General features: G+C 39.2%; 6 protein-coding genes across 8 annotated transcripts in view; 3 read left to right on the forward strand and 3 right to left on the reverse strand.

Moving 5' to 3' along the window:
* LOC134642727 (uncharacterized) overlaps positions 1–8159 on the reverse strand; it is a 9309-nt gene extending 1150 nt beyond the window's left edge. The window contains exons 1-10 of the mRNA XM_063494678.1: positions 7944–8159; positions 7298–7606; positions 6564–6848; positions 6342–6455; positions 6076–6104; positions 5841–5882; positions 4062–4133; positions 3771–3843; positions 1867–1929; positions 761–1039 (exon numbers count right to left, since the gene is read on the reverse strand). Of these exons, the coding sequence (XP_063350748.1) occupies positions 761–1039; positions 1867–1929; positions 3771–3843; positions 4062–4133; positions 5841–5882; positions 6076–6104; positions 6342–6455; positions 6564–6848; positions 7298–7606; positions 7944–7989 (1312 nt within the window). The 5' untranslated portion in view covers positions 7990–8159. The remainder of the gene's footprint in view (positions 1–760; positions 1040–1866; positions 1930–3770; positions 3844–4061; positions 4134–5840; positions 5883–6075; positions 6105–6341; positions 6456–6563; positions 6849–7297; positions 7607–7943) is intronic.
* A 15515-nt stretch (positions 8160–23674) lies between these two features.
* flvcr1 (FLVCR choline and heme transporter 1) lies at positions 23675–39770 on the reverse strand. Its single transcript, XM_063495294.1, has 10 exons — positions 38644–39770; positions 38039–38183; positions 37136–37276; positions 34004–34071; positions 31847–31950; positions 30788–30898; positions 30283–30388; positions 29819–29930; positions 29640–29707; positions 23675–28419 (listed from the first exon to the last, which is right to left on the reverse strand). Exons 1-10 carry the CDS (start codon positions 39358–39360, stop codon positions 28321–28323), a joined length of 1671 nt encoding a protein of 556 aa, XP_063351364.1. The 5' UTR covers positions 39361–39770; the 3' UTR covers positions 23675–28320.
* Positions 39771–41512: 1742 nt separating this feature from the next.
* On the forward strand, positions 41513–43248 carry LOC134643065 (spermatogenesis-associated protein 45-like). Its single transcript, XM_063495269.1, has 2 exons — positions 41513–42100; positions 43139–43248. Exons 1-2 carry the CDS (start codon positions 41860–41862, stop codon positions 43156–43158), a joined length of 261 nt encoding a protein of 86 aa, XP_063351339.1. The 5' UTR covers positions 41513–41859; the 3' UTR covers positions 43159–43248.
* Positions 43219–51005, reverse strand: tatdn3 (TatD DNase domain containing 3). Of its 2 annotated transcripts, none has more exons than XM_063495268.1 (10): positions 50862–51005; positions 50666–50698; positions 50369–50442; positions 49861–49945; positions 48940–49002; positions 44814–44923; positions 44280–44335; positions 44099–44178; positions 43855–43935; positions 43219–43767 (listed from the first exon to the last, which is right to left on the reverse strand). In XM_063495268.1, exons 1-10 carry the CDS (start codon positions 50916–50918, stop codon positions 43633–43635), a joined length of 774 nt encoding a protein of 257 aa, XP_063351338.1. In that variant the 5' UTR covers positions 50919–51005; the 3' UTR covers positions 43219–43632. The 2 variants fall into 2 exon arrangements, with proteins under 2 accessions (XP_063351338.1, XP_063351337.1); XM_063495267.1 differs by having other exon boundaries at positions 44099–44211.
* Positions 51006–51097: 92 nt separating this feature from the next.
* Positions 51098–56710, forward strand: nsl1 (NSL1 component of MIS12 kinetochore complex). 2 transcript variants are annotated; one of them, XM_063495626.1, is made up of 6 exons: positions 51098–51312; positions 52895–52967; positions 53072–53205; positions 53424–53478; positions 55225–55292; positions 55388–56710. In XM_063495626.1, exons 1-6 carry the CDS (start codon positions 51121–51123, stop codon positions 55643–55645), a joined length of 780 nt encoding a protein of 259 aa, XP_063351696.1. In that variant the 5' UTR covers positions 51098–51120; the 3' UTR covers positions 55646–56710. The 2 variants fall into 2 exon arrangements, with proteins under 2 accessions (XP_063351696.1, XP_063351697.1); XM_063495627.1 differs by having other exon boundaries at positions 53075–53205.
* Positions 56711–57181: 471 nt separating this feature from the next.
* batf3 (basic leucine zipper transcription factor, ATF-like 3) lies at positions 57182–59289 on the forward strand. Its single transcript, XM_063496499.1, has 4 exons — positions 57182–57305; positions 57648–57752; positions 58733–58777; positions 58973–59289. Exons 1-4 carry the CDS (start codon positions 57231–57233, stop codon positions 59114–59116), a joined length of 369 nt encoding a protein of 122 aa, XP_063352569.1. The 5' UTR covers positions 57182–57230; the 3' UTR covers positions 59117–59289.
* The last annotated feature ends 11163 nt before the right edge of the window (positions 59290–70452 follow it).

Below are 70452 nucleotides of genomic sequence, written 5' to 3' on the forward strand. Positions count from 1 at the left end.
CTAACTGGAATGTGATTATTAGAGCTATTCTATCAATCTGTTTTCTTATCCAAGTCATCATTGTGGAGGGGTTTGAGCCTATCCTAGCTGCCATAGGGTGAGAGACGGGGTTCATCCTGGACAGGTTAAAAGCTATTTGAATTCTTGAAGTCTTAAATGCTTTCTTTATCACCTCCTTTAGCAAGGGATTCAGGGGACGTTACAAATCGTTTGAAAATTAGGACACCCAGGAAGGTAAAAAGAAGAGCGTTGTAGAGTTCAGAAGCAGCTGCTTTGAAACCTTGGTTTCAGTTGTGGACCAAAACACTACTACTGTTTTAACCTGGTCTGGCTTCTATTGTCTTTTTTTCTTTTTCTTTGAATCACAATTTTAGGTGGTGGCCAACCTGATGGAATCAGTAGGCTTGGGTGGGAAAAGACTGACAGTTACACTCCCAGGTCGGAGCATGGAGCCCACTACCACAAGACCTATGACAACCCTGAGTGTGGTGTCCTTGAGCCCTGAACTGGCCAGAATCACATTTCCAACCCACAAGTTACCATGGTGGTTTTCCACCATGGTAACTTGTGGGTTGTCTTTTCAAATCATAGGCAATTTGCCTTTTTAAAAATGTATTTATAGCAGCGACTTGCACATCTTAGGTAGAATTAACCAGCTTATTTATTCTCCCTAGAGGTGTGTAATGAGCTATGGAATCTGTGGACTCTGTTCATCAGTGTTTAATGGGTAAAAATCATCTAATCGTTATATATAACCTACCTATGAAGACAGGTGTGTAGTGAGCTTCCATCTTCACATTGTTTTCCTCAACAATCTGGCAGGTGTATCGTTTGTTGTGGTCACTGTGAAGCTTCACAGTTAAAAGTGAAATGCATGTGCGTCCAGTGTATCTGACTTTATCAAGCACCACAGTTCCTGTGTCATCCACCCAGCGGATGCTTATCTCGTCACAAGGGAGGCTACTGAGTCTGAACAAAGAGCACTTTAATGTGATGTTTCCATTCATCTGTAGGTCAGGGTTTGATGGAGATGCTGAAACTGAAAATGAGTGACGACAGTTACCTCAGCATTAAGAAAAAAGTGGAATGTGAATTAAAATGCAAGTTCTGTAATTTCTTCTTATTGTCACAGGTTTACTGAGTGATTGTCCTGTAGAAAAAGTACTTTTACACATTTAATATATGTAACTTTCATCCAGATGTTACTGTAAAATTTTGCTCCTCTTATCGCAAAGGCATATCGAGTTAAAGCTCAGACTTGACCAAAATGGATTCATTCAGTTACACCAAATATGCCTAATGATGGATTAAAATCAAGGCTGGATCCCTCACAGAGCCTGTGGGGATGATGGATGTTTAATCCTTAGTGTGGAGTGTCATCCACAAATTTGGTTTTGAGGGAAAGGGCCTCAGAGATTTTTAAAAAAAAAAAAAGGATATTAATGACCATGATACTCTGCAAAGACCCAAATCATTTATGTCCAAGTACTCAAAAGTAGTACTAGTAGTACTAGTCAAAATATTTAGATAGACAGTGGTCCCCTCAGGCCGACAGTTGTAAACACCAGCATCCTCAGTAGTGATGTTGTTGATGCACAGAGAGCAGTCACTGTGAAGACTTAGTCTGGCAGCTTGGGTTGAGTTCTTAACATCTCCATGATAAACCACCTGTATTGTCTGAGATGGCTCTCTGTTGTAAAACCAGGTAACCATGGAGCACGTATCAGGCGCATTGTCACAGGGCAAAATGACATAATTTCCTGGTCTATGATAGAGATAGTATGGTTCACCACTGATTCCTGCTGCAAAGGAAAGGAAAGTTTCTGTGATGAATAACACGCATCATCCATCCTCTTCCCCGCTCACCCATCCTTTTCAGGGTGGCAGGAGCCCATCCCAGCTGTCTTAGGGTGAGAGGCAGGGTACACCCTGGAGAGGTCACCATCAGGGTTAACACAGAGAGACAGACAACCATTCACACCTATGGGCAATTTAAAGTGACCAGTTAACCTAACTGCATGTCTATGGACTGTGGGAGGAAGCCAGAGTATTCAAACTCCACACAGAAAGACCCCAGCCTGATGCTGGAATTGAACTCAGGACCTTCTTGCTGTGAGGCAACAATGCAAATGTGTCAATAGAAAACTGTAGTCAGTATAATCTTTTAATTTTATAAGTTTGCATATGATAGAATACTGCATGATGACCTCTTTATAACTCAGACTGTTTTTGATTCACTATGACCCGTTATCATGCAGGGAAGGAGCAGTACCTGCTAGATAAGAGCTTAATAAGCAGTTTCACTTTGTACCAGGTAGAGGAGCCTCTCCTGGCACGCACACACACACACACATATCCGCACATGCTCACGCATCAACATTCCACTGAACAAACGTATTCACTGTTGTATTGCTTTGTATATAAATAAAGACCAGAGCGGTTACAGAGCGCGGATCGCAGGGCCCCCACTCTGGTGTGGGCGTTCTGTGATCGCCCTTGCAAGTGAAAACCACAGCGTCTGTGTGTGTTTCTACCTTTAGACTCTTAGCTGAAGAAGTGTCTTTAGAATAAATCTCTTGACAAAATGCAACTAAACAAATAATGAATGTAGACCTTAACATTTGCAACATGCATACATCTAGTGCATGAGTTCTTATATGAATAACTTTCAATGATATCTAACTTTACTGTACATCTCATGTCATGGTATTGCAGGATACCCAAATGCAGACCCACGGTGACAAACTGAAGAAACATAAAACAACTATAATTTTTGACCTAGCATCATGAAAAAAAAGCAGATTTACCTTCAAACTGAAGCACAAAAACCAGAAATAATTTCCAAAGAGCCATTCTGCACCATTCTCTGTCAGCAGGCACACATTGTGAGGTATTTCTCTATCTTTATGTTGCTGCTGTTTTGTCTTTGAGCCCATCACACACCACCCATTCTGTCATGAGTTTGGATTTCTTCACATCCCTGTCTGCAAATAGACTGCACGCAAGTGCTTTAAATGAAAGACACTTGTAACAGGCTTTACAAAAAACTTCCATTTGATTTATTTGCTCTGACAGTCTTCCAAAATTAAAATATACATCAGTATCATTTACCCAGCCGAGTACTGTGTTGTGGTTCAGTTGTGAGGAACTGTTGCTAGTGCGAAGTTTTTCTTTGCACAGTTTGTTATTTCTGTTTCCTTTGTTTACTGCCATTTTGGGACTGCCATCTCCCCTTTTTCTTTTTCCTATATATTTTTATCAGCACCTTAAGCTTAACCTAAAAATAAAATCAGTTGTTTTGAATCTGGACTGACCGACTACACACTGTGGATGCTGAGGAGGACTACCCGAGTAAAGACGGAGAGGGAATTAATTTAAACAAGAACTAAGAACTAGAACTTAAGTGACAGAGGCATTCTACACTGAACATCAGAATCTCAATATTCTGCAAAAATCAAGAACAAGTCAACCAAGCTCAAATACCCAGGACCATGAGGAGAACAATTTAATTTATGGATGACTTAAACTAAAAAATTAAATAACATGTCAAAAACACTCACACACACACAATTATACAAAAAACTTTTTACTTCTTTAGTTGGATGTATTTTACGGTAATGCTGCCATATTTCATGTTTGTATGTATTTGAAGCTGATAAAGATGTAGGGTTATGTTTATCTCTGACAACAGCAAGCTTAAATAGAAGCAGTGGCATTATGAGAAGTTTTATTTCCTCTGATTTATTTTTGGTAAGTTTAGCTGATGTTACTGTAGAAGCCGCTGGGGTCACTTTCTACCTTTGTCTTCACTGCAGAATAAGTCACCGCTTCCTCCTTTTTAACCTGTATAACAGAAAATTAAAGGCTTTAAATAATTCAGACCATAACAAACAGTGGAGAGTAGATTTTTCTTTTTTTGTTTCTCAAAAAATTCACTGGTTCAAATCAAATGGGTTAATGAATAAAATATGAATCTACAACTGTTATATAGCCCAAAGGTAATTTTAAAATGGAATATAAGTTAAAAAAACAAAACAAAACAAAAAAAAAACAATAGTTACAGTTTTCCTCAGTGAGGCATTTTGATCAGTGTGGTCAATAGTAGCATAGGTGATGCTGCTCTCTGGCTCATCCTGAAAGCAAGCACAGTGGTTCACAAAGCAAAAACATGAATGAAAACTACTTTAGGTTCTATTTCAGACACATGATGATCAAACATAGTCTCAAAAACTAAATGTTAACTTTCAAATAAAGACTTGATTTTGGCTTTACTCTTATTTTAGTAAAATTCTGTATGAAAGGGTCAAACTAACCAAAAACCCTTTTAAAACGTCCACTAAAACCAGTGAAGTCAGAGAACAGGAATTACAAGCAGGCTGAGGTTATTATGCCATTGTGCCAAAAAAAAGTAATTGTTGTTCCTCAGTTGCTCATTGCGTCTCAAACCAGCTTTAAACTGCTGTAAAGTGCACCTGTCCACTTAGTCACAGGTATGTATTTTTCCCCCTCTCTATCCATACAGACTTTAAATAACAGATGGATGTAGTGTCCTGGTTTTAATAATTTAATATAATGAAGTTCCCCCTGAAACTTTTCAAATTTGATTGTGCATCAATGTAAACTGATCAGTGGTAGAGATGTTCAAAGCAGCCGGTATTTGTATCTGTAGTTGTATTTGTTGAGGGTGGAAAAGTATTTGTATTTGTATTTGAGTAAAATTCCAAATAGGCGTAACACTTCTAATTAACGTTATAGTGTAATATTCTTTAATTATATCCATTATAATAATTATGGATATGCAATATTAGTTGATGTTTTTCCATAACTACAGCAATGAACATGTAACAAGGAACGTCACTGAAAATAAAATAACATAACAGCCATTGCCTCATCCATGGTTAAACCAACAACTAATAAAATACCATTGTGAACATTATGAACCCCACCACCACCCGTCCTTGTTGGAGGACACTGAACAGACAGCGAAACTGATCTGCAGGGGCAGAACATGGCTGTGAAGATGAATTGGTGCTTGGGGGGGTTGGCAGACAGTACCAAGAGAGGAAGCTTTAAATGCATGTGATTATGCATAGCAGATGTTGACAGATGTTTGATATATCTGCCTCTGTTGATTTGACTTTTGCACACATTATATATCGCTTTGGTTTCACCTACAGTACTGACTGTAAAATGTTTCCACAAATGCATAAAATTCGACACAACTACACAAGCATTGTTTTAACCGAACGTTAACGTTACTCTGTCAACAGCCCATTTGTAAATTACCGAGCTAACAGAGCTACGTAACCAGAACGAACATGAGAGACTCGACTGCAGTCGTCAGTAATGCAGCGTGATGGAATAATCTCCTGATCTTCGCGAAAGTTATAAACTGCCTCCGGAACCCAGTTAAGGTACAAAAAAATCTATTCAACAAAAATAGTGATGCAGTTCAGCCTTTTTTTGCTCAGCCGAGCCGTCTCTGTTGCTGTGTGGAGCAGCCCGTGTCATTCACCTCTTTCACACATCACTCACTCATCCAGTCATGCACAGCGGTCTCATAAGGAAACTCAGCTTTTTGATATAAAGTTTTTCTTGTTCCCGAATACAAATATTTTTTTAAAGTATTTGTTCGAAATAAGTATTCGTAAAAAAAAAAACCACGTTATTTGTGCCTCTCCGGATACCGTATTCGGGTTCAACATACACAGTAATCTGATGAATCCAGGTTTAACTGGAATACTTTAGACAGCAAATTAAGCCAATGAATTATATAAATAATAATTTAATTTATTACTATGTTCATTACTATATTTATTATAGATACATGAACTATTTACCGAGATCAACTGGCCCAAGACTCCTTGAAGTATTTCCTCATTCTAAACAAGAAAAGGGAAGAACACATTGTCATCATATACTGTGGCACAGTCAGCATGTTGCAATTTTCCGAGTGATCAGTGGCAATAATGTGCAAGAAACAAGTTCATCTGTAAAGGTTCTATTAATATTAAACAAAGGTATTTCTGTTATATGTGAAAACATATCATATATAGTGTGTATCAATATACTTACATGTTTGGGTCGGGTGGGTGTTTGAATGTCTGGAAGAAAAAGCTTCTTCAATCAATTTTCCAGTGCAAAGTATATTAGACTGAAGAAACCGCAGTGAAAATGTAGCATTTTCACAAGTTAACATTAAGCTGCAATTATTGCAGATTGCTCAAAATGGGATAGCGCTCTTGTAATAATATAATAATAGTAATAATAATATTAGATGAAGTACATGATAAGTAGATGACCCAAGAATGACCAAATTTATATGTACTATAATTACTAACCCTCTGTCACTTTAGCATGCCTCCTGTATTTGATGAAAACAGCAGCGATGATGGCAACCACCAGCATCAGCATCACAGCACCAATGATGATGAAAGCCTTGTTCGGGGTGGAATCTGTCAGAATCAAAAGTCATTAAAAAGTATGTAATTCACTTAAAAAAAGTGACTCACTATTATATCACATCTTATCTTAATTTACTTTTCCTATTGATGTTATCCTACCTATGAGGACAGGTGTGTAGTGAGCTTCTATCTTTACAGTATTGTTATCTTCAAACTGGCAGGTGTATCTTTTCTTGTTGCCACTCTGAAGCTTCACAGTCAGAAGAGAAACACACGTGCGTCCAGTGTTCTTGACACCTCTGTCCAAAAGCACACTTCCTGTCTCATCCACCCAACGCATACTGTTTTGTTCACAAGGAGAGATAGTATAGTATCTAAACAGAGAGCACTCTAACGTGACGTTTCCATCCTCCATTGGATCAGCGTCTGATGGAAATGCTGAAACTGAGGAGAGAACATGAGTGACAACAGTTATGCAAGTTTAAAACATCTGGATCATCTTCCTAAATGTGAGAAACCTTATGAGACATTCCAAATAAGTTCTATTTTTCTCCTGGTATTTTAATAGCTTAAATAAGTGATTATCTAATAGTAGTTTTACTAATTTAGAAAATAAAATTTGAAATGAATACATAAGCAATGGCCAGATTTACTGCTCTCATCCAATGAAAATAAAACTCTTTTCATTTAAAGACCTGTCTCCATGTTTCAACACGAGAATTTTAATTCCCCAAGAAGGTGATACATTCAATTACATGACACGTGTAGAGGGAAATCAATGCTGTATCCCTCATAATAGTAATTGTGGGGATGATGGGCATGTTTAATGCTTAATGTACGGTGTAATTCACAGATATGGATATATGGAAGTCCATGGAAGTCTAAATACTCACTGGTCAAAATATTTAGGTACACAGTTGTGTCCTGATCAGCGGTCCCCTCAGGCCGACAGAAGTATTGACCAGCATCCTCTGCAGTGATGTTGTTAATACTCAGCGAGCAGTTACTGTGCAGACTCAGTCTGGCAGCTTGAGCTGAGTTCTTCTCAACAATTCCATTATGAACCATATTTATTGTCTGAGACTCGTGTTTGCTGTAAGCCCAGATAACCATGGAGCATGTATCAGGCACATTATCACAGGGCATAATGACATCATTTCCAGGTGTTAGATACAAGACGTGTTTGGTTTCACTGAGCCCCACTGCAAGGAAAAGAGCACATTCTGAAAAATGTCTATTTAACATACATGGTCATCTAAAAAAAAAAAAAAAGAATGTGCAAGTGAGTGCAAGAGGTTTGTTTTCTTCCCCCCCATGCCCCCACCCCATGTCCAAAGATTTCTTTGTATGATACAGAAATGGCTTTGGATTTGTTAGAAGATCACAAATCAAGTTTAAATTTGTTTCCAAACTGAACTCACGCTCATGCCACAATTCTGTCTTCCCAAATGTTGACTAATTTTAACAAGTAACAAAAACCTTGTGTGAAGCTATCAAAGTGGTTATCAAAGTAAGCAATAAAAATAAAGGAAGCTTTACCTTCACACTGAAGCACAAGAATTAGAAGAAATGTAAGCAGGACCATTCTGTGCCGTTCTGTCAGCACGCAAACGTTATGAGGCTTTTCTCTGCTGCTGGTCTGTCTGATGCTTCTGTTTCCTCTTTGACATCATCACAAACCACCAACATTATTTTAAAAGAACTTGGATTATGTCACATCCCTGCCTGCAAACACAGCATAAATTATTTTTTACCTTAATTTGATGGATGAAAACCGTACTGGTTTGGCCTTAGAGTGGAATAATGTCGAAATAAAAAGTGTTGCAATTTATTAATGTCAAAAAGAGGAAGTGTGATGACTAGGAACTAAAATGCAGATTCAGCAGAATATAGAAATGACATGATTCAGCTGCTGGTAGCAACAAAAAGCTGTTTGGGGTTTTTTTTTGTTGGTTTTTTTTTTGGGGGGGGGGGGGGGGGGGGGGGGGTGTCCCGGTTTTACTATACTTGTGGGGACCAGCAGTGACTTGTGAGGACAAAAGTGCCTGTCCTCACGAGTGTGAAGGCGTTTTTGAGACTTCAAATGTGGTTTTAGTGTCAGGGTTTCAATTAGGTAATGGTTAGGTTTAAGCTAAGGGCTAGGGTTAGGCATTCATTTTAGATGGTTAGCGTTAGGGTAAGTGGCTAGGGAAAGCATTATGTCAATTAGATGTCCTCACTAAGATATCAATATGGGAATGTGTGTGTGTCTTAAAAGTAAAGTCGAAAGTATTTAACAGTAGTCTTAAATATTATAAAAACATAATGAGTACTGCTATGCCCAAGATCACAGATACAGCGACGGTTTGGCTAAAACAAAACAATTTGTGATGCAGGTGTGTCAAAAGTCATATTTTTATCACATCAATTTAAAATGAGGCTTAAATAACTGTTACCTTGACACCTTCTGAGAGGGACAGTTTAGATTCACAGAATGAGACAGGAACTTTGGCTTTCAGCTTCACTTATCTTCAGGAGTCAAAAGTTCTGACCTTCTTTGTTCCAAGAAGCACTTCAGAACTCATAGAATGAGGGAGGAAGTGTAGCTTTGAAAAAAACTAAACAGGATTTCACGAGGTTCATTTTTGTAATACAAGTTTTATAGTTTTGTCAGTATTTGAATGATTTAAAGACATTTCATGAAATTAAAAAATTACTGTACAAAACCAATACAACAAAATTTACTGTGAAAAGATGATTGCATATTAAAATGTGTTTTTAATATTAGTCTAGACACAGATTTTAAAATTTGTTCTTCCTTTTAACAGTACATAGAGGACATATGGAATGAAAAAAACAGGTCTACTATAATGCTAAATCTTATTTTATTTTATAGTGTTGGGTATTTTTTGGGCTTTGTTTTGTGTTAAATCAGGTCACAATCCTGTGAACTCTGAACATTTGAAGTTCTTTTTTTTTGAGCGATTAAGCTCAAATCTACTTAATATAGCTATTATTTGAATTGTCTCACTTGACAAGAACACTGATTACAATCTTACACTAAGTCCTTCAAAGTGAAGAGCCCCCATGTCATGATTACAGGAGACTGATCGCTGCACTACAAACATTTTTTTTCACACATCTCATTTATTTGTACTATTGTAGCCAATAAAGCATTTGGAGACTAGAGTAAAACTCCACACTGAATTTGCATATCTTAGGTTAATTAATTTTTTAAAATAATCCTGGCCATGATGACATGTGGGTAGCAAGATTCTATCTTCCCATTGTTTTTCCTCACCAAATTTACAGGTCTATCTATTATTGTGTCCATTCCGATGCTTCACAGTCAGAAAAGAAAGAAGGCTACAGAACTACAGGGGTGATGAAATTTCCCCTGTGGGGGGGGGGGCATTATTTTAGTGGTGAACTTATTTAGGTTGCGACGGTCCAAAACAGGGTCCAGAGTCCAAAGCAGGACTTCAGAAGCAGTGCAGGACCTAGTCACTGCTTACTTTTAAACAAAGAGTTAACAGTGTATGGTTGGTGAGTGACTGGCTGATTGAACACAGGTGGAGAGGTAAACTTTCAAACGAAATGCAAAAGAACAACAGATTACAAAATAGGAAAGTGAAAACTTCCTTGTTTTGAAGCATATTATTTGCAGTAAGTGCAACACAAATTCGACTGAAAATGACGAAACCTGATTTCAGGATATTGCTCATATAAGCAATGTTTTGTTATGCAAGCAGTGTTGTTATATGTAGTTTCGTCAATATTCAAAAGGATGTAATGAGATTATGAAATATTAAAAAAAAGAAACTTACGGGGGAAGTGAAAGAGATTATTTTTTAAAATAGAAAAATCTAATTAAAAACAAAGATTCATTTTTGTTCTGGTTAACAGAAGGTGGTGCTCTGACGTTCAGTCCAGTTCACGATCAGCTGTCCTGTTTCTCACATTTTCATAGTTCACTGTGTCATCATCACGGTCACCAACATAATGTACCTGCGAAAAACAACACAGGTAGATCGTCAGGGGAAACTCTAGTCATTGAAATCAAAATTGAATCATATTTAAAATAAAATACTAGGTCATCTAAACGGTATCCTTAGCTAGTTTAAATTAGCTAGCAATGATCACACTGATGGAGACTGAGGGAAGCACATTTACATAATTTCACTGTACTACTAGTACTAGTACTACTGCCATCTTTAAGCAATTTTCACACAAATGTCAGATAATTTTGAGAAATTCAGGTTAAGATATCCTCCATAACAGGTGTAGGACACAGGAGGAAATAGTTTTCTTAGGTTTTTGGAAAATCTTTTTTAGCCCAGCTAAAGAGTGCAGGAAACAGAGCACTTGACCCTTGAGGTGCATGCACCAGATGCTTAGCTGCAGTATCTACATGTCTGCTCACAGTATGAGATTGTTTTTGAATGGAGACAGTAATGGATTACACACAACTGTTAGGTTGTTTTTTTTTAACTTTACTTACTAATGACTATTTCACTATCACTTAAAGATTTAACATAACTGTGAGCATTTCTGAAGTCTTAAAAACATGTTCTGCTGCCACTAAGGAGAAATAATTATGGCAACCGAAAATGAGGTCATAGTGTTTCCTGCAATTTACAGCAGAAAGAAAAAAATCTCCCAAAGAGCTGAGAAATAAGTGTGTCACAGGAACACAATGATCAGTTGAGATCAGTTGGGTCACAGACTGGTCTCAGCAGATGGCTGCCCTTCCCTGAGACTGGTTCTGTCTGAGGCTTCTTCCTCTTGAAATGGAGTTTTTCCTTCCCACTGTAGCCAAGAGCGTTTTTCAAAGAGGTTGTTTGATCGAGTTTTCTCTCTACTGTTGTAGGGTCTTTACCTTTGAATACAAACCATCTTGAGGTGATTGCTGATGTGATTTTATGAGATATAAATTAAATTAGATTGAATATGATTTTTTTAAATTTGTTTCCTTGTTTGTTTGTTTATCTGTTTGTTTCTGGTGCATAATGAATAAAAAAGTACACAACACTCTAGTCTTATTTGGGGCAACAAGATAAAAAATTACCCAGTAATCCTATAAACATTTGCAATGAAGCATCATGGCAGATTAAATTGTACACATACAGATTATGTTTTTCAATGCCATTTAAAGTCTTTATGTTTGAAAGCCTGTGTGTTTAAAATTCAGTTTTTTTAAACTTACGTTGGCATCTTCAGGTGGCTTTTTCCTTCCTAAAACGAGAGCACTGAATAAATTCAAATGTCTTTTTGTTGGTAATCTGTCTCATTTCTGATCTGAATTGTCTCACCTTTGTGTCTGATCACAAGAACTGTGATTACAATCATTATTGTGAGTCCTACAAAGCGAAGAGCCCACATGATGTAGTTCAGAAAAGACCGATCTGGGGTATCTAGAGAACACACAGTTCAAAATATTTATTTATAAATTTGATATCTTTTAGTCAAAGTATTTAAATAATTTTAACTGCTCTGAAAATCCAAACTATTATTTATACTAGGAGCTCAAATGTCATGGGTCAAACTGATCTAATTGTTATACAAATCCTACCTATGAGGACAGGTGTGTAGTGAGCTTCTATCTTTACAGTATTGTTATCTTCAAACTGGCAGGTGTATCTTTTCTTGTTGCCACTCTGAAGCTTCACAGTCAGAAGAGAAACACACGTGCGTCCAGTGTTCTTGACACCTCTGTCCCACAAAGCACACTTCCTGTCTCATCCACCCAACGCATACTGTTTTGTTCACAAGGAGAGATAGTATAGTATCTAAACAGAGAGCACTCTAACGTGACGTTTCCATCCTCCATTGGATCAGCGTCTGATGGAAATGCTGAAACTGAGGAGAGAACATGAGTGACAACAGTTATGCAAGTTTAAAACATCTGGATCATCTTCCTAAATGTGAGAAACCTTATGAGACATTCCAAATAAGTTCTATTTTTCTCCTGGTATTTTAATAGCTTAAATAAGTGATTATCTAATAGTAGTTTTACTAATTTAGAAAATAAAATTTGAAATGAATACATAAGCAATGGCCAGATTTACTGCTCTCATCCAATGAAAATAAAACTCTTCATTTAAAGACCTGTCTCCATGTTTCAACACGAGCACTTTAATTCCCCAAGAAGGTGATACATTCAATTACATGACACGTGTAGAGGGAAATCAATGCTGTATCCCTCATAATAGTAATTGTGGGGATGATGGGCATGTTTAATGCTTAATGTACGGTGTCATTCACAGATATGGATATATGGAAGTCCATGGAAGTCTAAATACTCACTGGTCAAAATATTTAGGTACACAGTTGTGTCCTGATCAGCGGTCCCCTCAGGCTGACAGAAGTATTGACCAGCATCCTCTGCAGTGATGTTGTTAATACTCAGCGAGCAGTTACTGTGCAGACTCAGTCTGGCAGCTTGAGCTGAGTTCTTCTCAACAATTCCATTATGAACCATATTTATTGTCTGAGACTCGTGTTTGCTGTAAGCCCAGATAACCATGGAGCATGTATCAGGCACATTATCACAGGGCATAATGACATCATTTCCAGGTGTTAGATACAAGACGTGTTTGGTTTCACTGAGCCCCACTGCAAGGAAAAGAGCACATTCTGAAAAATGTCTATTTAACATACATGGTCATCTAAAAAAAAGAAGAAGAAAAAAAAAAAAAAAAGAATGTGCAAGTGAGTGCAAGAGGTTTGTTTTCTTCCCCCCCACGCCCCCACCTTTTTTTTTTTTTTTTTTTAGAATCAGTTACATTCAATGTCCAAAGATTTCTTTGTATGATACAGAAATGGCTTTGGATTTGTTAGAAGATCACAAATCAAGTTTAAATTTGTTTCCAAACTGAACTCACGCTCATGCCACAATTCTGTCTTCCCAAATGTTGACTAATTTTAACAAGTAACAAAAACCTTGTGTGAAGCTTTCAAAGTGGTTATCAAAGTAAGCAATAAAAATAAAGGAAGCTTTACCTTCACACTGAAGCACAAGAATTAGAAGAAATGTAAGCAGGACCATTCTGTGCCGTTCTGTCAGCGCGCAAACGTTATGAGGCTTTTCTCTGCTGCTGGTCTGTCTGATGCTTCCGTTTCCTCTTTGACATCATCACAAACCACCAACATTATTTTAAAAGAACTTGGATTATGTCACATCCCTGCCTGCAAACACAGCTAAAAAAAATTCACCTTAATTAGATGGATGAAAACCGTACTGGTTTTGCTTTAGAGTGGAATAATGTTGAAATAAAAAGTGTTGCAATTTATTAATGTCAAAAAGAGGAAGTGTGATGATTTGGAACTAAAATACAGATTTAGCAGAAGACAGAAATGACATGATTCAGCTGCTGGTAGCAATGTTTTAAATTGTGGCTGTTTTAAATCAACCTGTAACATAAAACATGTGGCAAACAGGACTATATGGAGGAGAACACTAAACACTAAGTCCTTTTATATTCATGAGTGGTTCCAATGATTTCCGACAATCAACTCTGTGATTAAACTGTCTGACACTGTGTGTGTGTGTGTGTGTGCGCGCGCGCACGCGCGCATAGTTGAGAGGAGGGGCCCGATCTGGGGTATCTAGATAACACACAGTTCAAAATATTTATTTATAAATTTGATATCTATTAGTTAAAGTGTTTAAATAATTTTAACTGCTGTGAAAATCCAAACTATTATTTATACTAGGAGCTCAAATGTCATGAGTCAAACTGATCTAATTGTTATACAAATCCTACCTATGAGGACAGGTGTGTAGTGAGCTTCTATCGTCACAGTACTGTTATCTTCAAACTGGCAGGTGTGTGTTTTCTTGTTGCTGCTCTAAAGCTTCACAGTCAGAAGAGAAACACACGTGCGTCCAGTGTTCTTGACATCTCTGTCCCACAAAGCACACTTCCTGTCTCATCCACCCAACGCATACTGTTTTATTCGCAAGGAGGGAGAGTACAGCAATACAAGTAACGCTTTACTGTAATCTGATTACTTTTAAGTAACGAGTAATGTAAGGGATTACTATAGCAAAGGAAGTAATTAGATTACTGTTACTTTCCCGTAAGTAAGCTGTGTTACTGCATTACTAAACCGTCGTGATTTATTTTGTGAGGGTGTCTCATGACAATGACGTAAGCACAAGCGACGCCCGTGGCAGCAACAGACGTGTGTAGCTCAACAATAGATAATATAGAGTGTGGAAGAGAGTACGACCATGCAGCGATTAAAGCGTGGACGTACTTACATTACTTTAAGTTTTAGTCCGTAAAAAGTGACAAACACATTAGCGTCTGCTGTACACTGCATAAAAAAATAGAGTAGGGTTGAAAGGTCTACTGCTTTATTACATATTCAGGTTGTTTATCATGTTTTTAAAAAGTAACTAAGTAACTAGTTACCCTTGAAAATAAGTAATAAGTAATGGGATTACTTTTTTTGGAGAGGTAATCAGTAATTAGTTACTAATTACTTTTTTCAAGTAACTTGACCAACACTGATTAGGACCCGAGATGCAGGCACGGCTTCTGATGCAAGCTTTATTTTTATGGTGACGGTAGAAACAGCAGTGGTGATGGCATGTGCAGAACGTAGCCTGGCTAAATTAACCAGCCCAGAACACAGATTATCTTTGGGGTTCTTTTAATCTGAATGATAAAGTAAGCACTCAGAGGAAAATAAAAAGGTTGTAAAAATAAATACAGACATTTCTTATCCAGTAACAGCTTTGTGCACTGGTAACCCACTGTTACTGCAGGTTATTTTCTCAACTTTGTCAGCACCTGGAACTCAAAGATGTCTAGCGTCAATGTGTGACTGGTATAAACCCATCCAGAAACAAAAACTCAGCAGTGCAAAAATAACTGTAGTGGCTTCTCCTGCTGAAAGACAGAGCCAAAATGAAACAGTTAACAAAAATACATTTTCCCTCTTACCCACGGAGATATTATAATACAAGTGTGAACTCAAATACATACAGTGCATTAATCCAGTAGAAAAACGGAATACAGATCCCTCTGAGATGAACGGTTGAAGTCGGTTGCAGCCACTCCCGGTGCCTTAACTGTTCCACACTTTGCGTTTCAAACAGACCGCGCAGCAAAAAACGGCATTACACACCCACATTACACCAATGCAAGCTAGCACTTCCGTGAATGTCTCTGTAGATCCCCATCATCCCTTGAGCTCTCAGAGGTACCCCAAAAGAAACCATCCAGTGGCATGTCCCATAATACCGACCTTCCACCTGGCTACACTAAGATAACCTAAACTGGAAAAACTAACAAAAACATACCAGAAACCTTTAAACGGAGACGCAGGGAGACTTGGGGAAACAACACAGACGAACCAGCAATGAGCACAAGATGACATACACTGAATACACAGACAGGAACATGAGGGAACGAGGAACAGGTGGCAACACAGCTAGAACTGATTGGGCACAAAGAGACAAGGAAGCCAAGCAGAATACACTAACGTAAGACACAGACTTTCAAAGTAAAACAGGAAATACACAGAGAGGCAGACTGGAGGGGGAGAGAGAACACTGAGGAGCACGAGGGAGAGCACAGACATGACGGGTTGGGGAAACATGGAATAAAACACAAGGAGGGAAAATAAGGCACCAGAACTCCAATACACAGAGGGAGACACAGGGGGTAAAGACACAATCAACTAAACCGAACAACTTAGGACCCATAGAATAACTCCTTAGAATGACAAATGAACTTAACATGATACAGAATCACAAGAAAACTGAGAGCGCTAGGTCAGAATGACCCAGGACCATGACACAATCCAACATACTCATTACCATTCATTTACCATGATACCTGAAGTGTTTCACCCACAAGGTCAATCTTATGTCACAGTAGATGCTAAATCAGCTATGGGGACAGTGCAAAGTATAACTGGCTTTTGCAATAGAAGCCCAGAGGCAAGTAAAACAAAAACAAACAAACAAAAAAAAACAAGTCTTGGTTTATTTAATCTGGCAGAGTTTCTAAACGTCTGTAAAATACATGCCACAAAAGAAGGACAAGAAGGCCAAATTATTTATACTTACTCCTTTTATAGCCCCTTCTTATCTTTTGTCTGACAGAAAACGTCTTCATTTATACCTTTATAAGCTTTCTTCTGATTGGCTGCTCCTCATCAACACATGTAACAGAAAGTTGAACGAACAGCTGTTCTCACATCCAGAGCTGTGTGCCTGAGGTGAGCTTTGCACATACTCATTATTTCAAACTCTGGGCTGCAATTAAATACATATACAGGATAAGACCCAAGGAAAGGAAAAATATGCTGAGAATTCTGTTATCCTCTGTATTAAATTAGATTAAAGTTCTTCCCTGGAAATGCAACACGCCAAATGCACGCATATGCATTTGATAAATTTGCATAATAAATTATCTAAAAAGAAGAGAAAAAAACACACTAGTGAGGCTATAGGTCAGAGCAATGTTTCAGTGATCTTTTGGGATTACTGGTGTTACGTGGGCCACTGATTTATTCATCATCCTTTTATTGTCTTCTTGTCATCTCATTAACCAGCTCTGTTCTCTCTGATTGGACAGACCCAGAGTGCCGATTGGTCGCAGAAGACTGTCCACGTATATAAAGCCAGAGAAGTCAGAGCGTGGAAGTTTGCAGTTGACATCTTGTTCCCTTTCTCTTCCTCCCTCACCACAGGTATTACCTTTTTGTTTTATTTTTGTTGTATTTTAATTACAAGTAGAACTGGGAGTTAATCACAATCTAGTTTTGGTTTTGTTTCCATTAGTTTAGCTAGAAACCTGATTTTGTTGACTGTCTCCCTCCCATCTCTTTTGGCCCTTTGGGCCATGAATTTAGCAGCTATAACAGTTGTTTAATAGACTCTTTTTTAGAAGAAAAAAAAACAAGTGTGTGAATGGTTGTCTGTCTCTCTGTGTTAGCCCTGTGACAGACTGGTGACCTCTCTAGAGTATACCCAGCATCTCGCCCTATTGCAGCTGGCACGGGCTCTGGTGCCCCTGTGACCCTGAATTGGATGAGCAGAAGAGAATAGATGGAATTCTGAAATTTTAAATCTGATCTATTTAAAAAGTCAAAGGTTATTCTTAGTAGTAAATGGCCTTCAAATAGACTGTTTAGTTCAGCAGTGTAGTTTGCAGCAAATTAAGTCCAAGGAAAAAATGCAGGTTCTGCCTTATGTCATTTAAGCTTGTTCGAGTGAAAAGCTTTAATGACACAAAAAGCATCTGACTATATTTTATTTGTGTTATTGGTGGAAAAAACGATTTAGCTGGCCAATGATGTGTTTATGTTTTTAAAAAGTTTTTTTTATGCCCTGAGTTGATCAGGGCATAATTAATGAAAAAAGACTTCCAATGTCACTGTTCACATGAAAAAGGAGCATAAAAAGCACCAAGCCCCCATTTTTTTTTATCCAGTTGACTGTAGAATACAAATATATATCTCACTGTGAGCAACAAAAATTACCTAAAAAAGCAGAGGGAGAAAATTATCCACTTCGTTTACTGACCTCATTTTAACATCGGCTACGGGTAAACTCTTCCACATTGTAAACATTTTACTGTCAAGCACAGTAGAAGATGAAGCATTTTCCATTAGATTATTTAATTTTTCTAGAAGTTACACATTGTACAGCGTGTTTTACTCTTGTTCAGTATCCAAAGGTTTCATGATGTATTTGTGCAGGAACTGAGAAGCCACAAAGCACAAGAAAGAGAAAGTAAACATGATATTTCTGAAGAATACAAATTATTTATAAAATGAAAAATAATTAAAAAGAATTATGATGACTCTTTGTTCCTGGTGAGATGAAGTTGGTGCTCTGAGCTCAGCACTGCCTTTCAGGGTCACCGAAATCAGCATGTTCACCATCAACCTGTTAAGTACAACACAAGTAAATCTTCAAAAACACTTTAAGGTTGAAGTAAAAATATAATGTTAATGAAATAGCTTGTATATAATGGTGTATTCGATATTACAGACACAAGAAATAATGCCTGTGTTGTTAATTTAGACGGTTGCTATGAGGTGTTTGAATTGATATGCTTTGCTTGGTTTCTGCAAACATGATGCACAGATGTTCTGTGGTTTGTTCAGGTGCCACTTTATAAACCTAAACCCTGCTGCCATATTCCTTTAAGAGAGAAGAGGCTTTCTCTCCTGGCAGAACCTCCAGAGAAAGCTGTGCTTTTTCATGTTTGCTTATGCAGTTTTGTTTCATTTTTGTTAAATGAAAATGGCACAGTATCAATGGCATATATTGCTGTTCATCTGAGGTTGCACTTATCTAACTTGAAGGCCTATTAAAGACCAGATTATTAGTAGTAGTAGTAGAAGTAGTAGTATGCTGTAACAGTCAGTCATGTAAATATGTTGCAGTACTGAATGATGCCACAAGGTGGTGCCTCCTCCTTATAGCAAATCCTGCAATAAGACAGGTTAGCATGTCTTTCCTGTACTAACTCATGAGAGTGTTCCTGTAACAGCAAAACCTAGTTTCATCCAGTATTATGTTTATAGGATTTCAAAAACTACCAAATTGTTCAAGAGGCACTTTGGATGACTCATACCGATAACTGATAACTTAAACTGTAAGCGTTAGCTACATTTTTAAATCAAAAAGCCTACATATTTCAAGCTTCAACTCACTTTGGTGTTTTCAAGCTTTTAAAGTAGCTGGAAAAAGAAACAGAACAGCAATTAAACTGAAATGTCTGATTATTTTTGATCAGCGAACTTTATAGTGACGCAAATACTGAAATAAATACTTGATATGTAATCATTCATAGGTCAAAAACATCCAAATCAAAAGGAAAGCCTTCCAAATTGATCCTGTGCTTGAAATTCTGCAGTAAAACTTATATCCTGCAGCTCTGTTATCATTTGAATTGTCTAACCTCTGTTTCTCATAAGAGCAATGATTGCAATTATTAGGATCAGTCCTGCAATACAAAGGGCCAACATGATGTAGCTCAGAGGACACGGATCTGTGGAATCTGTGAAAAACACACGAAGGAAAATATTCATTCCTAAATTTCTTAAATTTCCTTCTTGTAACCTTATAGTCAATGTCCAGTAACATCAATGTTTTGAACATTTAGAAGCTACAGTAACAAATCAAAGCTTTATATGTCAAAATCAAACTGTTCTTTATCCTACCTGTGAAGACAGGTGTGTACTGAGCTTCTACCTTCACGCTGTTTTCCTTAACAAACTGGCAGGTGTATGTTTTTCTGTGGCCTCGCTGATGTTTCACGGTCAGAAGTGAAACACACGTCCGTCCAGTGTTCGTGACACCTCTGTCAAGCAGCACCTTTCCCGTCTCGTCCAGCCAGCGGATGCTGTTCTCTTCACAAGGATGGAGTTCAGAGTATCTGAACAGAGAGCACTCTAATGTGAAGTCTCCATCCCCATTTAGTGTCTGAGATGCTGAAACTGAGAGAAATAGGTGATAAACAAAGTAAATGTAATTAGGTCATCACAACTGCTCCCACATCTCAAACTAATTCTAATGTTTAACAGCTTTATGCACATTTCATTGGATTCATCAGTGGGACTTTATTCTTAAGTTGTTGTTTCTAAGGTCAGCATGAATCTGAAGTGTTAAAATCACCCAAACAAAAGCCTTTTATCATAGTACATCTCATCATTCATGTATAGTTAAAACATTGTTATTTTAGTTTGCTACTCTCCACTTACTGCATGCTAAAAGTTTAACATCCATCCAGTTTCTTCCACTTATAACATATAGGGTCAGGGGGACTAATGCCTATACCATTTTTAATACACTTCAATGTATGCAGCTTCTAACTCTAAATGTTGAACACTCCACGGCCCAACCCGAGGAAATATTAGACAAAGACTCTTAATTATGATGGTGCCAGGCAGGAGGAAAAGAGGAAGACCACAGAGAAGATTCATGGATATAGTGAAGGTGGACATGCAGATTGCTGGTATGACAGAAGAGGATGGTAGGGATAGGGTGAGGCAGATGATTCACTTTGGCAACCCATTAAGGCATTAGAAGAAAGAAGAGGACACAAATACATGTAGTAAGTTTTACAGCAGAGCATGAGGGATCAATTTGGGAGTGAGTCAGAGGGAAGACGAGGATATAACGTGAGATTCTTGGTTAATCAAAGTACCCACTATTCAAAATATGTAGATACACAACTGTGTCCTGGTCAGTGTTCTTGCCAGGCCGACAGCAGTAACCACCAGCGTCCTCAGCAGTGATGTTCTGGATGCCCAGGTGGCAATTACTGTGCAGACTGAGCCGGGCAGCTCGGGTTGAGTTCTGCTCGATGGCCCCATTGTAAACTATGGCAGCAGTCCCAGATCGATCTCTGCTGTAAAGCCAGTGAACGACGGAGCAGCTTGAGTCAAGTGGGGGTGCGTTGTCACAGGGGAGAATGGCATCATGCCCCGATTTGTAATAAAGGTAGAAGTATCTTACACCAATGCCCGCTGTGAAGAAATAAACATGTTTACCTTTCTACTCATTTCTTTTGTACTTTAATTCTAATGGAATAATCCATGTAACCTGTTCAACCTAATGCTTTGAAACATGTATAATAATCATAAATTATATTGTATTCTGTATTTTCGCTATATTTTTATCATTTGGGTTCTTTTTTCCTTTTAATTTTAAATGAACAGCCAAATGCCTCGAACTGAATTCTCTACACCAATAAATCGTGTCCATATCCTTCTAATGATCTGTCATAATGAAACAGTTTTAAATAAAAACAATAATAATCTTCATATTTTGGCCTAGAAAATTGTTAGAGAATCACAGTGACGTAAATATGGAGTGTGTTTCATAGCAGTGTGTGAGGCAGGGATCAGTTTGGGAAAGAATCAGTCAATAGGAGGTTCTAAATATCACTAGCAAATCAAGTTCGCTCAGGTCAGTTTACTCACTTGTCAGAATATTTAGATACACAGTTGTAAGCAGTGCATTGTTGTCCCCAGGCCGACAGTAGTAAACACCAGAGTCCTTCAAAGTGATGCTTTTGATGCCCAGGAAGCAGTTACTGTACAGACTCAGCCTGGCGGCTTGGGCTGTTTTCTCAATGATGTTCCCATTGTGAACCACCTCTGTAGTCCAAGGTAGGTCTCGGCTGTGAAACCAGCTAACGATGGAGCATGTTGAGTCCAATGGGGGTGCGTTGTCACAGGGGAGAATGGCATCATCTCCAAGTCTGTAATTAAGAGCGATGTATCTTCTACTGATGCATACTGCAAAGAAAAAAGATGTGTTTATTCTAGTCTACCCAATTATCAAGATGAGGAAGGCACCGTGGCTCAATAGTAAGGGGAAAAGGAACATAATTTAAAATACGTTTTTAAAAGTTTCATGAAAGAACTTTGCAGACAGTGACTGCCTGTCAGGAAAACATGGACATCACCAAATGTTGTGATTCCCCCCTTGAAGTGTTCTGCTACATCTTTAATGCAGCTACCTTCAGTTGTGGGTGTCCGCATTCACTTTTGAATTTAATAACTTGAAAATATGCTCTTTTGTGGCTCTTGGCTTTTGAAGAATACTACATTTCTTTGATTTGAGAAACTCTGGGTTTTCCTCAACTTGCACTGGGCCTTATATTTAAGAAAATACGAAAATAAAATACAAATAAATTCACTGGTGTTGGAGTACAGAGCCATAACTACTAACTTTTTTTTTGTCTTTTTCGAACAAATCGTGGACGAACTGTATTTCTCTCTTAAAACAGCTTTTAAAAGATCAAAGCTTTGAGTTTTTCTAGTAGTTTTTCTTCCTTTAACTGCTGCATATTCAACTGGAATGAACAGTCAGTGAAAGTATATGCACTGTAAGATCCAGGGTAAGATCCCTAGTGCACTTTATGCTTTGGGTCAAGTGATCTATGATGACTTATATGATATCTAAAAACCCTTTACATTCTATTGTCAACCGAATTCAATGGAATTCTTCTAATTATGATCCAAAACCTAAAAATATACTTTACATGTTGGTATTTCTTTTTTTCCACATGGCAACAACAATCAATTAAAATGTATATATTTCATCGCAACATAGATAACAGAACCAAGAAAAGAAAATCTGAATAATTACCTTCAAACTGAAGCATAAAAATCAGGATTATTACAGGTTGTTTCATCTCGCAGGCTCAAAATGGGCTTCCTTGTACACAAGTGATTGTGTTTCCTGTTGATGGTTGTATTTATGAGTAAAGAATTGTTTAACAGCACCAACTCATCAGCCCAAAATAGGTTGAAAGTGCATGTTATAAGACCACTGACATTGGTCACTTTGGCGTTTTTGGATGCGCTTCCTGTCTTGGTTTGACTTTTATACCTTTCTTGGTAAATACTGATACTCCAAGCCACATTCACCAATACATAAACCAACACCCTCTTTGGAAAATGCACACACATACACAAGAATAGCCTATCCCAGCTATCATAGGATGGGGGCCGGGGTATATCCAGGACAGGTCGCCACTCTGACGCAGGGCTAACACAGAGACAGACAACTGTTCACACCTATGGCCTTTTTAAGATCCCCAATTAGCTGAGTACCCAGAGAGAACCCACACAAACATGGGGAGAACAAGTAAACTCCACACAGAAACCACTGCTAACCACTGCACCACTGTGCTGTTATATACACCTAATTCTTATTTATTAAAGTCATTAAAGGCCTACACAGTACAATCATGGCATCCTGGAAAGAAAGCAGTTCAAAGAAATTGTTAAAAGCCCAGAATTATCAGGAAATTCTTGCCCACGATGAGTTTTTATAAACTTGTGACCGCAGCTGTAACCATCTATGGTATAACACAGGTACAAAGTCACCACCTACTGATCAGTTCTCTGGAAAACAGTGTCACAGTTCCTGGAAGAACCCTCCTACCTCAGTATGCTATTTTTATACAGTGTCTTATAAAGTATTTGTCTTTCTCTGGTAAATATCTGTAATACATTCTTACAACCTCATACTATCAAACTGCCCACAGCTTCAAACAGCAACTTTCCTCTGTCTCTCTCTCACACACAACTTTTTTTTGTCTGTTACTTTCAGTCTAGCTCACTTTCAGGTAAATGAAATTATAGGTAGATCAGCTTGATTGTTCACTTCTGAGTTTACTTATTGAGTCGATAACCACATCTTTGCAATCGGTAGACTGACAGCTGATGTTAGGGTAACTGAAGTCAGACAACTGAAAGGTATCTTGAACTTGCTTTATAATACAGGACATCAGAAGAAGTTAAAGGTTATGGTACAAATACAGGAAGTGAGACAGAGTGGCAAATGAACTGAACAAGGTAGAGAAAGGAGGCAAAGCTATTGCCAAGAAGAACTTATGTGAAAAAACAAGAAAACTAACCATTCATGAAAAACAGTGATGGTAGAAATGGTCTGAACTGAATTTCATTTCACCAAAATTAGAGACATTGGTCACCCCAAGTCATCTTTGCCAAATAGGCAAACTGAGCAACTTACATGAAGTAAAATTTATAGTAAAATGAGAGGAAAGAGAAAAAATCTGTAAGAACAAATATGTTACAGTAAAATGCTTTTATTGACAGTGAAGAAAAACAAGATATTTTCTTGGTGTTTCCTATTTTAAGTTTCACTTGTCCGGATAACACGTTCTTTGAAAATAAAAGCTACTTTCGGCTACTGTGCTATTTCTTTGAAAATATTCAACAATAATTGACATTGAGTTTTACAATATACATCCTGGTTTCACAGGTAAGTGACATTATTCATATTTTTGTTACAGTCAAAACAAAATGCTCTACAAAGACCCAAAACAAGAAAAAATCCAGTTAAAGGTTTTATGTACATCTCTTGTATCCATCCACAGATAAAAAATAGTCCTCCACATTTGCAAAAATTTAAATTTTTAACCAGTTTTCTTTATTTTTAACTTTTGGCTGACCATTTGAGAGAATACCAGTGAGCTAGGGGCTCAATGTGGTGCGATGTACAGCGGCTTGTTTTGGTCTATTTAGCCTTTAAAGATTAGACTTGTGTGGGAGAACAAAAAGTCGCAAGCTACCCTCAACCCTCAAAACAGAAACTGTCAATCATGCAAAAGCATTAAAAACATCTGCTGCATAAAAACTGTTTCTAATGGTGATATAAAATAGCCACTAAATCCAGTGACCCAGTTAATGCAAACAGTATACCCAAGACAATGGAAGCATATAATGCTTTATTGATTTCACATAATTTATTTCTATTATATGAAGAAATGTTCAAAACTGGATGTAGACAGTGTCAAATATGGCTGATAAAATATGAAATATTTTTACAGCTTTTGCCCCACAGGCTGAAGTCTTTTCAGACTACGAGGCCATGTTATTCACCACCTCATCATTGTAATTGTTAAGTGCTGCTTTCTACAACAGAATCACAGGAAAATAAATAGACTGAAAGTAAATAAATAAAATTATATTCCAGATAAAACCTAGTTTATAAAAGTGACAAAAATCAGTGAGTCAGAAAAAGTAAAACAAAAAACAAATCTTGATTAACAAGCCAGAAAACAGGGAAAATGCATAAAATATTCCTAAATGTTTTACACATAAAGTATTTTAAAGATTCTGAGAAAAAAAGTATAACCAGATCTTTTTTTTTAAACTACAAAAAGGTTTAACGGAGGATTTAACAGTTGTTTGGAGAAATACCCTACCATCGTAAAGGTAAGGGTATAAAAAAGTTAAATGTTTGAGGCTGTGGTATCAATATGTAATTGCCAATCAATATTTATTTACTTACAAATTCCAGAAAAACAAAGAGATCATGTCAACTGACATGAATCCTCTTGGAGTGAAAAGTTGGTGAGATTGCAGCAGAATGCAGAAAAATAAATAAGTTTATACCAAAAAAACTTGCACAGAGGAGGAAAACAAACGCTCTCTTTCTACATCTTTTCATATTTTAGCTGAATTAAAATAACAAAAAATGGACAGTCAAAATCTATGATGGTGAGCCCAATTTTTTAAGCCCTCCTACCCATCAAGTATGAGGAGTAGGCCATAACAAATTAGCCCTAAGGTTGACAAGTGCGGCCACCTGGTGCGTAGGATTTGTTGTGCTTTGTTGCATCATATTTAGTAGATTTGTAATGAGACTTACTCAATAAGTCTGTTATTTATTCTAATTTACAGTTTTTAAGTAAACATAGAACCAAAGTCTGACTTTATGCATTTCACATTATAAACCAGGACTTATGAGGTCAAAATAAGTGAAAACAAATATGTTTCTTACATGGTTTACAAGCTTGGACACAAACATGAAACAAGGCTACGTGTCAGCTAAGACCAAAGTATCTGCGTTTACGCAAGACTTTAAAAGGAAAAAGAAAAACTTTTATGGATACAGTAGGAATATTAAACTGAGAATATTCATATGTCAAACTTTTGTGCTTCTCCTGTCCACTCTGCTTTCCTCGTCCCACAAACAGCAGCTCGACCAGCCGTGACATGCAGACATAACGGACAGAGTTAAAACTGAAATCATGTATTTCAGAAAAAGGCCTAAAGTTGTGCCTGTGTTTAAAATTGTGCGCTGAACTGAGAAAAAATCTTTACATTCTGTTTGGTCCAAATTTGGAAAACACTGCAGCACATTCCACTTGTCACATATTTATGATTTGCACAATCTGTTTTATTGAGCAATATTACCGCCGAGTTACCATGTCATCAGCTTTCACCTTCCCTCCAAATGATAACTAAACTATTTGCTCTTTGTGACTGCATGTGTTCATGACTGTGTGCGTCTTTATAAAAAGAGCTTCTAAGATCAAGTTTTTTGATCCTACACTATCTTTGTGTGTAAACAGAAGAAAGAAGGTAAAATGCTCAGGGATTATTAATTTTCTTAACTATTGAACTTTTTTTTTTGGACGTAGCAAGTAGGTGCATTCAGTCACCATAAAATGTCACTCCAACTTTAAATGTGTCCAGCAAAACAGCATACATCTATACATAATGCTGTGATAAAAAGAAACTACAGTTAAACGCAATGAGGTCTTCATGGTGATTTTTAGACATCATCTAGCAAAGAAGTGCAATTCCTCGATTGGCCACTTGCCGTTGGTTCCAAAAATGAGTCATTTCCCAGAGACGCCCATGTTGAAACGCCCAACTTCAGCAATGACATGAAAATAACATATTTACAAGAAACAGTTGGGCGAAGCTAATTTCTCCCACCATGACAACTAAACTAGAGCTGAGTTTCTTTTTAGCTATAACCCATCCATCTGGATAAAGTTAAAGGCTTAAAGTGAGGGTGTGGTTCCTTTATTTCACAGGTGTGCCACACAGGCAAGTAACTTTCTGCTAGGCCCCTCGTCTATGGAACCAGCTTCTAGTTTGGATTCAGGAGACAGACACTATCTCTACTTTTAAGATTAGGCTTAAAACTTTCCTTTTTGCTAAAGCACATACTTAGGGCTGGATCAGGTGACCCTGAATCCTCACTTAGTTATGCTACAATAGGCATAGGCTGCTGGGGGATTCCCATGATGCATTGAGTGTTTCTTCTTCAGTCACCTTTCTCACTCACTATGTGTAAATAGACTTCTCTGCATTGAATCACACTAGTTATTAATCTCTGGCTCACTTCCACAACATGCTTTTTATCCTGTCTTCCTTCTCTCTCCCCAACCAGTCACAGCGGATGGCCGCCCCTCCCTGAGCCTGGTTCTGCTGGAGGTTTCTTCCTGTTAAAAGGGAGTTTTTCCTTCCCACTGTCACCAAAGTGCTTGCTCATAGAGGGTCATATGATTGTTGGGTCTCGCTTTGTATGTATTATTTTAGGGTCTACCTCAGAATATAAAGCGCCTTGAGGCGACTGTTGTTGTGATTTAGCGCTGTATAAATAAAATTTCATTGAACTGAATCTTTTAAACCAACTTCCCTAAATTGACATCTCCATTGTGCCGATGCTCTTTGAAAGACTTTTAATGGTGGTCTGTGTGGAAAAGCCCATACAAGCTGTCTGTGAAGCTTAAATATTCATTATTATTTTCATAATTTGAAGTCTTGTACTTGGAACTATTTAGGATCAGTGTTTGTGGACCTGTGCACTTTATGGATGCAGTTTGCTAACGAAAGTTAGATGAGCCCTAGCTAGCACCCCACTCTCTGATTGCTAATGCTGAGGTTTCAAACTGTGGGTTGGCGATGTCACAGTGCCTACATCCATCCTTTATATATAGTCTATTGAAATTCATGCTGCTTTTTAGAAACCAGTAAACATGTTCCGTATTCTTTGCTGAAGCAGGTTTGAAACAGATTCCAGGAGTTAATCTGAATCAAAGTACCTTTTTGATTACTGCCATGTAAAAAAATGTAATAGATATTTACAGTGAGATTCACATCTAGAGTAGAGCATCAAAGAATAATTCAAGTAAACTCAGGAAATGGTGGCCTAACATCTGTGGCAGTATAAAACTGAACAGGATTGCTCTGTTTGCTTCCTCTTGCAGTGTTACAGGAACCAGTATCACAGTCGTCTGGGAACTGGGGGGGTTAACCAGCCAGTTTTCCTTCACTAACCACCTAAGAGTGCCATCCTTTACTTACAGCCAAGTAAAGTGCAGTGGAGTGTCTTCTGCATGTCAGTCTACAACAATCTTTCCAGGAGCTTTGAAAGGAGTCAGGCAGCTTGGTTACAACATTAACCAATCCCATCCATGAGACACCTGTCCTAAATCACCTGTAGATTGTGGCTGTGTTTAATTAGACCTGGCTCACACCCGGCGCCTTCAACTTTCCAAGTTTTAAGGAGGAGATTTTTGGCATCAAAAAGCAGGTACTGCTGTAGGTATTTGATGCCAACTTGTTTCCCACGGGAGCAGGGAGATAGTCTCACTTGTTTGTGATTGGGTGACTTGGCAGGTCATAGTGAGGTTTCACGAGAGAAACTGACTGAGGGCTCCATCTTGATTCCATTGGATTTCTTTTCTGAAGGGCAGTCTCCAGGACAATCAGTAGTAAGCTGGGACACAAACAAGAAATCAAAATGAACTGATGTCTGCTTTCAATGTAATGTAATTAATCAGACTTGATGAACACATCTCTTTTTGGGCTTTTTCTAGTAACTGCCAAATAACCCACCAAACAACAACTCCTGTGACTCTTGTAACTATAAGATATTTCCTTATTTACATCTCTTCTCGTCATGGTTTTAGGTTTTTCTGAGCTGTGGATTTCAGAAATGTGGCAATTCAGGGTTTTATCCAAATCCAGCATTACTCTTTATGTAATTTATTATCTACTGTTTGTAGATTTTGTGTGATTAAATCTCTGTTCTGATTGAAGCTGGCACAGTCCTGTGCTCTATTTAGCACCTACTAAAATGTTATTCTTAACACTGCCACCAAATGGCACCAATAAAAACATGCAGGCATTACTTGTGACCCCTGAAGCAAAGGAACAATTGGACAGATACATTATTTTTGCTATTTTATTTTAGTTTTTGTATTCAGAGGCATTTATTAAATTGTGGTAACCTCATAACCTACAAATGATTGTGTGAACCATTTGTTTAAAACTTCAAATTTGATAAAAGCAACGAAGGAGAGCCTGAATAAACTGAGGTCTCTAAAGGGCGCTTCAACTGTGACTCAGCAGGATGGTGGGAAGGTGGTCTATCAACTGACTGGAGTCCTTAAACAGATTTAAAGGCCTGGCTTGTCTAAAGGGTTTTAAGCAAAATCATTAGAAACAACCAGCTGGCAGCAAGATAATGTGTAAAAGATAGGGTTTTAAAGCCTTGTCTGCTTAGAGGACAATTTGCAAGGCTAAATGCCAGAACAGAAACAAAAAGAGACTTAATGTTCAGGGAAAGTAGAGAAAGGTTCAAGAATCTGTCAACTCTGAAGGTCACATTAAAATAACAAAGAGACACTCAAACTAAATACAGTCAGCTGTATAGGACACAGAAAGCCAACAACATAATGTAAAAGAGATATTTTGAAAGGTGCCTGTGAATGGTTTCCATTTACAATCAATTATTGCTACTTTTCTGCCATCACAATAAAAATATAATTTTCATTTTCTGTAAGCGTGTGAATTTACATTTGTTTGTTTCCAGATAAAGACTCTACTTTCAACAGACAATGAACTTTATTAGGTTAAATTTTATAATACTAATATTTTATTTTACTGTTTAGCTAAACTGTTTAATCTAGTTTAAACATTCCTGGAAGTACTTACCGCTTGCAGGTGATTGCTGTCTGCTCCCATGTTCACATTGTGTCTTTTCAGTTCTGATTTGATTAAGGCTGAAAACAAAACATGATAAAACATTAGAAATCTAATATTTGATTTACCATGCACTAATGAACACATAGTCACACCCATTTACACCCCACACACGCACACACACTGCTTACCTGTAAGAATTATTCCCAGGAAGATCCAGGCACAAAGAAAGAGATTTCCAGACAGTGGACCATGGTCTGTGGTCAGTTTTCCCTGAATCAGAGTGAAAATAATCCCAAATATCTGCAACATAGGTAAACACCCACATAGCATGTTAGCAACAATTGCTAATAAAGTACATTACATCCTTAAAAAACATAGCAGTCTCTGATCACTGGCAAAGTGATAATAAGATGCGGAAAATCTGCTGCCAAAAGGTATAAAATGAAAAAGAATATTTAGCTTCTTTAAATAAATGTTTCAGATTAAAAAAAAAAGCAAAATGTTTTATTTTTAAAGGAATTAAAATCTGTTTGGAGAAAGCGGTCCAATCTTAAAATTTTCTTCTGTAGTGCTTACACTGCAGATGTGGCCCACAGTGCAAATAGAAGGCACTCCATAAGTATGAGAAAGTGTTGCACAGCTTCTGGAGTACCTGAGCAAAGGCATTGAGGAGTCCTGATGATGTTCCCTCAGACTCAGGGTAGGTGATCTCCACTCCAAACTCAAAGCCCAGTGGCAAGTAACCTGTCATGAAGAACCTGAAACACAGAAGTCACAGAAACGAGGTTTAGAGCCAAAACAAAATCCAATGACCTGATCCACATGATGTACAAGAATATGTATTTTCATTTGGTATTTACATGTAAACATCGACAGTGTATCTCCCTAAGGGCGGGGTGTGTTTCAACAAAAAACACTGAAAGATGTGTGGCCTGCAAACAAGCTAATTTAACGTACTAGCCTCAGAAACAGAGCCTGCAAAATGAAAAGCAGCTGATCAATTTGTAACTGAGATCTGTATGCTCAGTTTAAAAGGAAGCTAAAGCCTGTTCTCTGTTGGTTTGTTTGTTGTTGTTATTAAATAATATAACTATAACACTAAATATATTGTATGTATATATATTTCTTTAATGCTTCTTAAGAACAGCTGGACCTACCCCAGGACTCCAGCAGTGACAAAGACCAAGTGGATGTTGTTGAGGTTCAGAGTGAAGGTGAAGACCAACATGCCCACAAACGACAGGATGTACACGATCAGTGTTGTGATCCTGTGAAAAAGCAACAGCGCGAACATGAGAGCCCCCGTACTCATTTGATTATGGTCACCAAGCACAAAGACAACTTTCATGCTTCTATAATACTTCTCAGCATATCAAACTGTTTTTCTCCCACACAGACCAAAACAAACTGACAAAAACTACGAGAAAACATTAAAATAGAGCTTTAATTGCAGAAACTGAGTCATGTCAAAAGTGGCAGGTGTTTGGCCGCTTTAATTTACCGTACCTGCCCTCCTGGCTGAGGGATTACCACTCTTTGTGTCAAACATATGAAACAACTCTGATATCCCTCTATATGGTCAAAAGTATCCAGCCTGGCCTTAGCTGTCATGAAGGGAAATCTTACTGCTACAGTTCACAATAATATTTTAGTAATGGTATGTCAGCTCTCTGGGGAGAGCCTTTTCCTGTCTCAACCTTAAAATGCTCCCTCCATTGGTTCAGAGCCTGTTCTCAAACACATTCAAAAGTGCTGAATGTGAAATAGACCTTATCATTCAAGCAAATGCTGCCATGGCAGTGTCCAGTGAGCAGAGGAGGCTGCCATAGCATCAGAGCAGTGTATAATAACCGCTGAAAAACACTTTCCCTCCTTTTCGGTGTAAATTCTGAAAATATGCACAATCAGTTTTCAGCAATATGTCTCAGTTGTTCTTAAATCAATAAGCCTTTTGTAATATCTCTCAGAAACACATTGGCACAGCTCCTCGGTTTAACAGTCTTACTTCAGTGTCCTTTGGGAGACCAAAGGTAAAGTCTTTGTTAGGAAGTCTTTCTGCCTTTAATGGATCACCGTTCTTAAAGATGTGCGAAATACACTAACAATTCTGCCATCCAGAAACCATCCTGCAGACTGATGGGTCAAATTTTTGACACCAACCTATAATATAAACTATATCTATAGCTTGTATACATAAGTGTGTAAGTGTCGCTTACTTGTACAACTTTGTGCGGTCCAGCCAAAGGCCACAGAGGATGGATCCAACCATCCCAGCAACAACCAAAGTCAAACCGATTCTCCCAGCATTCAACTCCTGATTCTGAGGAGAGGAGAGGAGAGGAGAGGAGAGGAGAGGCGAGGAGAGGAGAGGAGAGGAGAGGCGAGGAGAGGAGAGGAGAGGCGAGGAGAGGAGAGGAGAGGTTACACCAAGAGCCACAGTGCAGAAATGAAGTGCAGCTGATTCAAGGGCTTTAGCCTCATTTTAAACTGAGCATACAGTATCTCAGTTACAGGTGGAGATTAAAAAGCAGTCACATGTTCTGTCAGTATGATGGCTGTTAATTGGAGGGTGGGGGGAGGGGGGTCAGAGGTTTAAAATGCTTCTGGTGGGAGAGGACTGCAAAGTCATCTAACAGTTTAGCCAAGAGACGAAGAGTTTTATAAGGTCATGTAAGGTTGAGGATCTGTGTGTGTGTGTGTGTGTGTGTGTGTGTGTGTGTGTGTGTGTGTGTGTGTGTGTGTGTGTGTGTGTGTGTGTTGCTGAGACAAGAAGCAGCTGAATGAGCATCAGCTTTTCCGTCACTCAGTGTGTGTACAGTGTCTGAGGGTGACAGAGAAAGAAAGACATGAGTCTTTCAAAGTGACTGAATCAGCCCGCTCTCTGTTGATTTAGCTTTGTGTGTGTGTGTGTGTGTGTGTGTGTGTGTGTGTGTGTGTGTGTGTGTGTGTGTGTGTGTGTGTGTGTGTGTTATTGTGGGATGCAGGCATGCATGAAAGCAGCTAATGAACTCAGAGCCACAGACAATAACCTCGTGTCCCATCGCAGCCATCAGAAGTTGCTCTGTTCTTTGCTTTCTCAATAACCTCTCTGTATATTTCTGCCTCTCAGCCTCTCCATCCACTCTGCAGTTTTATCTACATTTTACATTCACCAGAGTAACCTAAACGACACAAATATGGTTTACAGTGGTCGAAGTGGAGCAGCTGGTGCACATATGTGCTGACAGAGTAACACTTTTCCACTAATGACGACACTATTTTACCCACGTCGTGTCCACACTCCTTTGCCCTTTGGCTCAAAATACAGTACACACAGAACTACAGCTGCTGATTTTAGAACAATGGATTATAGTGATATTAATGTGCAATATCAGATGGTTTTACGTGTAATTTAAGCGTTTTTTTATGCTTAAAGAGTCTATTGAGTTCTGTGTTGTAGAGGTTGGAAATTGGTATATATATTAGACACTTGTATGCAAGGAGGAGAGATGTTTAGCTTTGTTGACTGTCACCAGTTATTGTTTGGGTTATTTTTAAAAGTATTTATGTCTCGCATTCATGACTCCCCAGCTTCGGTCTCTAGGTGGCTTTTACTTTGTTTCTTGAAGTCTCAAAAGCATCAAAACAGAAACAGATGCATCACAATTATTAGCCTAAGTAAAAAAGCCAGATAAACATGAATAAAGTTAGTAGGTTGTGTGGTATTACTTAACATCTTGCTATATAATAAAACGGAGTTATCTTACCAATAAGTAAGTAAGCATGTTGATTTGTAAGTTTCCAGCGCTTTTACCAAACGAAAGAGCTTCTTAACATCAAAAGTATCAGAATAAGTAAGATGGAAATTTCAAACCAGTGGGTTTCCAGAGTTATTGGGCTTGATCTTGTGCAAACTTCAAAATGTTTGCACAAGATTTATTAATATGTTTATTAGTATATCAAACTAGTGAGCAATCCATTGACCAGTTTAATGACACCAGAACCAACCAACCTGATCAAAATACAAAACTATGTGAATATCGTCATGAGCTAAGAGCTCAGAATAACGATTACTATGTTAATTATTAATAACAACCTCTTCATAATCAAATCAACTTGATTGTGATGAGTGTTTGTCTGCTACATTATTGTACTGTAATGTGTAACAGCGGTTAACATTAACTGCCTCACATGCTCTGTGGGGCCTCTCTGTGTGGAGTCTGTTTGTTCTCCCTGTTCCTGCTTTGGTTTTCCTCCGGGTGCTATGGATAACTCCCAGTCCCAAAATATGCATGTTATGTTAACTGGCATTTCTAAAATGGCCCCGTGATACACTCATAACTTCTCCAGAGTCATCTTGCCCAGTCTCAGCTGGGATGGATGGATGATTTTACCTCATAGCAGGCCATGATCATCTGGTTGAGAAGTGTTGAGACAGAGTAGAAGGAGCCAGTCATTATACCTGCAGACAGACAGCAAAGGCAAAGATGAGCACATTTTTGCATTTAGCTTAAAATTGAATTCATCAATGATGATTATGTCTGAGCTTGAATATGATGTTTATGATTATAAATAATATATAATAAATATAATTCTGAATGCAAACACTCAAAGCAGACATTAAAATAAGAACCAAACAGTAAAAGTAGCATTAGTAATAGTGATGTACTGTAAACAGATGTTATAGCTCTTCTTTCATTGAACCTCTGAGACCCCCAAAAAAAGCAAAATATCAAAGTTTTTGATATTTAATTTTTTTTATATAATATAAGTATTGTGGTTGAAAGACATATGTGACAGCAAAATAAAAAATATATATTTATTTTTAGTCCTATGTAAAGGACATCTGGTCTTGCTTGACTGCAGAATTGTATAATGTAATGATATCGTTTTCATTTTTGTGTGGGTTTCTGGTAAAATGTATTTTTATTTCATGGACATTCAACAGTTAGGTGAAGGTAACATGTCTGAAGACTAAAACATGATTTTAACAAAGAAGTTTTAGCTTAAACTTCGTTCTGCACACCTAATTATCACTAGGGTTGTTAGGTCATATCGCCCACTGATCATGTGTGACATGACAGAGTGATATGAGTGACGCAGAAAGGATTTCACTCAGAATTGTGAAAGGGGACTCAGACTTAGTGCTGTCAGGAGACGAGGTAGAGAAGGGCCAGACAGCAAAACAGGAAAGCTCAGAGGAGGGAATACTAACTTTTGAGGAAATGACTATACCTGAAGTTTATTATTGATATGAAGTGTTGTGTATGTTAGGCTGAAGTTGTGGGATTTGGTTTCTCTGGCACAAAGTGGAGAACAGGACATCTCCTCAGCTACTGATGTAGCACTGATGTAGTCCTGTTGCAGTCCGTTTAAGAGAGGTCTCACCTTCCAGAGGGCATTATTGTTTTCCCCTTAGAGCCAACCTTTAATGTACTTTTAGCAAATGTATTACTAATGATAGAAATCAAAAAAGTTTTTAACAAAATCTAAATTTTAGCTCATTATGCATTCTACATTTATGCGTGTGTGTGTGTGTGTGTGTGTGTGTGTGGACGGGTATTAACATCTTCATGGGGACCAAAAATTGGTAGTTTACTATACTTGTGGGGACAAACAGCCCTTGTGGGGACCAAAATCCCGGTCCCCACGAGTTTGAAGGCATTTTTGAGCCTCAAAATGTGGTTTTAGTGTCAGGGTTACAATTAGGTTATGGTTAGGTTCAGGGTAAGGGTCAGGGTTAGGCATTCATTTTTGATGGTTAGGGTTAGGGTAAGGGGCTAGGGAAAGCATTGTGTCAATGAAATGTCCCCACAAGGATATAAATACACACATGTGTGTGTGTGTGTGTGTGTGTGTGTGTGTGTACACATTGTAATCCCAAAAAGCTTTAAAGCCCTGGGTTACAAATTGCTTCTTACCCATAACGGTGCTGTCACTTTTTCTCTGCTCAGGCTCCGCAATAACTTGTACAGCCTCCTCTGCACTTTCACCATCTTGCTCTAATCCCTATCCTCCTCCACCTCCTCTCCTGACTACAATAGGTCTGATTCTCCTTCTACAATTCTGAGCAAAATCCTTTCTACCTCACCCTTCCCTCAGCTTCCTGAAGGAGGGACGTAGGTTGACACCAAGAGTTAGCAAGTCAGTTACTCCACGTCTACTGCCAAGGACAAGGAATAAAAGGTTTGTTTTAAAAGGGTAAAACTGATGTATATTTCTGAAATCCTACTAAACTTAATTAAGGCACCCCACATCGAAGAAACAATCTGATATGATTTTAGAAAATATGTTATCTGTTAGTCTAACCCTCAGATAGGTGGCATCACAACAAAGCCCACAATGTCCTCTTGCCAGTGCAGTAGGACTCATGTAGGGTGCATAATTTGTGCTTGATGCAGAGGCCTCAGACTGATTTCACTCACAGAGCACAAGAATGAATTGCTGCAACTTTAGAAGTTAATGTTTATTTGATGGAAAATTACTAAATGCACAGCTCTGTTTGTCTGCATTGCAATTACTTCCAATGTGTGTGTGTGTGTGTGTGCATTAGTTTAGATTAGCCTTTATTGTCTCCTTTAGGGGAAAATTGTCTTGGACAAATGAGGAAAACATGTCATGTAAGATAACACACAAGTACGGGCACTGATTTATAATTTCACCTGTTACTATTAAAGAATTTGATTAAGAAAGACACTGAAACATTTTTATCTATTTATGAAAATTCGATCTATTTAAAAGGTACAGTTTGATACCCTGTACCTTTTTCTTGAGGGTTTCAACTCATACTCTTTATAAAGGATGTGATTTATACCCTCAGTGATTTTCAGACAATGTTTTATCAATGACTCTTCAAATATCACCTGGAGAGAAGATGAAGTGAGCATCCCAATTATCATTAGCATATCCAGTTATTATTATTTAAGTCGCCCAGTGTCGCTCTCTTTAGAACAAATCGCCCCAAGGATCTTGAAATTTACACACTAGCAAAAAAAGGTTATGAAATTCAACCTTGGTGCCACACTGTTTGTTTAATGAAGCTTATCAAAGGTGAGACAGCGGTCAGCTGTTTTCTAAGAATGCAGAAATAGAGGTGTGCATAGAGGAGTAATTTTAGCATAAAAAGAAAGCATACCAAATGAAAGAAAATATGTGTAGCAGTACTATGGGTAATGCTGCTATCTGGGGTAACTTTATAGTGATAAGGTTGTGACATTGTAATGATAATCTGTATAGGTGATGATGGTGGGTGAGAAGAAGTTGCTACTATTCATCATGATTATAATAGCATAGGCCGTAAGTCAGGATAACAGAGGTAATGATTGTAGTAGTATGCAATCTTTACTGGACTCCTGCTTCATATCATATCAAATAATTGTAGGAAATATCAGGGCTGAATATGCTGAGTGTGGCCAGGGTTTGTTTTGACTAATGGTAATGTATTAGATCTGCTGACCTGAAAGAGTCTCCAAAATGTTACCAAAAATAAAGACAAACAATGTAAAAGTCAGGTGTTTTACACTTGCCATAGGTGATGAGGAGCAGGACAAAGGCTTTATTCTTCACCAGGTTGAGGATGGACTGTTTGTAGGAGTAATCTTCAGGAGGGGAGTCTGGTAAGACAGCCTGTGCTTGACTGGGAGGGAGAGGAGGTCTGTCTTTTATGACTGTGGAAAAGGCAGAGACAGTGAAGTGATGGATCTTTTATGTGAGAAGAAAATAAATCAGAGCCTCTGTGAGCATACAAGAACCAGAAAAGGTAGGAAATTATTGATATGTGGTATCAAATGTAAATAATACACATCTGCATACATACAGCCCACATTTTGAATTATAAACTATTTAGTTAGATTATTTTTGACTCAATTCAAATATGAGGTTAAATCAGAGATGTGTCTGAGGTAGTTTCAGGAAGTCAGCTGCCTCAGCAGTTTGAAATGACTGAACTGCCAAAACCAGGAGTTCCTGAAATTACTGCAATGGAACTCTGATAATATGTAAACTCTTGATTGGCTAGTTTTAAACCAGCTGCAGTTTCAACACTGTGTGTTTACATACTGTGTCATAGCTATTTAAAGACACTTACTATTAACCCCACTTTACAGAATGATGCAGAATCTTAATCTCAAACCCAATTCATGATCATGAACTGGATGCTTAGTGTTTTTGAGAATATTTACAATAATCTTAGTCTCAAGAAGACAACCTGGCCCTTAGATGTGCAAAAGCACACTTGCACACCTGTGTACCTGGAAGCAGAGGTGTGCCAGTGTTCTTTGTACCTGCAGGCCTCTGTACACATGTACACAACAGAAGTCTGAGTCTGAGCACCACTCCCTGGCAACTGAAACATTTGGCAGTACCAAGAAAACCTATGCTGCTTTGCATAATGTAAGCCAGCGTGCGACTGTGTGATATTAAATGTGTACCTATCACTGCGAGGACGAAGAGGACCGTGGAGACGGCAGCTGTACCGTAGAACATAATCATGATGTTGTGACCTGTGAGTTCAACATTATGAGGGGTGTTAGGAACCAAAACAGGAGGCAACAAGAAGCCAATGGCTGTCCCCAACTACAAACAAAAGGCACAGGAAGAGAGAAGAAGAGATTATTTACTTACACAAATATTACTATTGCTAAACTGAGAATATAAAGAGCTGATAATCTGGTGATGATAGTGTTGTCCATTAGTTGGCTGTGGCTAAGGAATTATTTTTCATCTGCTATAGGCCTATTCTTAGGTTTTATTAGTCCTAGTATGTTCCATTGGTCCCCAGGTTTTCGAATTTTTCTATTTCTAGTAATGAAAATGTTGGAATTTAGACTATTTGTTCGTGGGTACAATAATTTTGGGGTGGTCAATAATTGTCAGTGAGTTCTTGGCTGTTATTATTGTATTTGTTGTTTATTTTCTGTAAAAACTGTGAATGATCACTAAAATAGAATCACGTCTCTCTTCCCCCCCTGACTCGGTCTGCTCATTAAACTCCACACAAACCTATCAATAATCTGTGACACGCGCACGCGCTAACCTGGTTTCCGAGCACTGCCGTGGCGCACGCGGTGGAAACCTCTCGGGGTCCGAACCACACCGAGGCCACGCGGGAAGGCAGGCCCAGGATGAACACCTGCGCCACGGAGCAGACGACCTGCGCGGTGACGGTGACTGCGAACAGCTGGGGGTTCACACTCGCGCATTTCAGCCAGGCGCCGGCGCAGTTGAGGCCGGCGCCCAGCAGGGCAGTTAAGCGCAGACCCTTTCGGTCCAGCAGCCAGGTGGCGGGGAAGATGAGCGGCACGTAGGCCACCATGTAGACGATGGAGAGCCAGTCCACCTTGTCGTTGGTCACCCCGTAGTACTGCGTGAACACGTTGGTGATAATGCTGTACTGGATCCACTGGAAGGCGTTCACGAGGGAGTACAGGCTGAAAACGGCCAGCACGGCGAACCGGCGGGCGTACACCCTGGTCTCCAGCCTTTTCTCTTCCTCCTCCTCCGCCTCGCCTTCTCCCCCTCCTCCTCCGTTGGGTAGCATCACCTCTCTTTCATCAGGCGGAGCCTCCTTGTCCTCCTCCAGCTCCTGCGCGCGCTTTGAGCCTGTCTCCCCAGCCCCGCCCGCGTGCGCCGCTCCGTGTATCCGCTCAGCGCGCCGTTCTTCGTCCTCCGGCTCCTTCCTGCCGACCGTGATGTCGTCAGGTGCGCCGGTACCCGCGCGCAGATGTTCCTGCACGAGCTCACCGGCGACCATGATGCGTGTTCGCAGCCTTTTGCTCTTTTTGCGCGATGCTGAGTCCAGAGATGATCGACTGAGGCGAGCTGAGCAGGAAACAGAGAGGTTTCCTCATTTGGTTACCGGTGGAAAAGAAGGCTGAGCTGTAGATGACTGAAATATGAACAACTGCTGACTACACATCCCTAAATATGAAAATACTCGAACATGTAGCACTCCTTAGAAAACAATACCCGGCTTCTGTCAAACAGCTTGCTGCTCCCGGTCTGACACACTTGATTCTCTCTCTCTCCCTGTCTGGTGGTTTCAATACGTCTCTCTACCTTTTAAGCCGACTCTGACACAAAGCCTTTCGATAGCGATGAGCCAATAGCAGAGCAGCATGAGCTTGTAGCATCTAGTAATGCTGCCTGTCTGGGCGTATGTGTGAATGGTAACCGTGGAAGCTCTGATGCGACACGTAAAGAAAATTCTCTGCTAGGAAGTCAAAACGAGTCAGTTTCGTTACTAAATCACCTTCTCTTTAATCTGCTTTCTAGTAACACAAAAGTAACGCGAGATCATTTAAATGTTTGTGGATGTTAGACTGTTTCTAATTTCTACCAAATTAGAAAAGCCACCTAGAGACCGAAGCTGGGGAGTCATCAATGTGAGACATAAATGTTTTTAAAAATAACCCAAACAATAACTGTGATCACCAAAAGGTGACAGTCAACAAAGCTGAACATCTCTCCGCCTTGCATTCAAGTGTCTAATATATATACCAATTTCTGATCTCTACAACACAGAACTCAATACTCTTTAAGCATAAAAAAAAATTAAATTACACGTAAAACCATCTGATATTGCACATTAATATCAGTATAATCCATTATTCTAAAATCAGCAGCCGCAGTTCTGAAAAGAACGCGAGTGTGGACACGACGTGGGTAAAATAGTGTCGTCATACTAGAAAAGTGTTACTCTGTCAGCACATATGTGCACCAGCTGCTCCACTTCGACCACTGAGTTATTTTCATATGTGATCTGGGCTCTTTGTGAGATCTCTCAGTACCATGTAGACTGTGGTTCCTAGAAACACGGCCTTAAACTGTCAGGCTACTCTCCCGTGGAAACAGCTCAGTTTGGGAGCAATAGACACACCCTCTACTTTTAGATTAGGATCTACTTTGTCTACAGCAGGGCTGGAGCAGGCACGATTGACTCACCCGATATTTATGCTGTTGTATGCCCAGGGTGCTGGGAGACTTCCCATGATGCACTGAGCATTTCCTTCTTTTTCTTTTTACTCCTGCTGCTAATATGCCACTACTGTATGTGACTAATGTTTTGCCACTCTCTCGTGGATTTTATGTTTTATCTACACTCCTCTTTTTTCAGTCACGTGTCACAACAGATGGTTGTGCCCCCCTGAGCCTATGGGAGACTTGGATAAAACCGAGTTCTTCCTCACCACAGTCGCCAAGCCCTACCTTAATGGGGATTATCAGATTGCGGGGGTTCTTTCTCTATTACTGTAAATAGTATACAAGTAAAGGTGAACAGAACTCATTGCAAAAATATCTAATAATAATAATAACTAATCAGTAATTGTTCCTTTAGTCTGTAACTACGCTGCCTGCTCCATATACTCAAAGTAGCCTGTCCATATGCTGAGCATTATCTGCTCTAATCCTAGTGTGACCCAGTGAGACTGGAGCAGCAGCAAGTCTGATCCTACAAGTGATTCACACCTACAGTAAAATCTACACACATCTGATCTCTTTACTGGGCTTTAAAATATAAAGGAAGCAACATTTCACAGCCCTCTCTGGTTTTCATGTCCAACGAATGGCAGTGCAGTGTTGTTTGACTTCACTGAACAATGTGTAAATATTCAGCTTGCAATCATTTATAAATCTCGAGCTTCTAAATATCCCAATTATTATTATTATTATTTTAAGTAGGTCCTTTCTCAGTAGGCTCAATCAAACTTCTGTCCACTTGTTGCCTCTGTTTGAAATCATAGAGCAGCTAAGTGAGGTTTTACTCTGTCCCTATTTTAAGATACCAAACAAAAAGAAAACCACGGACGTCACAGCTATGTCTGTTTATTTTTTTTTTAAATTTATTTTGTTTTTATGCAGCTGGTTTCACAGGTTCTGCAGACTGTAAAATACCTGAGGTTGAATCTCGTACAAGATATATTGTTTTCTCATATATCAGTGTTTTTGTGAAAGCCTGAAAACTAAAGAATAAAACAAAACCAAAGGAAATTAAGATCACACTTCCCACTAAATTTGAAATATCTGATGTGGGATTCTTACTCCACAATTTAGTAATCTCGGTCCTAGGGGCGAGGGATGTTCTACTTTCGCTCCGCACAGAGTGGCTCATCCTCCTTAATAAATTATCTTTGAGACCCCTCTTCCGGTTTCTTGTTACCCTGGTAACAGGTGTATTGTCACAACTTACCTTTGGATAATTTATGAAAGGAAATCTAGTCCACGTTAATACTTCCTACAAAGGTAAAAAGTAATGTCCGGGTATGAGGAGCGGGCTCTGCTGGAGCTGAATCAGAGTAGGGAGACGTGGTGTCAGGTGGAGATGAACCCCCGGCAGGGCTGGGAGAGATCACAGAGGAGACATTACCGGAGTCACTTGAAGACCAGCCCGGTTCTCCTTACAGCTCTGACCGGCGGACCGCAGCGCAGAGAGGCCTGCACCCAGCGGCCTGCCCCCGTTAAGCTCCCCGAGAGAAAGCACTTCGAGGAGGGCTGTAAGAAGGCTTGTCTGAAGATTTTACAGAAATATTTCTGTAGCTCTGATATGGACACGAGAAACTGTGTGTGTCCCAAATACTTTAAGGATATTAATATTTAATTAGGTAATTAAATTCTAAAAGGCTGAAAGATTCAATATTTTAAAACTACAGCAATCATGGAAGATCCCATTCCACAGTTATTTAGTTTATCAAAGAATCCGACTTTCCAGATATTCCAATTTCCCATATTACATTACTAAGGATGAAATTTGTTTAGTACCTTCATTTGCTCAACAGTACAGAGAAATTAAATGTCAGTGATGAGAGATAGTTTGCACACATGCCATTACATTAGGACCCTACAGGTCATTGGATGGTTTTGCAGAAAAGGAGAGCATGGCTGTTTAACGTGCTAAATCTGAGCCTCAAGCCTGAATCATGGTCAGTTTCCCAGCCTTCTTATTAAAAGACTTTACCCACAATGTGTCATACGACACCTTACTAATCCACTTACACCTAGGAGCCACGCTGATGCCTTTCTTTGCCCTAACAGTAGACGGAAAAAGGAAAAACTGAGGCATGTTATTATCAGTTTGTGCAACAACAACAACAAAAAAAAAATGGATGCAATGTTTTTTCCAGTCTGCTTGACATTAAATTGATGGTATGTGGCCCACAAAGTCAAATGAGTTTCACACCACTTACCCAGGCAATCATCTAATGCAAATTCACCACTACTGTAGTTAATTGGCTTAAAGTTTAAAATCTGTAGTGCACCACTTAATTTCTGCATGTCTTGATCAGGCTGACATAAACATATTTATCAAAAACATGAGGTGGAACTAGGCTGTATCAATGATTTATGAAAGGCAACAAAACAAGAGTTTGCTGATGCTATTCTGCTTGCTTTTACTTAACTAAAATTAAAAGTATTTTTTTGTTAATGTTCAATAGAACTAGTTTGACAACAGCCATATTATTTGATTTTCTATAAAGTGATCAAAGAGAAAACGAGCATCTGTTGACTCCTCAGATCTGTCTCTTCTCTTCCAGACAAAACTCACCTGGTCTAGAGAGCTGCAGCCTTAGAAGATGACCTGAGCTCATACTACAGATACACCTGGACCCAGATGTGGGGCAACTTTCAGTATTTTATTTTCATGACTAATATCTGATGTAGTACAAAAGCCCAAATATGCTGGAGATCATGATGCGTGAGGTCTTAAGACATTTGATTGTACTTGTTATTGACAGTACTGAAATTAAAAACTCATTTTTAAAAAATAATTTCCATGCATCACTCACTTTGGTCAAGAAAGACATCTTATTAATTATTAAAATTATCTGCAAGACTTTGCAGAAAGCTTCTAGCTTGTGTGAAACTTAAAAAAAACCCCTCAAAAGTAAAGAAAAACCTTTCTGATATTCAAACGTTAGCAGCCTCGCAGTGAAACACTGAGGGGCGGACAGTAGTAAAGGGAGTTATGTTTTCCATGACGTCACACACTGGGTGAGCCTTGGATTTCAAAATCACGCTCACGTCACTGTCAGCGTGTTTTAGCTTTGGGGAAGAGTCTGTATGCATTGTGTGCAGTGACCAGCCGAACAGTTTCTGGAGGGAGACCTTTGACATCGGCGATGTAGCGACATGGCAGGATGACGTTAGCGGGCTCATTCCTCACCTGGCAGACAAAAGACAGATTAAACATGTCTGCACTCGTGGCGCTGTGTCTCAATATGATGGTGATTTGAAAGCCTTTAAAACTTACATGCTGGTGAAGCCCCAGGGCAGGAGAGTCGGTCTCAAGACAAATGTGCTCCAACGGGATCTGCTTGATTAACTTGTCTCTCTGTGTGGTGGTATTAAAACTGTTTATTCAGGTGACTCAGCAAAAAATTTTATATAACCTTTTCCACAGGACAACACTTCTCATCTCACCTGTTTGCTTCTGCAGGTGACTCAGCAAAATTTTTTTAAAAACTTTTTCCATAGGACGACACTTCCTGTCTCACCTGTTTGCTTTTGCAGACAGCGGGGGGAAAAGAGAAGAGGTAGCCCGCCTTCACACCTTCCAGAGCGACCGATGGCTTCCCTGCAAAGTTATGAAGCAGAGCTCGGCTGATGCCTGACAGAAAAACAGAACATGAGATAACGTTCAGATGTCTGCATGGTTCGCTGGAATCTAACACTCACCTTGTTCCTTCATGGTCTCAATCGTGACCCTAGCAGCTGATCTGGAGTGGACGTTCCTGAACAGAAATTCACAATCGACACGTTACACAGACTTCTATGTGGATTAAAAACCTTCACTTAGTGACTTGTGCATGCTCGGCACACTGACTGTTTGATTGTTTCTGGGAAACACAGGCTCGGGGTAAAAAGCTCAATGTGAGCTTCATATTTTTATTCATATTTTTATTCATATTTTTATTCTTGGACTCTGCATGATTTGTTCATTCATGTTTACACTGAGTCTTGATGCACTGGGACTTCTTTAGGCTAAATATAGGGTCTTGTTTGGTCCTAAAATGTGTTAAATGAAATCCGTCATTTAAAAGTTCAAACATTTTAAAAGTTCAAACCTTAAAACAATGAAACAATGGAATTCAACACAGTGGAGTGGCCGTATAAACCCTGTGTTACATTTGTGAAACGGTAAAGAACTTGAACTACTTGCCATGACTTAGTCTGAGAATTCTAACAATAGCTATTTTAATTAGTCCTCACACAGGTAAGTCCAGCTCCTTGGCGATGCTGAGCTGTTTGATGAAGACGGTCACTTGGTCATCTCTGTCCTGCTGAGTCGGGGCGCACCAGGGAGTGAAGTCTAAACCAATCTGAAAAATCAAAAGAAGGCTGTTATGGCCCTAGCAGGGCCTCCTGTGAAATTGAGCTTGTGTGGGTGTGTCCTGCCCTCTCCTACCTTAGGTGCCACCCTTTTTGTACAGCTGACTCTAATCAGCAATTAGGGCCAGAGACAGGTGAGGTCTAGCGCCAGAGAGCCTTGTTGGGTTTTGTAGCTAGCCTGCTCTGTGGAGAGGAGTGTGTTTTGGTGACTAACCCTTTTTTGACTTACTTTTCAGTTTATTGACCAACTACTGGGTTTTGTTGTTTTCCTTCTTTTAGTTGAATTACTAATAAAAACATTAATAAAACCCTTTAATTTAACCATTTTGCCTCCCACGTCTCCTTTTTTCAACCCAGACGCCTTTAGATATTTCCCTCATCCCCTGGACCCTTTAAGAGAACGTAAAAGTTCGGGGCTCATCCATCTTAATGCTCACCATTAACATGACATAAACATTTAAAGCACTGATCTACAAGTTCAGTATTCAAAGGATGTATGCATGCTACGGTAGAAACTAAACCTTGGTCTCAGGTTCGCTCTTTAAACTCTCACCTTTGATCTATGTCAGTGAATTGTTACTGATTAAATTTCATAAGAGAGGAAACATAAGAAATTTCTATAAGAAACAGAAATGAGGCACACCAAATGCTACATTGGATGCATTTGTGTGTGTCACCTTAAAAACTGACACCTTATCTGGTGCATGAGCCTCTGGCAAGGAAGAGGTTTAAGTCGCCATCTCTCAAGTGAGTCAGTTCTCACAGAGCTTATGTCCAAATGAAGTCGAGTCAAACTGGTTTTGATTGCTCAACCTAAAACCACAAAGTACCCTCAATCTCTCAAGCGTCCGCAGATTAAAGAAAAAACTGCCAGAACAGATATGAGTTAAAAGATTACAGATTCAAACTGTAGCAGAACTAAAATGTGCTCAGTGAAGCAGAGGATGGAGCTCTATGCCTCCAACCTAATCCAACAGCTGGAAACAGCAGTAGGAGAGCATTGATTTAGCCCTGTGACGCCTGAAATGTGCTGAAAAAACACACACATTCCTCATTGAGACCATGTAGAAATTCCTTGCACCATCAGCGCCTGCTGGAGAGCAGTTAGTGTGTGTGACTGTCTGTGAGCCTGAGAAAGATTGTTACTGACCGTGTGCATTAACCTTTTCTTACAAGTGAGATTAGCAGGTAAATCGGAGCTTTTAACAAGTTTAATCTGCTTTGCTTCAAGACTGGTTACGTTAACAATGTAAAGATTTTTTTAACATGGGGCAGACACAGTGTGTGTTAATGTGTGTGTTTGTAACAGTTGAATCCATGACCACCCTTAAGCCTTCAGAAGCTGATATAACTTAAATGATCCATGAAGACTTCCAGTCATGGAATTATTGATTATATAAAACTTTGGTTAAACCTTTTCCTACTGAGCTCCATTTCATGGAGTCTGAGATGCAGCACACTTCTTAGTCAATTTAAAAAGACGTTTAGCTTAGACCAGGGGTCGGCAACCTTTCTGATGACGAGTGCCATCTAAAATTTCCTCAGAAGTCAGTGTGTCATATGATTGCAGTAGCAATAAATTTAATAACGCTCTATATGAACAGTTACACACTTTATAGAATTATATTTGTTTGCAGATGTTGGCAGCTATCAGCGAATAGTTATCAGCTATATTGAAACAAAAAAAAGGCACTTTTCATCCATAACAAGAACTCCATAACAGCAAATGAACTGTACAACAGAAAATGCAAATGCTACTTATGGTCTCCTCACAACAATGATAAGAAAAGTAAACTGGGCCAATATGGCATGTTTGTTAATACAGAGATACAAATGTTAATGTGATCTCTGGTCTCCCACTCAGAGACACAGGTCTACGAGTGTCCAGCATTCAGACGGCTACCTGAGGACACTCATGTGAGAGAAAATCTGCTCACACAGATATGTAGAGCCAAATACTGTCAATAAGGCCTCTGCAATGTTCTGAAGACAGTTAAACTTGTCAGGTAGTGATGTCCAGCAGGTGAAAATGCAAGCTCCATGAACACGCACAGCTGTGGATTCCAGCTGCTTCGATGTCGCATTAACTGGCATTAACTCAGCCAGTTAATGCGAGGCAAATTAGCTGCTCATTAAAGATTTCTGGTTTGATCAGAAAATAAAACATTGGTCCATACACCTGAAAATGCTGAGCGGACAGCTCCTGAAGCATTTAAAGTGTTGAAATGTGGAAAGCTGACAACATCCCTCTCACCAGTAGGCTAAGTTATTTTTAGCCAATTACAAGTTGAATCTGGTAGTTGGGGTTGTTAGCTAAGATACCATCATTAAGAAGAGGCACGACTAATGTGTCTATGCGAGCTGATTTGCGATGTGCACCGCTGGCGCGGCCATTTATTTTTTGATGCACCTTCTCAGATTAATTCACTGCGTGTCGTGCCCAGGGCTGGACTGGGACAAAAAAACAGCCCGGGCATTTTGACTAGAGACCAGCCCACCAGGTATTAAAGCCATAAAGCCTTTGAATGAAAACAAACGCTGTTGTGACAGTGATGTACACTGTCTTGTTGGTATATGTATGATTTCCATACATTTTATGTCAGATAAAAACTTTGGTTGCAAGCTTCAGATAATTATTTAATAACAGCCAGACATTTTAAATCAGAATAAGAAAGTACTTCTTTGTGCGCCCCTCTCCCTGTTAATGCCCTACCTGCCCCCTGGCAAAACTTTGCTAGACCCGCCCCTGCACAGTTACCAGCTGTCAGGTACATAGAAAAGGATCCTGGTGTTATTTGTCTCTCAGAAACAGTTCATAACTTTAACTCATTCATGTCACCTAAAAGGTAAACCAGTTTCTCCATCACCTGTTCAGCTCTGATGATTCAGTAAGGACATCTCCTGGTTTCATCTTCATGTTTCCCTCTCACCAGATATACAAACCGATATCATGACCAGCAGCTTTACAGCTGTGGCTCCAGCAAACATCAGCTAATACTAGAAATTAATATTAAATAAATTCTAACAACAGCTGATCAAGCTTAAACGTGCTGATGTTGTTTAACGCGACATCTGCTAGTTTCCTCTTTCTGCCGCAAAGTGAGCGATAAACAAACACGAGAGAAAAGCCGATCAGCTGATCATTGATCAGTTTCATGACTGAAATAGCAACAGGAGAGGGAGGGGGAGAGAATGAGAGAAGAAGAGGCAGCTGTGCAGCAAAGACACAGAATAACTCCAGCTTTGTCTTTTTCATTCTAGCTGAAGTACGGGACAAACTGTGTTCCTTTTCACCTCAACACGAAACGTGTAATATTTTCTCTGAATGCGGGACGATTCCGTTTTTTACGGGACGGTTGGCAATTCTACTAACTAACCTTATGAACAAAATAAAGTACAACATCAGTAACATCATAGCACCCACCCAGCTGTATAGAAAATCCGTCATGCTAGCTAGTACGCAGTACGAGTTATTGTAACTGTAAAAAGTCAGCACAACGAAAATAAACTCCACCCAAACTTAGTTTATATCTGACCCAGATAGACTGCAGGTCATAACTTCTTACCTGAAGTTCAGTTCACCTGACACTCGGACCGGCGGCTGCCTCGGGTCTCTCCTCTTGCCTCCCCTTCCCTCATCCACCTGCTGGCCTCCACCACTTGCTAATGTTACTGAATCTGTGGAAGCTACGCCATAGCCACCACCATACAACTGAGTTATTTTACACACCGGCCAGCATCTGGCCAATCCACCACCTTTCATTGTTTATACCGTTACAAAAAAAAAAAAAAAAAATCATCAGCCCACTGAGCAAATGCCCGATGGCCAGTCCAGCTATGGGCGTGCCATCAGTTAACCCTTCGCGTGCCAGCTGTGGCATGCGTGCCTAGGGTTGCCAACCCCTGGCTTAGACATATAAACATGTTTTATTAATTCCGCAGTAAAATTAAAAATAGTTTAATAAAAGAGATTATTATAAGGTTCAGTTAGAGGTTAAAAGTCTACCTCTCCAACAGCGACCAGGCGTTCTTTGTGGTTATAGAAGTGTGGAAGGGCGACGTCCAGATCCTGTGGAACATAGTTCTTTATTAAAGGAGAGGCTTAAAAAAAACACATTAAAAATATTTTTCTGGGTATTCAGAAAACACAGATCTACTGGAAATTTCCCACACCATCTTCAGGGTTTACAGAGAATAGTCTGAAAAGGAGAAAACAACCAGTGTGCAGCAGTTCTGTGAGTTTAAATGTCAGACTGCTTTAAGGCAATAAAAAGGCAACAGTAACTCAAACAACCACTTGTTATAGCTGAAGTGTGCAGAAGAAGCAGAAGAGCATCTCTGAGCACACAGACACGCACTCACAGACACTTGAAGCAAATGCGTAGCAGAAGATCACAATGGTGGTCTGATTACATAATTTCCTTAGGGATTAATAAGCATTCAGTTTCTGATGGGCTGCCACTCCCGTCAGCTAAGAAAGGAAAACTGACGCTAAAATTAAACAACAATAAATTTGAAAAACAGAAAGCCAGTGTGCCTGTCTATTGATGGTTGCTTCAAGCTGGTTGGTACATCCTTGTCAAACTAGTTTCTTGAACATGTATGCAAATGCCCTCCACAGTCACCAGATCTCAATCCAACAGAGCACTTTAGGGTGTGGTGCGGTGGAACACGAGATTCATATCATGGATCTGCAGCTAACAAATCTGTACTGGATGGGTGATGCTATCATGGACCAAAATCTCTGAGGAATACTTCAAGCACCTGGCTGAATTGATGCCATGAAGAATTAAAGCAGATTTCTACCGTAGGAAGCAAACTACATGAATCACTGGATACAGTCTGGATACAGATTTCCTTCCCATTTTTTCATAATTATTTAAGTAAAATATTTAAAAGACGGATGCGCTACACATTGGTTCACTACCTGAGGTTTCACGCTGCGCTGCTGAGGCCCCTCGGCAGCCTGCAGCGGATGGATGCCAAAACACGGAGCCACGAGATCTGGATAGCTGTGAGAAAGGAATTCAACATAACATCAAAGATAATAAATGCAATGCTTTCCAGCTGTGAGCAGCTGTGCAGAACAGTATATACATTTGTTTTCTTTACACTCTGCATGACTGACTTTAGAGGAAAAGTAACACAAGCTCTGTTCTTACTGTGAGCGCACCTCAGTGTGTCTGTGTACTTTTACTATACAAATATTAGTCCAGAAAACCTAACCTTTAGTTGCACCTAAGTTCCTGGATAGTTTTATTTATTTCATCAGCAAATAACTGAAAGTTTGTCTCTTTTTTTTCTGTCTTAGTTCAGCTTAGTGAATCTTTTAGGCTTTATGCTGTTGATGTCGTTTTTCTTCAATTTGGTGTCCTCTCAATAAAAAGCAAGCAGCATAATATATGTTTGTGAGACAGACAATGTGCTTTGCAGACCTTTCCTGCAGCTGGAGAACTCGGGCAAACTCTCCGACTTCTTCTGTAACTGCAACCAGAGTCTTTACACCAGCCTACACATAGACACACATAACTGCATGCTTACTATTTTAAATATTATATTAAACTGCACTTATTGCACTTGTGTGACCCAAGATGAAACATACAACTACATTTTTCCTCATCTGTAGTTTCAGGCTGTATTTCCAGATGACTCGGAAAATATCTACTGCTTTCAAATGGCCAAGATCTGTAAGGCATAGGTGAAGGTATAAAAAATTAATTCATTATGCTTACCTCCCTCGTCCTCAGGATCACATCCTCGAAATCCTAAAAGTAAAAGAAAGGCTGTATTTGATCAGTATATATAAAGCTAGGAGCTGTAATCAGACTGCGAATAAAAAGAGTAGCAGGTTTCCTGATTTAGTAATGCTCTAAATTTCCTACAGTTCATGAAGAGGTGACGGATAATTTCTAACATGTGACAATTTACCTCTTCAAACTCATGAGCCGAGATATGACAGTGACAATCAACGAAGCCATTCTCCATTGAAAATCATCAAATAAAAGCTAAGAGACCAAATAATATTAGAATAACTTCTCTGCGTTAGTAGCATAGCTAACAACCATCCCGGAACACTCCTCCAGAAATAAACGTTGTTCCTTCACGGTCATCTATGGTAGTAGGACCGGTTCGTTTATGTTCAGTTCCGGGTTGCGTTAAAAAAAATATAAACAAGTTGGCGGTAAAGATGGAGGCCGTAGAGAGTGAAATCTTACCAAGTGAGGAAACAAATCCAGAGTACAGGGTCCAGGTAACCTCGAAGAAAGTAGTAAGTGAGCAGGTGAACAAATACAAAGAACTTTTAAAGACGGCTCTGGACGGGCAGCCGGAGGACTTTCCGGAGGAGACGAAGCGAGTTTTACTGCAGGAGCTGCTGGCAGTGAGTCCGAGTCCTTTCTCACATTTTGGGATTGACTGTAACTGAACATGATGCGGGCAATGCTAAACTGTAGATGCCAGGCTGCTGATAGTTGTTTTAATGAAGGCGTATTTGTATTTATACTACACTACTACTGTACTTTACAGCTTGATATTAATAAGCCACATCTGTTAAGCTCACCAGTAATAGTTATGAGGTCAGGCATTAGTGTCTGTGGGCTGTGATGTTAGCAGACCACACTGAGAGTAGGTGGAAGAGAGGAGATGGAGGTATGCTCTGGAAAGTCAGTTGAAGCAAGACAGGATAGATATGTGTGGATGAGAGGAAGGCAGGTGTAGCAGCGAAGATGCAAGGAGCGGATGTAGCGAAGGTAGAGGAGCCTAAATACCTGGGGTCACCTTCCAAAGAAATGGACAGTGCACAAGAGAGGTGGAAAAAGGTTGTAATTGAACGTGATGAGACAAAATTAGAAATAAGTACATCAGAAGGACAGCTCAGGTTGAGCATTTTGAGACAAAGTTGGAAAGGTGAGGTACAGATGGTGTGGAAAAGTGCAGAGGAGGGATAATGGCTCTATTGGACAATGGATGTTGAAGAGGAGAAGAGGATGCCTGGGTTAGGATGAGATGGAGACAGATGATCTGCTGTGATGACCCCATTTTTTGATCTAGTTCTTTTTACAAATCCTTTATAAACCTATGATTACAGACTGTCTGTGCCAAAAAGAGACAACAGACAGACAGCTGAAAAAATGCCACTATAGTGATTTTTTTTTTAAAATTACATAGAGGAAATCTGATATGGTGACAGTACTAAATTTCACTTAGGGGTGGTCTAAATGCTCTAGGATGGAGAATAATTAAATGGCGAGTGTGTGAATACTGTGTGTTTGTTTGTTTGTTTTGTGTTTTAAGTTGTGCTGACTGCTGTGTGGATACTTGCGTTATAAACTTCCGATCTACAGATATTGCCGGCTGTCAGTCTTCTAACAAATGATTTTATTGTAACCGACGCAGCGTTTGAAGTTTATGTTGTGACTCGTATCAGTTTTTGCACTGACTAAATCCTCAAAGACAGACATGACTGTTTTAGAGTCTTTTTATCACACTATTGGTGCTTAATATAAAACCATATTTTAAGTACAGAGTAAGTGCATCCCACGTATTTCGAGCTGTGTGCTTCATACTGAATTATCATCACACTGCAGTAGAAGAAACCAAAGGTTTTCATGAAAATTTGGGGAAAACAGTGTTTCAGTTGTGCAGATTATTTGTAGCCACTTTAAGCTTCATGTGAACTAAGTACAGAAACAACTGTGATCAACGTTTGACCTTTGTATGGAGGACTGTACAGTGTTCATATAATAACAGCAACAGAGTTTCCTGAAAATGATCCTGGTAGTCTTCTTTGGGACTAGATTAGTCAGGACAGTCCTGCAAAATAAAGTGTAATATGGCTTCCTGTGTTGACCAAAATAGAAACGTTATCAAATTGATCTGATCCTGCTGCAGTTGAACAGCTGACATCATATTTTAATGTGTGTTGCCACTGATTGTGTGTTTGTTTATTTGAAACTGTGCAGAATTTTGAGGCTGCTGTTCAGGCTAACGTGTTGGTGAATGGACGGCCTTGGGAGGAGGCGCCCGATGATGAAGGTGATCCTTCGCCCTTTTCATACTCTTGTTTCGATTATTATATTTTAAGGAAAGCTTTATTTAGTCAACTATGCTGTCTGTTTCTCTACCACCAACACCCTCAGCAGAGGATGAAGCTGTAGATCTGGAAAGCCTCCTGGACGATATTATTGTTGAGACCACAAGAAGGCGCCGTACATTCCCCAAAAAGATCCTTCCTCATGTGGTGCATGCCCTCAAGGCTGAACGGAAAATCATGGTGGGGCTTTTTTTCTCCTTGTTTATGTTTTGATTTACCAGCTTATTATTATTGTGCATTACTCTCAATTTTAGTTTTTTGTATAAAAATAAACAAATATATTGAATAACTAAAGTGCAAAAGTGCCAAGTGTTTTTCAAAGCAAAGAGTATCTTCACAGAATCTTTCATAAGCAGATATTTGTCTAAAGATTGAAACAAACACGTTTCATGTTTCAGGGGCTGTATGAGCAGGCCATCAAACCTCAAGAGGTGGTCAAAGATCCTGATCAAGGTAGTAGCCTCTGATCATTTCTATAGACACACACACATTTTTTATTTTAGCTTCTAGTGTTTTCAGGTCTTCCCCAAACACCAAATCTTTACAGGTATACCAGTGAGTGTTCACCTGCAGCTGACTTGAAATGCTGAGCACCAGCTACAGAGTGCTGTACTGCTGGCTCAGGACAGTGTTACTGTCTTACTTTGGAGAGTAAGTTTAGACATCTTATGGTTACGTGTAGAGTCAAAAAGAAAAACACATAAAGCGCCCTTTGTCCAGTGAGGGGGTGTTTGCTATTTTAAAGTGCATTTAGGAAGAACTGGTTCTTTTTAAAGGCAGACATGAAAGTTTCAGCATCACTGAAGTGAAATACCTAAATGCATCAGTACTTCTTGTTCACCGTTTTTAGTAGAATGAAGCAAAGGCTGTGAATAAAAACATATCGGCAGGTTGTAAATGAAGCGATAACAATAGTTTTACTGTAGTATCGCAGGTCACACAGTCATTCATACAGTTGCCATGAAAAATGTTTTTATATATATACATATATATATTTTAAACTTAAGGAGTAATTTGCACAGATGTTGATAAGCAGAGCAGAGCTGCATTACTTTCATAAATGCAGGCCTAAGCGTTTTGCTGAAGAGCAGTGAGTAGGACCCAATGAAATGCTGGCAGTTTGCCATTTTAAATGGTAAATGCACAGAATTTTCTAACTTATTTTGCCACTCAAAATGCTTTATCACTCATACATATATACATTATCACTCATTTACACACTTTCACTTTTTCCTACGTGTTAGTGCATTTTATCATTCTGTGAAACTTGAGATTCAGTATATTTCCCATTGATTCTTGGAGATGAAGACTGGAGCCTTCCAATTAGAACATGACCTGCTCTACTTCTTGAGCCACAGCCGCCCAATCAATCGCTCTTTAAAATAAATTTGAATCAACATTAGCTTGAAAACGATAAATGATGCTTGAAGAGAGCAAATTCTAGCATGGCCTCCTGAACAGTCGTAAAAAAGACCGTGCAGTTCTTTATCACAGCAGAATATACAAAAACTCAACATATCAAGCAGATGTGTTTATATGGTGTATAAATAGATGAGTTCTTCCACCAGTTTACTTTTAATCATTAGTTGTTATTCATCAATGGCTGCCTTCCACAGTGTGTCCTGTCTTCTTACTTTCACCCCCAACCGGTCGCAGCAGATAGCCACCTCTCCCTGAGCCTGGTTTTGCTGGCAGTTTCTTCCTGTTAAAAGGGAGTTTTTCCTTCCCACTGTCACTAAGTGCTTACTCGTAGGTGGTTGTTTGATTGTTGGGTTTTCTCTGTATTATTGTAGGGTCTTTAACTCGAGGTAACTGCTGTTTTGATCTAGTCCTATATAAATAAAACCCAATTGTTTTTAGTTTGTTTTAAATTTTCTAGATGTTGAAATAAGGAATTAAAAAAAGAAGTGCTTTGTATAAGTAATATTTGTCCAAATATAGTCACTGTTTCCTTACAAATTTTATACCAGACAGTATTCCCTTCTGCACACGCCTAGAGTAAGTTAAGTTGCAGTATTTCCAATGATTCTGTGACTATTTTGTGATATTCTTTGTGTTAAATCAGTGTGGACAGTTCTTTTTATTTTGCAGCAAATCTCCACAATGCCTAAGCAGACAGACAAGACTAACTGTAGACACAGCTGACAGCGATGTGCAGTTTACCCTCGATAACAGTGCCGTTCTTGTGTGTTTTACCAGAGAACATCATGAATGATTTGACAGCAGCCGCTCCTGGTGTGGTAAAGCAGGCCATCCAGGTCATAAAGGTAACACACTGAAAGCTCTTAGCAAGTTGTCCTTCATGTATAGAGTCACACCTTCATGTATGGAGTCATTACTCACACATATTTTTTTTCTACAGTCAATCAACACTCTGCAAACACAAGTTGAAGGCCTATGCGAAATCCTCAAAATGAAACCCAGCCAAGCCTCTCTGGAGATACACAGAGAAGTGTTTGGTTTTAATGACCAATCAGAGGCTCCCTTTCCTCCTGCGAAAAGAGCCATAGGAAACAAGCAACCAATCAAGAGAGCTGTGGAGGAAGCAGCAGCCGCAGAGGGCTATGTGCCCCAAGCCAAGAAACCAGAGTGCTGCGTGGGAGAGGACAAGCTCGAGTGACACTTTAAGAAACATTAAACCAGTGTGAAATTCCCAAACACTGCAGTTCCTCTAATGGCCACTTGGCTGATCCCAAGAACCAGCACATCCATAGACTCCCACATTAAAATGTCCAACTTTACAGCGGAAATAAATGTGCTTTACAAGCTGCTACAAAAATGTTTTGCTCTCTGTAACCTGCTCCACCCTCTTTAACACTTGTACAAGGTTTAGCTTTAGTATGATCTGGTCTGTGTCTGTATGCAGCTTGCCGTCCAAACTTAGCCAAAAACTTTTCACTGCTCTGTCTGTGGGCACTTCACCAGCACTGTGGTGGCCAAAATAGCAACACTGGGGCCTTAAAATACACCAGATTGTGTCACAGTGGATACATCCCTTTTTAATATCCAGTCTGTGGCTGAAATTAATAAGTGTAAACATGATCATTTCTTTTCCATGAAGCCAAACAGAAGTTTCAGTTTCATGTGTGGGCAGCAACAGAGATACTGTTTGGCAAGTCAAAAGCCCAAATAAAAATACCCCAAACTGGCTGATTTGTTTGTCCACTTGCAAGGACTAAAGTAGCATCAGAGGTTTAATCTTGTGGAGTTATGTGCAGCATGTTTTTGCATATTATCTCAGCTTGATCAGCATCAGATTTGTTCATTTGTTAGAAGAATGTCTAACTAAATTGATGATTTTTGTAAAGGGAAAACTGTAATTAGTGTTGAGGATTTGAGTGAATGAAATGAAATCATTTAGGTCATTTCTGTTATCTTGTGCATATTGTATAAAATACAATTCCAGGGGCTTTGCTTGTACTTGTACTTGTAACCTTCTTTCTCATATTGGTCACTTTGTGGTCACTTTAATCCACTTTAAAGAGATTCATAAACCTTAAATTTATGGTTAACACTCCGTAAAAGCTGTCGGTTTAGTTAAATATATTATGTTACAACCCTTTAAATCCCTTTTCTGTTTTTCAAGACTTTAACTGAGAGAAACTGTATTTTTGGGAAACTATGTTAAGTAGTGGATTTATAGTTGTCACCTGCAGAATATGGGAATGATCTGTGCTCACAGTAAAAACAGAAACTTTAAAACATGTTTATGAATGGAAGAAGTGTGTATTTTAATGCAAAACATTTCATTCTGTAAATCTAACCAAATAGTTTTGGTGCATAAATCTAATGTGTGAGTGTAAACAGTAGCTGAAGCTGAACCCTAACCTCCAGGGTGAAAGTCCTGCGTCTCACCAGGTTGTTGTTTTTTAATAGAATCTGCTTCGTCTGTTGATTATCTGAGTTGGCTGTCTGGTAGTCCTGAAGACAGACTTCTTCCATATGCTAAATACAGGTTAACCATGGGGCCCCCCAAGTCACATGACTTACATTAACTGTCCTCACCACTTCTTTAAAAAAGGCAGCGAAATTGAAAAGTAAGCTGAAGTGAAACTCGAGCTAGTTTTCTACCTGGTGTGTTTGAACTTGACTGGACTCAGTGCCCAGCACACACACACACACACACACAGCTATCAGTCTCCTGACAGAACCAGTGTTCAGAATACCGTCGGCTTTCCTTTTAGGTTTTGATTTTAAAGCCTGTGATGTCAGACTCTGGTTTTTCATGCCAGTCTCAACAGAATAACATCAGCACCAACCAGCTCTGTGAAGGATGGGAGGTAAGAAAGATCACGTCATCGTGTTTTTTCTTAACACGTGTACATTTAGGTTTGGTTTTTTTTTTGCTGTTTACCTTCCTATTAATTCACGGGGAGGTCAGGGGTCAAGGGGTTTTAAAGATGGTTTAAAAAACATCTTGTGTATATAGGCTGATATCGCTATGGTCACCCTCGGTGCTTCACATGGAGGTTGTGTGAGAAATAGGCAGATATGTGATGTAACGCTGCCAATGTCCTCACATGAATCTGCTCAAACAAACTCGGGTTAAGCAGTAAAAAACGAGACGTAAAATATCACAATTGTAGAACGTGTCAACGGATTATAGTGTTTGTTTGTGTCAGTGTTCGGAGGATGAGGGGCGGAGGATGAAGAGGAGAGAGAAGAACAGAGTTGCAGCTCAGAAGAGCCGCAAAAGACAAACTCAGAGAGCCGACCTGCTGCACGAGGTGGGTGAGCGTATTTCTGCTGATCAGATTCTGATATATGCATAAAAGTTGGTGTGTCAAACATATGGCACTTGGGCCCAAAGTGGCCCACCAAAAGGTCTACTTTGGGGCTCTTAACAGGTTTGCAAAATGTTGCAAATATTTTTTGCACTGTATTTTTTTCTCCATGAAGGTTTATTTTGCAAGTCACTGAGAACAGATTGTGTCTTTGAGACTGCTTGTCTGAGACGTTAATTTCATCACAGCCAGATGGCCGCCCGCTCACCTTTACAGACTTGTTACTGACCATAACACATCGGCTAAAGTGAGGTGGTTAAACCAACGACCATGCCAACACATTTCTTTGATTTACAGCTGGAGTGTTTCTGGCTGGCTGTTTTGTTTCTCAAACTGTTTTAGGTTTTACTACAGTTCAGATCAAATTGGGCTGTATGTGGCTGATAAACTAGAATGAGTATTTTGGCAGGTCCTCTCTTGCTTGAGGCTGCTGGTTTAAAGCAAACTGTCGGTCAAAGAGCAACTAGCATTTACATGTGGACCACCAGGATAAAAATATGAAGTGAAATGGAGTTAATTAATATTACTTTTATAGCTTTAAAAAAAAAAGTTTATTATTAATAAAAAAATGTGATGTGTGGCTCCTGACCGTTTGTTGGCTTGTGAAATAGGGCAAGGAGAGTGCTCTCTGATTTCTCTGTCTCCATATTATCAAATCCAGAGATGACTGAGTGCTTACAAGCTGGGACTGCAGCAATAAAAATCCCATTGTGCATTTATGCAATGAATGTGTAGCAGCCACATTTATGTGTCTATGCAAAAATCACATTTCCAAAATTACAATCCCAATCAAAATACCCCAAAGATGAAATGTTCAGTCTAGCTTTTGTTTTCAAATAAATATTATTTTTTATTCATATGAAAGCTTTTATTTTTTAATGTAACATGTATTTCCCACTTTGTTTCCCCCTCTTCACCTCCAGGCTTGTGAGCTGCTAGAGCAGAGGAACAGGAAGTTGAGGAGAGAGGTAAACACACTGCTAATTCTGTCTCTGTTCGTCTTTTACAGACAATTTTATTTTATATAAACAACAGCAAGTCCTGTTTGTATGAAATGCATAAAACACAGCAGAAATGAAAACAGCGTAAATATTTAAAATAAAATAGTTCTGGTGTACCTCCATTGCTTTTACACAGCAGTAACAGAGTGAATTCATCTCCAGGTGGATTCTCTGTCAGAGGAGCAGCACCTGCTGACCGAAGCTCTTAGAGCCCACGAGCCCTTCTGTCCCATCATGCACTGCTCCTTTGCCTCCTCCACCTCTTCCACCCTGCAGCCCGAGAACATGGCAGCCCGTTCTGTTTGAGGCAGGGAACAAAGTTTCTGAAGACGAGTTAAACTTCTGAATGTATCTGAGAGTCGGTGTCTCTGTAATGCTGCAGTGAACCTCTAGAGAGCGCTGTTCACCACGCTTACACACAGTGACGATGCAACAGGTTTGAGCTGCTGCTGATCTCAAATCCCGGTGAAGAGCGTCCTCTGGTGGTGCTGTTATAGAGCTAATCATATTACTGAGAGGAGACCTTAGCTGCAGCAAATACGAAGCAATCAGTCGAAAAGCAACGTCAGTGTAATATTGTTATCTTTATTGTGATCAGAATAAAGTACTGACTCATTCATATGGACATATGTTTAACAAAAAGGATCTGGTTATACATTTTCACTGTTCCTAAATGAAGAAAGATGGGCCATTACTATTATCTTCTTCTTCTTCTCATAGAAGCTAGTCTGAAACCTTTGCTCATAAAACAACATTAGTTTAATCAGCTTTAATCAGGGATAGGGATTGAAAGAAATTGCACATTAAGTAGCCACTTTATTAGGTACACCTCACTAGTACAAGGCTGGACCCCATTTTAACCCACAGAGCTGCTATAATTCTTCGTAGCGTAGCGTAGCTTCAGCGAGGTGCTGGAAAGTTGATGTGATAGCCTCACACAGGTCCTGCACATCCGTGATGAGAATCTCTTGTTTCATGACATTCCAAAGATGCTCTCTTGGATTGACATCTGGTGACTGTGGACGTCATCCATGTATAGCGAACTCCCTGTCATGTTTTAGAAACCCGGTGGAGATCATTTGAGTTTTGTGACAGGGTGTGTTATCTTGTTAGAAGGTGACACACCCTACTCATCAATAATCACTGCTCAGGCTGTTTAAACATTGCTCATTTGGTACTTAGGGGCCCAAAGTGTGCTATGGAAATATCTCCAACACCAGCAGCAGCCTGAACTGCTGTTACAATGCCAGATGGATCCATGCTTTATGTTGTTTTCACCAAATACTGATTCTACAATACAATACCAGTCCAGTGAGCCAGTGTGAACGGTAGCCTCAGTTTCCTGTTCTTAGCTGACAGGAGTGGTAGCTGGTGTGGCCTTCTGCTGCTGGAGCACATTTGCTTCAAGATTGGACCTGTTGCGCATTCAGATATTGCCTTCTTTGGTTGTAATGAGTAATTATTTGAGTTCCTGTTTCTTTCCTGTCTGCTCAAAGCAGTCTGCCATTCCCCTAAGACCTCTGACATCAACAAGGCATTTTTGCCCAGAGGACTGCATATTTTCTCTTGTTCAGACCATCCTCTGTGAACCTTAGAAATGGCCTTAGAAAAATCCCAGCAGATCAGCAGTTTCTGTAATGTCCAGACCAGCCTTTCTGGCACTGACAACCATACTGAGTGCAATGTCGTGTAAATCAGATTTCTTTCCTCCTCCGATGCTTGGCTTGAACTTCAGCAGGTTTTTATGACTGTGTCTACATGGTGTGGCAATACAGTTTCATAAAGCTCAAGACATATTAAAAAACCCCATTACTAACCTGTTTATTAACTTTAATTCAGAGACAGACAGTTTCTGTGAGAAGGCTTCTTCCAGTAGCTGTTTCACTCTGCCAGTGATTAAAAAAAAAGTCAAATCCCAAAACCTAATTTTATGATAATCCCTAAAGAAGCTGACACTGAAAATGTTCCTTTAGCATCATTTTGTATGCTAATATGCTAATACGCCATGAGCCCTGGTTGAAAGAAAAGCACAGCAATGCACTTTATTTTGCACTTAAGAGACACATGAAATGTTACCAACGTCAAGTACTAAACCCACAGACCGCACTTTGAAACAAAGCTTTGTTTTCTAATGCACGGTGGTGCAGTGGTTAGCACACTGTCTCCCCACAAAATAAAGGTCCTGGTTTTAAATCTCTTGGTCACATGGGGCCTTTCTGTGTGGAGTTTCCATGTTCTTCCCATGCTTGCCTAGGATTCCTCCCACAGTCCCACAGTGACACCACACCAAACAACCAGAACGTTAAAACTGCTCACCGTGAATTGTGTGTGTTTGTGTGGGTCAAAATCACAAAAGGTCAAGGCCACTGAGTGAAAGCCAGACCTGCATGATGTATGAAAACTGCGAAATCTCACAATTGTGTCACGGGCTAATTGCAAAGCTAATGCTCACCATCATCAGTTTAAGTAACAGAAACGTCTTTGAGGACATCACATCCTTTCACTAGAAGTCTTGAGGTCATTTTGAGCAGATGAATAGAAATCTATAAGTTGGCGGACGCTGCCAGTTCTCCATTTTGACCACAACTGCATCAGAGTTTAAGACAGCACAGTACATAGCCCGCTCTTTCAGTTTTCCTTCCTCCTTCCTTCCTTCCCCCTTCACATGAAGAGGTGAGTGGATCATTTCGACACAGAATATGATGAAGCAAACCACTGGAGACCAACCATTTCGTAGCAAAAGATTTCAGGGAAGCCAAACTGATGCTTTTCTTCCACAAACCTGCTGATGAATTCTTTGAAGACAAAAGGAAACAAAGTGGGAAGGTGAGCTGTTTTCAGCGTATTAGTGTAGAATTACAGCTGGCAGTAGGCGGCTCCATGGAAAATCAGTCTAAACAACATTAATGATGTCTACATAATGAATAAATTATAATAATATGTATTATTAAAGAGGTGTGATGAATAGTAGGTTTTAAACTTCTTTAAAACTTTAAATCTACGTAGATTCTGGATATTTTTAACATTGGTGGAATTTTTAAATAAACACTTCAAGAGATATGTCACTTCACAGCAAAAAGGTCCTGGTCAAATTCACATTTGGGCCTTTCTATGTGAAATTTGTATGTTCTCCCTCTTTCTGAGGAAATTCTTTCCAAGTACTCCCACTTCCTCCCATAGTATGCTTTCACAGTTTCAGGATTCCCTGAAACTTTCCCTCTAAAATCCATCTAACCACATACAGGTCAAATTTGATCAGGAAAAGCCTCATTGCACACACTTTAAGAGAAGTCAATAATTTTCAGGTTAACAGAATTACATTTATGGTAGCTGGGATAGGCTGCAGCAGGTCAAATTTAACCCATACTCTATGTATAGTGGCAGAAATAATTATTTGATCCCACGTAAAACATGTTTTAGTACTTAGTGGAGAAACCCTTGTTGGCAAAGCCAGCGATAAGATGTTTCCAGTAGTTGGCACTGAGGTATGCCTTCAGGACCCTAATGTGCTTCTTCTTTAACCACTCCTTTGTTGCCTTGGTGATATGTTTTGGGTCACTGTCATGCTGGAAAACACATCCATGACCCATCTTCAGTGTTCTTGCTGAGGGAAGGAGGTTGTAGTCCAAGAATTTACGATACACGCCCCTGTCCATCAATCCCGGTGAAGTTCTGTACCCTTAACAGATAAACAGCCCCAAAGCATAATGTTTTCACCTTCGTGCTCGGCTGTGGGGATGGTGCTCTTTGGGTCATTCTCACCTTGCGGGGCGCTGCAAGACTTCAATCTATTACGATGTAGCGTGCTGCCAATGGTGGTCTTGGTGATTGTGGTCCCGACTGCCTTCAGATCATTAAAAAGCTCCATGTAGTTTTGGGCTGATCCCCCCCACTTCTGCATGTGTGGAGCTCCAGACCAAGGGTCATTTTATATCACACCAACAGCTATCACCTTCTCACCTGCCTTCTTGCTGGTGGTCATATAGTCAAATCCAGCCATGTGCGGATTGTCCCTGATGTCCTTTGACGCCTCCTCTGGTCTTGCCCATGGTGATAGACAGGTTGGAATGGAAGAAACTTATTCTGTGGACAGGTGTGCTTTGTACACATAACAAGTTTAGATCATGAGTATCTGATTTACTGGTTGATTGACTGATTGAAATCTGTGTGTCACATGGGCACACTGCACCTGTGTGAACCAGAATTCTAGCTGTGTCGTAGGGGATCACACACTTATTTCAATAAATGACATAGAAATCAATTTATAACTTCGATGTAATGTGTTTTTTCCTGGAGTTTTGGTTGATATTTTCTCTTTTCATTAAAATAAAACTACTGTAAAAATGAGAGACTGGTCATTTCTGCCAAATTCAGTTGGGATCAAATAATTGCTTCCCCCACCTTGAAGGTTAAAATATTCGACAAGTGGTTTTAAATTATTTCTAATGTTCATTTTATAGTCCGTGTGTCTGAATACTTTGGAAAATGAGGAAGTCTTACCTTTTACAGCCTGAAAAAACGAATTATGTTAAGCTGTTGAATTTAAGAGAAAATATTTTGCAAGGATATTAGAAAAAAAAATTCTTAGGACCCAGAAAAAGCTGAGCTACCGTACATCCACTCATTAATCTGCTCCAATGTAAACACCACTGGCCAAAAAAAAGTACAAACATTTTTCTAATGAAACACAGATCAACAGTTTCAGGGAAAAAAATTGAAATGAACTTGCACAACTCCCAGTTGTCTTACTGTGCTGAACTCCACCCATCAAGGTCTCCAAGTTACACAAATTAAACTCTGAATGCCTGGAAACCATATTTGGCCTGGCTTCTCCAGTTCCTCAGACATCCTCAGGAAACTGACAGCACAGACTCTATGAAACTGAGCCAAGACCAACGTATAAGTGAACCATTCTCTAAAACAACTCACGGTGCACAATAAGTAAGGAAACGCTGCCCAGGCGGAAACGAATATGTCACTGACTTATTCAGAGGAATCCAGTAGGCAGCCTGCATAGACAGATAATTAAGCTACAAATATATGCTCAATCACCCAGAACAAAGATAAAGGCATTCAGGCAGCTACACAACTGCCAAGTAACACCACACACACAAATATCCACAGAGTTCTGCTGAAATTCTGATACAGTCTTTGATTCTGTGTACAGATAAAGAATGATGAGAACAGGGCTGTAGGAAATGTTTTAGAAATGCTGAGATCATAAATCATTTTGAGCCACTGAGACGAAATTCCATAGTAAAATTTCAGCATCTTGGCTCCGTTTTTCAGGAAACGTAGCCTGTAATGGAAAAGTTTATCCAGTGAGAGAGGTGACCGATATTAAATTGCAAACAAACTCTGCATGGGAATGGGATCAAGTGTTTGTTTTAAAGGAGGACATTTACCCGGGAGAGTACAGTTTGAGTCCCACTGTTGCCTTTTAGCTTGACAATGTTTAGACAGTATGATGTTGTATAGTATCCCCACACTAAACTTTTCAAATTCTACCAAATTTATAGCTGTTTGTTTGTATTTGTTAAAGTCCATGTTTTTTGGCCTAGGCATTGTTATATTTTAAACCAAGTCTCTCACAGACTACAGTTTATTTCCCTTTGTGTTGGTATCCTGCTACAAACTGTGATTGGTTATTCTTGGGACAGCCGTGACCTGATTAACTGATTTTAAAAGATTGAAGTGGCTTCACAAACCACGACATGATAAAAAAAACAGGAAACCTTCATGGTTAAAAGGTGAAGCCAGTGCAAAAATGCCAAAACTGCAGTTCCACCAATGGTCACATGAGGCTGTGTCCAAAAGTGAGTCAGTCACCATAGTCTTTCATGTTAAAATGTCCATCTTCAGCTGTGAAACAAACATATCTACAGTGTTTCTATAACTATATGCAATACACTAGGATGTTCGGGCTTGCCAGAAAAAAGCATTGTTGCTGATTACTGACTAATAAGCTTTACTTTTGGCAACACAAGTCTTTGAATTATATGAATTGACTGATTTTTAATTATCTGACATATAATTTGGCTGTTAATGAATGAAAGCCTATTTGAAAAGCTTGCACTTCAGTTTTGTGGGTGAAATGAAAGTTCTTTATTATGTGTCTCTGTGAGCTGCACTCATAAAATAGATGATTATGGTACTAAACTACGGCACTACCTTATTTTCCGCACCATAAGGCACAGTGCACCTTATAATCCGGTGCACCTTATGTATGAATTATGGTTATATTTACTGACCTCAAACCAATTTTATGTGGTACACGGCGCTCAAAAAAATGTTTTAGTATGACTTTGGTAAGCTACGAAGCCGCACTGCTTGATGGATTGTCAGAGTCTTACGGCTACTGTAGTCAGGAGCCTCGCAGAGTAATCTGGGTCCAAAACTCCGTCCGCTTCAGGTCCCAAATTCAAACGAACACTGTGGCATCACTGAGAGTTAAAAACTGTCTAAATTGTTTCTAAATTCTTTCTTTAATAAAATGATCAGCATTTCTGCTTTACCAGGTGTAACAATTAAGTTTTACATCCAGGCAACCACGAAAACAGAAGTTATTAAATTTAACGGAGTTCACAGTTAGCAGGAAGTTAGCTCGCTAGTTTCCACCTAAACATGATATACCATGTTCTGACTGAGAGATTTCTGAAAAAATTAAAACTTACAGCTCTGCTATCCCTTTCAACATAAATGAAGACAGAAAACTAAACAGCAGTGACTTTTGTAGGGCTGCTGAAGTTGGACTACCTGGTATATAATGATGTGCTAGTAGCACAGCTATGTTAGCATAACATAAACACAGTGAAGCTGGAAGATGAACGCTAACTTTTTTCCACTAGATAAAAGTTAACCCAAGGGTTCCCGATGGTTAGGGACAAATGCAATCGCATGTCAGGATGCTATAAACGGACCAAACTTCAGTCAGGAGAACAACTGAGACAATCCATCCACAATACGAGGTTAGTCATTAATACACTGCAACAACACGGGAACAGAGCAGCTGCGAGAGAATTCAACATTAATGAATCAATGGTACAGATGTAGAGGAAGCAAGAGTTTAGTAAAGTTTGACTTATCTGTTTTCTTTCATTTAATGCTCCTTATAATCCGGTGTGTCTTAGGCATTAAAACAGACGTGTTCATCAATAGTGCGCCTTAAAATCTGGTGCGCCTCATGGTCTGAAAAATACGGGAAGCTAATGGGTGACCTCAGTGACCATAGCTCAAAAGTTCCTAGGCAAATTATAAAATGTATTCATAAATGTTAATGAGATCAAATTAAATCAAATTACAACTTCTCTGTCTTTTCTAAAGTCGACTTACACCATAACAATTCTAGCAATTACTCAGTTGCATAATTCAGGGATAGAAAGGGAGATCGTGAACATATTACAAATTTAAAATGATTTATTTTATCAGTTTATTGGTGACCATCTATTTAATAAAGCTTTCACTAGATTTATTATGAGACATTAAAGTAAAGTGCTAACTTGCTGAGTGGTGGGGGCATGTAATAGCACTGGAGTAATTCTAGTTTCCTTTAGAAACTTCTCAAAAACTGATGGAAAGCTGAGGGAAAATAGCAAAATATGTTACCTCGCACACAGACGCAATGCACCCACATGCTGACATAAAAATTCCATTCACCTCCAACGCATCTACACAGACACACACACACACACTTCTGCTGAAATATGAACTGCATTCTCAGTAAGTTCCCTAGAAGAGTAGTGGTTGTGCCAATGGACAGATCATCTATTTCTGCAGTAGTTTAAGTGTCTAAGGTTTTGGTCTGCATCTCACAAATAGATTTAATTTAGTGCAAGCAGCACTAAATAATTATAAACATTTTGAAAGCTTTTTGAATGCCTTTTTCATCACACAGTTTACTCAAATCCTCTTTTAGCTATGGAATTATAAGTGAGGGCTTGTTTTGCTTTCTCTAGCAAAGTGTTTACAAAGCCAAAGCAAAATGGTGTTTTTTTTGCACCTTTTATTCTAGGAGATGCAATGTTAACCTTCCACGTAAAGGTCATCACAGACAGGTGCTCTCATTTTTTATATGTGGTATTTCCAGTTTTTTGTTTTTTGTTTTTTTTATTTTACAGGTCTGATGCTGGACGTCATTGGCACCATGAGAAACTATGCTTCCTGTAACTACCTGAGCAACTACAGTGGATTCATGTGGCATAGAGCACTAAAGAGTCTTTCCCAATTTTTTCCAGGAAGGTTTTACCACCCGTTCCAACGTTATTTAGAGAGATAGCAAATTAAAAACAATAAATCCTTCAACCAGTCATATAATGTAATAGCTACATGTCCCTTCAGGCATCATCTTTTTGAACACCACAGTCAAACTGTATATTGTAATACTACTGCTTTTAGAGGTAAGCTTTATTGGATTTCAGTAGTTTTTTTGGTTTTGAAACTGTTCCCAGCGCATTCGCCCACAACTTGATTTGGTGCCCTCACAAATAAATAAGGTCAGGTCGAGTTGATTTGACACATCTCGGAAATTAAAGCTACATGCCTGCAATGGTAAATTAGCCTTGGGGTGAAGACTGAAACAAACATGTGAACAATCCACCCTGTAGCTGTTTGTTTACTAGGAACAGGAGTGTAGAACCACCCTTCGTAACAAGAATCTGAGTAAGTAAGTAATACGTTTCTGTGTAATTTTATCTTATTATTTTATCTGTGTAATTTCATACCTTTTGTCTCTCACATTTCAGTGGGGGGAATTTTGGCCCTCCCTTCTTTATAATATTGTGTCAGTTCATTGAGGACTACAGGCATTTATTTGTACGCGGCATTTCAATCAGTTCAGGATGTGGACTTTGCCTGGGCCATTGCCAAATCAGACCGTTTATTTACACTCTCCTTCTGTATTTTGACATAGATATAAAATAAAGAAATAATGACACCGGTTGTAATTTTTAAAACCTCATAATGACCAATATTTTTTGTGCTGTTAAATCAAACCTTATAAGAGGATGTGCTGTTTTTTTACCACGTCTGTAATGCTGAGCATCCTGTAGGTTTCAAAACGTGGAGAAACTAATACAAAATACACAATCAAAGCTGTTGAAACTAGTTTTGACACCAGGGTGACTATATTAATTAAATCAAATGTTTTGACAGGATACTCCCACATTAATAATGCAATGCATTCCAGTGTTACCAAATCATTTACCAGATGTTAGCGGATACTTACCCAGGCAGATTCTTTGAAAAATGGAGCCCTTTGGATGCTAGATTTTCCTCATATTTCACACTCATCTTTCTCGTATTCTGTTAATGCGTCAGTAGCTAAGTAAGCAGCTGTGATGATTAGAACAGCAAATACACTGAATGTAGTTTCGTTAACCGTGAACTGCTCCCTTAATGACCTTTTAGTCTTCATTGGACCTTTTGACCACACAGGGTGACACTGGTTAGAGATTATGACACTGCTGTTTCATCAGTTGTCTTTCCTCTGCTTGTCACTGAATTGCCTCAGTTTCCCTCTCATTTAAGCAAGTGACCAACCATCTTTCCTCTCCATTACACCCCCCCTTCTTCCTGCCTGTGTGTACTTTGGCTCCAGATTAGCCAACAACTCATGGGACACGCTCAAGACAAACAACCAGCAGTTGAGACCACAGGCAGCAATACGTGTTTGCCAGTGAAACAACCAAGCTGTATGATCAAACATAGAGGTAGAAACTGAGTTCGTCCTCTGGAATGACTTAACATGACGTCACCTTTTGACCCCAAAAAGACCCAAGGATAAACTGTACTGTCCTCTGATTTCGCAGTACTCAGGGTGTGTCAAAGCATGCACTTCTCACTTCTACTTCCGCTTGAAATGCGAGAAACAAAGTTACTTTTTTTTTTAAAAAAACAGCATTTAAAGGGAAACAACCCATAAAGGATGTTAATTTGTGTTTCAATTATTTTTGAAATGCAATAAGTTACAGATTGATTGCTGCTGAAAATATAAAACTTTATTTCAGCAGCTTTTTTTTTTAACTTAATTATTTATTATTAATGAATTCAAAATGATATTAAACTGAGCAATGAAGCAGAACAGTTCTCATCAGGTTGAAAACATCAGGCATTTTCACTTCTTCTAAATAAACTTTAATTCATAGACTAATGTTCAAACAAACTATAATGATTACAGAAGGAAAATATTCTTAAATCTCCAGCATCATCGGTGTCTGACATTTCCTAAAATATCACTGTAATCAACAGGTCACAGGTGCTATAGAGCAATGAACTTTAGGATTGGTAGAGGAGAGGAAGTACAAATTCAAACAAACTGATTATTATGTCACATAGTGTCAAATGAATTGAGCCTGTCTGGGAACAGAACCAGGGACAAGTAGTTGTCTATTTTTAAAGTCTGTTTAGAATCAGCCTGAAGGACGGACGCATAATTTGTCGTAACTTGTCTCAGTTAGGGTCAGAGTTCTAGATTCAACAATAGGAAAGAGACCAAAACAGCTTCAATGGGAGAGGTCCAAAAAAACACAAAGGCTAAAATATTTGTCAAAAACCATCTTTGCAGTTAAGTGAAAAACTTAACTGCAAATACTTGATTGCAGTTATTAGCTTTAGGGTGCAAATACTTTTTTCATGGCACTGTAACTGGCAGGCCGGGGGGCCTGACATTCAGCCTCTGATGAAGAGCATAACTCGGACCCAAACAGGTGCGTGCATACTTATAAAACCATAACACTTATGTAAGCCACCCTACCCCTAACGGTGTTGCCTTTAAACTTGTCCCAACAACTTTGTTGACCTGCCAAAAGTAAACATTCCTGCATGGCAACAAGCAACATAAAAACTCAACTTAAAAGTTATGGGCCAGAAATAATGTTATCTGCCACATATTATGTCCTTACACTAGTAACAGTTTAGCGATGTTTGTTAATTTTGTGATTGTGTGCAATGAGATTGCACTAACACTTTAATGAGTTTGAAAACTATGGTACATTGTCATATCAGTGCATAACGTCACTCCCCATGCCTGCATACTGTGAAGTAGTGCAATCTTAGTTCCTTTTTAACGAACGCACAAAAAGATTGACCGAATAGTTGGCTTTTTTTCCCCTCAAAAACAAAGGAGAAATCCCATTTGCATTACAAACGCCTTCATGTGAGATGCTGTTCTGCCTGCTGATGTTTCTCCGCCTGACATTCCCATTGAACCTGTTAATTACAGCCTGCAGCTGAAGAACGCTGAACCTTGGCTCACCTCTGAAAAGATCCCATACGCAGTTATGAACTTTTTATTGTATTTTTTTATGACACAGGAGTATACCTTAAGCCAATCTGAAGTCATCTCTTTACAAGATGATAATAATGAAACTAAGGTGTTTATACAGATGTGATAAATTGGTCACAGCCCTGTTGTTGTTCATCCCAGCGTTCTAATAAACTGAATAATGAGGAGTGGATCCCTCTTTTATTCTATTTGTTGCACTCATCATTCACTAGCAAGTACCAAAACCCCACATGTGAATGTTTTATAATAATGAAGCAACAAAGCTTGGAGCCTTATGAAGTATTGGCAGCAGCTCCCTGACTGATACCTTTGAGAAAGTGCGCGCGAGAGAGGGTAGGGCATAGAAACAATAAGAAACGTG

The sequence above is a fragment of the Pelmatolapia mariae genome, linkage group LG15, assembly GCF_036321145.2.
Source record: "Pelmatolapia mariae isolate MD_Pm_ZW linkage group LG15, Pm_UMD_F_2, whole genome shotgun sequence".
In the NCBI taxonomy this organism is placed as follows: domain Eukaryota; kingdom Metazoa; phylum Chordata; class Actinopteri; order Cichliformes; family Cichlidae; genus Pelmatolapia; species Pelmatolapia mariae.

Excerpts from the sequence above, each read along its gene's own strand:
- batf3 (XM_063496499.1), top strand. The coding sequence starts at position 57,231 with ATGTCAGACTCTGGTTTTTCATGCCAGTCTCAACAGAATAACATCAGC. Across the intron at positions 57,306-57,647 it reads AGCTCTGTGAAGGATGGGAG|TGTTCGGAGGATGAGGGGCG; the intron begins GTAAGAAAGATC and ends TGTTTGTGTCAG. Across the intron at positions 57,753-58,732 it reads GAGCCGACCTGCTGCACGAG|GCTTGTGAGCTGCTAGAGCA; the intron begins GTGGGTGAGCGT and ends CTTCACCTCCAG.
- LOC134643065 (XM_063495269.1), top strand. The coding sequence starts at position 41,860 with ATGTCCGGGTATGAGGAGCGGGCTCTGCTGGAGCTGAATCAGAGTAGG. Across the intron at positions 42,101-43,138 it reads AAAGCACTTCGAGGAGGGCT|ACAAAACTCACCTGGTCTAG; the intron begins GTAAGAAGGCTT and ends CTTCTCTTCCAG.
- nsl1 (XM_063495626.1), top strand. The coding sequence starts at position 51,121 with ATGGAGGCCGTAGAGAGTGAAATCTTACCAAGTGAGGAAACAAATCCA. Across the intron at positions 51,313-52,894 it reads TACTGCAGGAGCTGCTGGCA|AATTTTGAGGCTGCTGTTCA; the intron begins GTGAGTCCGAGT and ends GAAACTGTGCAG. Across the intron at positions 53,479-55,224 it reads GGTCAAAGATCCTGATCAAG|AGAACATCATGAATGATTTG; the intron begins GTAGTAGCCTCT and ends GTGTTTTACCAG.
- tatdn3 (XM_063495267.1), bottom strand. The coding sequence starts at position 50,918 with ATGGAGAATGGCTTCGTTGATTGTCACTGTCATATCTCGGCTCATGAG. Across the intron at positions 44,212-44,279 it reads TGAGACCATGAAGGAACAAG|GCATCAGCCGAGCTCTGCTT; the intron begins GTGAGTGTTAGA and ends TTTTTCTGTCAG. Across the intron at positions 43,936-44,098 it reads CTGTCTGCAAAAGCAAACAG|AGAGACAAGTTAATCAAGCA; the intron begins GTGAGACAGGAA and ends ACCACCACACAG.
- flvcr1 (XM_063495294.1), bottom strand. The coding sequence starts at position 39,360 with ATGGTCGCCGGTGAGCTCGTGCAGGAACATCTGCGCGCGGGTACCGGC. Across the intron at positions 34,072-37,135 it reads CCTGCTCCTCATCACCTATG|GTATAATGACTGGCTCCTTC; the intron begins GCAAGTGTAAAA and ends GTCTGTCTGCAG. Across the intron at positions 30,899-31,846 it reads GACCGCACAAAGTTGTACAA|GATCACAACACTGATCGTGT; the intron begins GTAAGCGACACT and ends GCTTTTTCACAG.